The sequence below is a fragment of the Thalia democratica genome, chromosome 4 (genome assembly GCF_965202585.1).
Source record: "Thalia democratica chromosome 4, ktThaDemo2.hap1.1, whole genome shotgun sequence".
NCBI classification, from domain to species: domain Eukaryota; kingdom Metazoa; phylum Chordata; class Thaliacea; order Salpida; family Salpidae; genus Thalia; species Thalia democratica.
This window is the reverse complement of record NC_139168.1, coordinates 57,895,968-57,968,056: the sequence shown is the minus strand read 5'-3', so window position 1 is coordinate 57,968,056 and position 72,089 is coordinate 57,895,968. Positions and strand designations below refer to the sequence as shown.

The window sequence follows — 72,089 nt, the reverse complement described above, 5'->3', positions numbered from 1 at the left end:
TTTTTAATCTTAAAGACAAGTTTAAAGTAGCTTTACGGTATTTTATCAATGTTGTTATACTTAAAATAGTTATTTTTACCTTAAGTTTAACTTTATACTATAAATGCACCAAAAAACTTGTTCTACAAAAAACCTGAAAAATAAATTTCAATAAACAATCTGCGACCCTGTTACAATGTACTAAATTGTTACTTTTAGACTACAATCTAAGATGACCATTTATTTTTGGCTACTAATACCATCTGATATTTGTAGTCTTTTCATCCCAGCCAACTTAAGTTGCAATCAATTTAAATATCTTATTTAAAAAAGATTTTTTTTTGAAAGAAATCTTTGCATATTGGCTAACTCTCTTTCAGTCTTTACTAGTTTTTTAGTAGCCGGTACCTGTTGTTAAAAAGCTTCTGCCTTTATTCTCTTTCTTTATGATATTTTTCTTTAAATCTGTATGTTAAAATTTTGTCAAATAGCTAAAAAAATTCTGGAAAAACCTGGAATTTTAAACAATTTTTACAATTCATATTAAATAAAAAAAGTTTGATTTCAACCAAAAAATCTATCATAAAAATACTTTTTGTCATCAATAACTTTTTTATTAAAACATACATTTACAGTATCTTTGCAATGTTTTTATACCCAGGGTTCGTGCGCGTCAGGCTAAATCAGGCTATGTCAGGCTAAATCAGTTTTTTTGAAAAAATTAAAAAACGTCAGGCTAAATCTATTCTAGTTTTCTATTTAAAAGTTTGAGAATCTCAGCTTTTCTCAGTTCAAATGCTTGAAAAGTTATGGTTTAAAAAAAATGAGAAATATTTTCACGATAAAATTTAGATGTGAATTTATTTTTTAATGAAGAGTTATTATTAAAGACAAAATCAGTCCGTATTTGTAATGCTTGAAACCTTTTGTTGAATCTCAAAATTTTTTAAGAATCTTTATTATTTTGTATTTAGTAGATTATATAGGTCATAATTATGAAAATTCATTAAAAAATACAGTTTAAACATTACAGCTTAGGTCAAAACTTAGCTATATGTTTGAATTTTTTAACTCGTGTAAACATTTCAATTTAAATTTTAATAAAACACAACAATGTACGTCGCTTTAATATAAATCTTCTGGTTATAATGTTTTTACTTAATGCTTAATTAAATTAAACAATTGTGTTTAGTAATAGATATTAAATTTTTACACCATTAATAGATTAGATATAAGACTTATATTAAAAATTATCACTGAATTTGTTATGTTAAGGGCATAAGAGGGTCAATCACCTTTTTCACAATTTAGTCTTATTTTATTGAGTTATAATTAAGCTATGAGTTGCTTTTTGCAGATTTTAAAGCTCAAAATATTTTTGAGATAAAGCTGATTGAAGTCGGAGACTATAATAGTACTAATCAAGACCCCCAATACCTAAAATTACTTCTAAAGGAGATTTTCCTTACTTAAAAAAAATGTCAGGCTAAATTGGTCTCAGTCAGGCTAAATGAAAAAAATTTCGCGCACGAACCCTGTATACCATTTAATACAGTTTTCTATCTTAAACTTAGTTTTAAACAAAAGTAGACCCAAAAAGGTGTACTTCCAAAAACCTGGAAGAAATTTCTTAAAAATAAGTGGCTACCCTGTAGTTAAATAAAATTTTATTAACATAATACTTGTAAAAAATAAAATGTGTTTTTTATATGTTTTAAACAAAAAAAAACAACAATTTACATATATTTTGCTTCTAAAGCTTTCAGTGTTTGTCAGACTGTGTTTATTATTAAATTAGAATCAAAATTTACTACTTATACAAAAAAAAATTATGATATGAAGTAAGAGTTTATTAATCTTTTAGCTAAGTTTGAAAGTCGCTTGATAATAACAAGCTTAAATATACAACAAAATAACTAAATGAACTTTTAGCTTTCTCAAGTAAAAGCCTAAAATGTTCTATCATATTGCACTTGAGCATGAAATTTTGTTGCACCCAAGATACTTTGGACCTAATTTAATGGACGTGGTAAAGCAGAAACTTTTTACCGAGGTTGAAGGAACATGTACTGGAAAATTTGGTTTTGTCATTGCCGTAACTTCTATTGATAACATTGGTAGGTATTGTTACATTGAATTTTAGTTTTTTATTGATATTAAGATGAAGTTTTAAATGATATTTTTGAATTTTTGTAAGTTATTTTTTATTTAATTATGATTTTGTAACTAGCTTCTAATTACAAATGAAATTTTGATAATCAGCTTACATATTTTGGACTTCTAATAACATGGAGTATTGTAATAGTAAACATTAACTCATAGTACCAAAGTTAGTGTTTATTGTTAATTTTGCGTCTTTGTTTATAAATTGATTTATATATATATATATATCACATATACATATATACATATATAATTCATATGTTTTTTAAAATTATAAGGTATTATTTTAAAGTATAAAATAAAAAGTTGATTGAATAAAAGTTTTGTTTGAAAATGTATTTTATAAATGTGTTTAAATAAAACAACTTACTTAACGTTGTTTTAAATAACACTAATGAGTATGTCATTATTACTTTATGTCCTTAGCTTAAAAAACTCAGAAGAAAGTAGATTGAGTAAAGGGCCTATGGAACATTTTCCAACATTTTTTTTACAAAAATTAACATTTGCACTTATTTAAAAGCTTGGAGTATTTCCTATAACATATATTTATAGATCAAAAAAAAATCTTATAACTTTAAAGATATAACCAGTTTTGTAAAAAAAATCCAATAAAACTGTAAGGAATCAAACATTTTAAAGGTCGATGTTCTCAGAATTTAAAATAACTCACTAAAAATATATCTTCTCCTTATTTTTTTTAGCTATTGACCTCATATTTTCAGAAAATGTTCCTTGTATTAAAAAAAAATCCTATTGTAACGATTAAAAAAAGAATTAAAGTATAATGTTTTTATGACGAAAATAAGAAACAAAAATTTTAACCTTACAATAGGATTGTTTATCGTTAAATTAAGATTAAACTAATAAATTTTAGGAACGATTGTTTTAAAGCTGTGGAAGAAGGTATGTTTTTAATGAATTGGTCTTTTTTTTTTGCCTTTTTAACTTTCCCCTTCCATAAGGATTCTATTGGACTCTCTGACTTTATCTCCTCATATCTCAAAAACTAGTTTTCAATATAAGAAACAGTAAAAAGGATCTGTTAGCTAAAGTGAAGATCTAAAAAATAAGATCAACATGTAAAAAAGTTCCTAACTCTCCTCCCTATGCCCTTAAGTTTAAAACTTAATTAATTTTGACATAGAAAAATATGCCCTCTTAAGCTTGTATCTAAAAAAATTTACAGGATTACCATTCACTCAAATTCTCAAGTTAATTATTAGAGAAATATCAAGTCAACTCTAGCTAGATAAATCTTTTTCATATGTTTTTAATTCAAACTAGCTTTGATTTTTTGCAAAGATTTAAATTATCTATACTATCTATACTATCACTAAATGTTTGCACAAATAGAAATATTCAATGTATTAACATATTATTTTACTTTGTATCATAAAAAATTATATAAATGAAATTTGTAGGCAACGGAATGATTCAACCTGGTAGAGGATTTGTTTTATATCCTATAAAGTATAAGGCGATAGTTTTCCGTCCCTTTAAAAACGAAGTTGTTGATGGAATTGTAACTCAAGTAAGTAAATAATGTTGTAGAACTTTCCTGATTCATTGAAAAAAAGTATTTCATTAATTAGTTTAGTTTTTTTTTTTTTATATTCTATTTTATCTTAGTTATTACAGAAAAAGTATTAAGTTTTTTATTTAATTCACGTTTGCTACAAAAACAATTGTGACTTAAAAAAGTTATATAACAAATATAAAAATAGTGTACTAATGATTTAAAAAGCATTTAGCAAGTTTGTGTAATTCTTAGATATAGCTTTCAAATTAGTATATAAATGCTTTTTTATTTATAAAATGTTATGAATGGTTTGTTTATTTAAGCAATTTGTTGGTTAAAAAAAATATTGGCTGTAAATTGCAACACTAGCTTAAACATGTACACTACGTGCGGGCTTGTCTCACAGTAACACTAATTTAAAATCAAAATTAGGTTTTTTTATTAAAATTACAGCTTGTGACTTTTTTTCTTTTAATTCTTTTTTCAACTTTTAAAGCTTTATGAGTTTTTGGCTCTAATATAGTCATTTTTACAACTTGCTAATTAACTCAGATTAGTTTGATGTACTCAGACTAGCCATCTTGTTATAAATAGGTGGCTTAAAGTAGAGTTAGCGAAGTTTAAGGGACAATAAGTACCTTTTGAGGTAGCTTTTCAAAATATATTTTTGCACACCTGCATTGGTTCTTGTTATTAGTGTTATTACAAAATAATTTTTTAAATGATTTTTCAATTCTAAGTTATTATTTACAAGTCCCTTGGCTACTTAGTGTTTAAGCCTTGTCTTCATCATAACATATATAATCAAACAATATTATATCTTCATAAGGCTTATTTATAAGCTATGAAATACTAGTTATTATTTTTTTTTTGAAAGGTGTAAATATACTCCTTTATAATACTTGTTAAAAGTTTGTGTTAATGTAGTGCACTACTTATATATTTGGTATTGTAAAACTTTCTCAAAGTACTAACAAAACCTTAAACTTGCTGCAAAAAATTAGATATGGAAATACCTGGCGGTTGTTTAGAAGAAGACCAAAATTCTTTTATTTTAATTAAAATTCTCTTTAATAAAAATAGGTTCAGGGTCGGATTATATTGTTCTATTATACTTAAATAGTTTTTATGATTTAAGAAAGATGTTTTTATTAACAATTACTATGTATGTAAAATTTCTTCTCATATTCTCATTTAAATTATAAGTTTAATCATAGCAACCACTTTAGAAATGTTTTTCTCTCTTTTCTATATATAATCTAAGTTAAGTCTTTGTGGAAAGGAGTTTCATATACATTTATACATACAGGGGAAAAATAGCAATGATTTTAAGTAAACTAAATTGTAATATTTAAAAACTTAACTGTTATTTTTCTCAACCTTTTTAAAACTATTGCAATATCGATTATTAAAATTCTATAGTATTACATTAAAGAGAATTCTTATTTATATTTTTTTGTTGTCTGTTTTATTCTTTGTAATATAACTATGTCATGTTTGTGTACTTACCAGTTTATTTGTTAGTGTGTACTGTTATTTATGATGCTTTTTTCATAACTGAAAACCTTTTTTCTTCTACAATTTATTGTCTGTTGATTTGTTTGAGCAGTGAATTAACTTTTATACTTAAAATATTGTAGCTTTATATTTTTTACGAGCAATGAAATGAAACTAAGTACAGTGCTTCCTCACTTACCCCTTTCTCGCTTATCCAGTCGGTTTTGGTTGTGAAGTAGATTTATTTAATTCATTTGAAATCAATGTTTTTGTTTACTTTCAAGTTTTAAGATTACAATAAAAGTTCGCAACTTAAAAGTAAGGAGAATAATATCTACAACATTATATTCAATAATTTCTATTTGATAAGATACTATTAAAACTGAAGATTTTGCTTCAATTGTTTAAGCAAGTGAAACATTGTTTTGGTAGAAAAATTAAAAAAATTTGCAGTTAAAATAAATGTTTTACGATAGATAGATACACAATTAATTTATATTTTCTCAAACTTAAAGTTATAATTCATAGTTTTCGCGCTCAGGAAGTAAAAATATATTTTGTTGTTCATTTGCAAACTTTTCTGACTTTTTCAAGTATTTTACATACTTTTGATCCAGTCAACATACCTGGTATAAAAAAATTAATAAGACAGCAAAAAAAAAGAGTTACACTAACAATTCAAAACAAGTTAAAAATTTGCAAAATGGCAAAAAATAATGTGACTAAATCTGTTATTATAAGCCAGTATAGCATAGGCAAGTCGACTTTGAACTATATTTTGAGAAGCGAGCGAATATTTAAAAACTACAAAGCCGAAAAGGAGGAGCTGGGACTAGCTGGAGCCGCTAAAACGTCAAAAAAGTAGAGGGAGGCTACTTTGACAAACTAGACGCGCCCTTTACATTCTGTTTCGTCAGGAACGTGAGAAGGACCGTCCAGTAAATGGTCCAATACTGTTAGAAAACGCTTTTGAGTTCCACCGTTTAATTTTCGGTGAAAACTATAGGCCCTTTTCAGCAAGTAGGGGTTTCAATGGAGGTTTTGCAGAAGGTTTGGCTTGCGGAATCTCATCAAGTTTAGAAGCTTACTTGCTGATCAATTTGTTAATGAATTTTCAGGCATAACCGAAGGCTAATCCGAACATCAAATTTTTAGTTTTGATGAAACCGGATTGTTGCCTGGATAACCCTTAGCATCAGTGCACAACTTACTGTCGTTGTCAACCCAAAAGCTAAACCAGAAAATGTGTCACAACTCATTCCGATTCCATGAGTTTTCTGCTAAAAAATAAGGAAGCTCTTTCAAACAAACCTCAATTCTTTATTTTTTCAGAAAGAGATCCGATATTAGTTAAACTGTTTACTGCGTAGTTTCTTTTCGTTGAATTAAATTTAAACTTCATTAAAGTATTGTTTCTTTTATTGTTTGTTCGTTTTAATATTTACTTTTTTTTATTTAAAATAATAAAGATAAGGTAAACTAACTTGAAATTTAGTTATTGTATGCATTGCATAATATAAAAGAAGTAGTTTATTAGCAAAATATACAATGTTTGTAGTTATCTGGCCAAAATTACAAAACAAAGTTTGCCCAACATGGCCGGATAAGTGAGGAAGCACTGTATTCCACAATCATTGAAATATTGTAAAGCAGTGTTTTCTAAACTTTTTGCTTTTTTACACTGTACAGTAATATGCATAGATAGCATTTTTTCACACGGGATGCTTGTTGCATAGTAATATTTATGAAATACTTTTCTTTACTTTACAATATTTTTACTTATATTTTCTAATAAGTATACGAAAGTCTTGTACTAATATTAATTTTTAACCCTTGTTTAGTTAGTATTTTTGAAAACAATTACACGTTCAAAATGTAGTGTGCACAGAATATTTTTGCAATAATTTACTATGCACGATTTTTCTTGAGTTGAAAAAAAATTGTGATAAATATAACACTAACATCTTATTTTTACAGTATGCATTTTACAGTTATGGAATAACTTTTATTCTTAATTCTATAGCCACATTTTCCTCTCTTTTTAGTAATTTGATAAATTTAGAAAGGTAAACACCTTAAACTTGTAAAATAAGTGTCTGTTTTTATAATAGAGAACCCAAGTTTTGTAATTAGTTATGAGTAAACGTTTTTTTTATTTTATAATTTTAATAAACTAACCTATACAATACTTAAAACAGTTTTAATGCTTATTCAGTCTTATACTTAAACAGTTTAATAACTTTTCCAGATTTGAAGTAGTTTATGTCGCAATGGTTAGGTAACTAATGAGAAAATTTAATTCTAAAATTATATTTTTGAAGAATGTAACAGTATTTAATATTTAGATTGTAATGTAAAAACATTTTACGAAGAAATAAAAACTTCAAAAGTAAATAAAATTACAAAAAAACTGTTGATATTTTTTTGTTAGAAAAGCTGTTTCATGTTCTATGAAATTAAAACACTTGGTTTCGAATGTTAGAATTCGTAACCATGTAAAATTTAATGTAATAGTGATGGATATAACAATATTAATCCGACAAAAACGGTTTAATTTTGTTAAAAATATACTTTGATTTATTTGTGAAATAGATTTCATATTTCTGCTATAGCATGAAAACAACAATATTTTAATAGGTAACAAAGTTGGGACTGTTTGCGGAGATAGGTCCAATGACGTGTTTTATTTCACGCCATTCAATTCCAGCTGACATGAGTTTCGATGGCGAGTCGAAGCCTCCGTGCTACCGAACGAAAGATGACGACACAATCATTCAACAAGATGATGAAATTCGCATGAAAATAGTTGGTCTGAGAGTCGACGCTAAAGACATTTTTGCAATTGGTAGCCTTATGGACGATTACCTTGGTCTCATGAGCTAGATTAATTATATTTACAGGGTTGCCAAAAATCTTAGAATTTTGAACAAAAATCACGAAAAAGTTTGGAATTTTAAACTATTTTTACATGTATAGTAACGAAATTATGATAAGATACAAAAAGTCTATCATAAGGATTAAGAAAATTAAGACCCATTTATATTTGCTTTACAATATCTTTTCAGTATTGTTATACTATTTAAGACAGCTTTTTTTTTACCTTAAGTTTAATTTTATACTAGGTAGTGGACCAAAACCTGAATTTTTTTAAAACCTTTGGCAACCTCGTATTTAATACTTCTGCTTTATCTTTAAATGTTTCTTGAATTTAGATTAGCAGATAAAAAGAGAATAGAGTTTTGCTTTCATTGTTATCATTTCAAGTAAATTTGTGTTTAGGAAAATTATCGTTTATTGCTCAAAAAATAAACAAAATGTGTATTGTTTTTAATTTACGAATGTTATTGTGATTGTAACGTAAAAAAAGTATATGTAAAAATAATTGTTTTTTTGTAAAATTGTTTCTACATAAGGTAAGTTTGTTAATATCAGTTTTTTTTAAGTAAAATAAACTAAACTATTAGAATTGTATTAATTTTAAATTTATAGTACATAAGTTTTTTTATTCAAGTATAAATATATGGTGACTGTGCTGTTCAAAATAGGCTTAAACTAAAGACATCTTTTTTGACTATAAATTGTTGTAGTGATAGATTTTCATGATAAAAATCAAAATATGTATTAAATTGTTTAGTGGGTATGTTGCCTTTATACTAAAACATTTGAGAGTTTTTGGTTACAGTTTTGAATAATAACTTTAAATTAATTTGTGGGTACACATAGCTTAAAAAATTAAAAAAACTGCTCAATAGTTATTAGGTAGCTAAATTAAGTTAATATAGTTTAATTTTAAACACTGTAATGAATAAAATGGCACTAAGTTTTTGATAAGTTATAATCAAATCATGTACAGAGTTTAAAAGATTTATACAACTTATATATCTAGATATTATACTTATAAAAATTATTACTACATTTAGCTCAAAGAATGTTTAAATTTTTATATTAACTAAGTAAATTTTAGAAATTACAACTAATTGCAAAAATTTTTATCACTAATCTCACACAATATATTTTCAGCTAAAAAAGTTACTCTTTTTTTTTTGGGGATCGGGTATAAATTGCACGAGAACAAAATTGCACGAAGACGATTTTGCACGAGAGTAAAAACTTACAGAAAAAAAAACGCTAAAAGATTATTTCATAATAAAAAAAGGAAAAAATAAATACTGACCGAGAGTTGGGTTAACAGTAATAGTAAAAATTATAATTAATAAAAAATACAATAAAAAGACTAGTTAAAAAAAAGCTACCGACCAAGGGTAACAGTGACAGTAAAAAAAACTTACCGACTGAGGGTTAGACGTAACAGTGATATTAAAGAAAAACTAAGTTAAAAAATGTTTTAAATAATTTAAAAAAAATAGCCCGTGCTAAATTGTCCCTTCGTGCAAAAGTATCTTCTTTAACTTTATACCCTCGTGCAATTTAGACAGCTACCCATGCTTATATACTATAAGATACTTTTCACATGACACACTTTTAGTATAAAAACATTTATTAATTTTTGAGATATTATCAGTTGTGTAAAACGTTTCCCAAATACTTTTTTTGACTAAAATTTGCTTTTTAGTTTTTTTTAAGTTATTGACAACATTTAGATACTTCTTCAAAACTTAAAATTTTTTATATTAAGTATGAATTTATAAGTCATAACCTTTTATTTTGTTATTTTAATAAAAAATTAGATGTTTTAGATAAGTATTTTTTAAACTAGTTTTCTATAACATTGTTATTGCTTACTTGCACAAAGTTTTATTTCATTAAAAATTGTTTTTTATTACTAATCAGTTAGTGTTAATTTGAAGTTAGCAAATTTTTTTTTTAAGTAGAAACTATCATGGTTTAAATTTAAAAAAGTAGCTATAGTTGCTAAGAAAAAGTGATGATATATTTAAAATGTATTTTAAAATACATTTATTGTTCTTTATTGATTTATAGTTATGTAAACAAAAATGTTAGAGTTTTTTTTTCAAATTAGCTTGTTTCTTTATAATATCTTTTTGATTTTTATCTAAAGTTCCAAACAAGGGGATGTTTTGACTTGAGAATGTTAATCTACGGCACCCCTATCAAAACGACCACGCGACGCCACTCAATAAAGTTATTTTTGATGTATTTTGTAACTTTTAATATATTATTGTTGTAACTAATTATTTTTTTACACTGTACTCAGAAATTATTTTTAACTTGAAATTAAAAAAGAAGTGCGATAGTTTACTTAGTTTGAATCAACCTCAACGATAAACGTTAAGAATTTTTTATGGATATTTTTTAAGGTATCTGTATGCTTAGAATAAATAACTTAAAATAACATATTAACTTAAACTATTTGTATTTTACAACTTTATCTAAATACATTCTATTTTTGTCTTTAAGTTATTGTTGTTGTATGTCATAGCATAACAATTAGTAATTTTTACTAATGCTTTCATTTTTCCTAGAAGAATTAAATTGGTTAAAAAATATAAATAAAATAAAGCTTGATTTTTTTACTGTAGAAAATACTTATTTTTACACTGATTTTGTAAATTTACCATGTCGTTTTTATAAATTAATTGTTCAGCATTACTTAGTAATTTTTTTGTAGTTGATATACTAAATGTACTTTTTTTAATTGGAAAAACTCTTAAAAATAAAAGCTATTTTAGTCACAATTAAGAACAAAAAACTATGTTTAATGACCTCATAGTTTTATATTATTTTTCGTCGTAGTAAAAAAGTTTAGAAGCTATATAAAAGTTAAATTAAAAAAAAAGTTATTGCAGATTTTTACTTTAAAGCTCTTGGTTTTGTAATAATTACAATCAAATTTTAGTTGTTTTTAATGCCTAAACCTGTACTGTTTTTTAAATAAACTTTATAAAAAATAACAAAATTAAAAACTTGTAAGTAAAGTAAAGATTAAGTTTAAATATTCTTGTTGAAGGTTTCCAAAAGTTCTAATATATTAAGATTTTTTTTTTATTATAAAATTAATTATGTCACAATAAACTTTGAAAAGTGAGTAGGTTGAGTTGAGACTTAGACAAATCATGGCGTAAGTTTTTTCTTCTAATACTTGTTTACCAAATAATGGTTAAGTTTTAATTACTAAACTTCAGTGATTTTTTTTATTAGTTTACACTAACTAAATTAGAATTTAAAAACTAATTTGCTGAATAGTAATGTTTCTGACTATCATCTGCCACGCCGAGATATATTCTCATTATTACAGTTAGCCCTAAACTGATTCGCATGACCGTTGTCAACAATTTTTGCGATATGGAACGTCCTCTTTATGACTTACCAGGCAACATAGCTAAGATTAACTGACGTATGCAAATTGCAAAGTACTTAATAACCTTTGGTGTTACTGTTACAACGATGTGTTGTAATAATGTCTGCCTGATGATTCCTGATGAAGTCAAAACCATGTCGCTGACTTTTTTGTTTATGATCAGGTTGTGTGATTCAGTTTAGCAAAAAAAGAAGATAAATATATTTTAGTTTAATATGTTGCGTGATAGTGATTTCTGTTTAGGCTTAAAGCAGGGGTCGGCAGGCAGTTAATGCTCGCGGGCCAAATTTCAAGTTTTCAAAATCTTTGCGGGCCACAGTTATAGTTTTAGTGATGATTTAATAATCTTTTGGCTTTAGTTTTGGTCACACCAGAGATAGTTTTACTTTTATTCACTTAATTACTTTAAATGACTTTTAGCTACACATAAAATGTCTATTCAATATATAAATATCTATTGTAATAAAATTTACATTGTTTAATATACTTAAGTCTTAATAAAATATGTACTTTCTTAGATACTTGATAAGTTAAACTTAATAAAATACTTTTATTATTTTACTTACAATCTAACACTCTATAAAAACCGAGCTTGAAAAACATTTATGGGTCACTTTTATACAACTTTTATGTTATGAACCACCTTTTCATATTCAAAAAAATGTTAACTTTAGAAATTGTTTATGCGTCTTAAATAATTTACACTATTAAATCAGTAATTGGTTAATTAAATAAAATTAATACCTATTTATACTGTAGATAAGCTAAGTCAAAATTTCTAGCATAATTAATGGTGGAATACTTTAATTAAATACCTTATTAGTAATTAATAAGTTTTTTACACGGTTGCCACTTTAAAAGCAAAAATGTCTAAATTATATTAAAAGTTTACTAAAAGTTAAAAATCTAAAAACTTTCTGTTAATCAAGCTTAAATACATAACTAAAATATCATTATTATAAAAAGCACAACATGTAAATAGACAAAAAATTAGTAAACTACACAACAGTAATAAAAACTATTCTGAGAATTCGAAGACTTATTCAAAGTGTTTGAAATAAAAGTTATAGATACACCTGAGTTTTATAAAAAAAAATTTAAACAGCTTTAACCTAGTCTGAATTTAAAAAGATTTTTAAACTAGCCTGTTTGTTTGGCAACCCTGTTTAAAATAAAGTTCACAAAATAAAGAAATACCGAAGTTTATTAACAATGATTTAATTATATAACTAAAAAAATCATTGTAATTTAGCTTTATTTGAGAATTAAGTTTTCAAACATTTAAAACAAATTTATAAGAATTTATTAAGCTATTAATGAATTAGAAAAACCTATTTTTTATTGAGCATTATAGCAATTCTTTATCTGCAATAAAAACATTGCATTTAAAAAGAGCAAATGTGAATTATAAGACGAGCTATAAGAACTATACTACTTTAGTTTGGAGTTATTGCGAGAAACAAAAAAAAAACAAATCGCTTAAGTCAGTTTCAACAACGCCCATAGTTATTTTCAGTTACTACAGACTGATCAGAAAAAACTGTTTAGGCAAGTTATAAAGTAGCAAAAGTAATTACTAAAAAAAGATACCGTTAATAGTTGAAAACTTATTTAAATAATTTGTGTTTGCATTAGTTATTAGTAGAATATTTTTGTTTATTTTTTCAATATCAACAAGAAGTCGTGTTTAGGAAATGTCTGAAGATTATAAAGCCGCAAAAACCAAATTAGGACTTAAATCAATCTGTTAAGATGCGAGAACTGAAACAATAGATATTGCTAATTTTAGAGCTTTTATTACAGGTGGTTTTACTAATTTTGACATTTTATAATAATTTTTAGGTTTAGTTGCAATACAAAGCACAACAATAGGTAAAGACATTTTAAAAGCAAAGGTGCAATGCACCAATACAAAGTTTTCAAAAGTACAACTTTTTGCTTCTATTTTTAGTATATAATGAAGTTAAAGGTAAAAAAAACTTTCTTAAATAATAAAGAAAAATATAAATGATACTTTTAAGTTACTTTAAGTGTGTTTTTTAATAAAATGTAATATATATGATAGAATTTTTGTGTCAAATCGAAATTTCATTACTTTACATGTAAAAATTGTTTAAAATTTCAGGTGTTTTCGATAATTCTCAAATTCAATGCTTTTTCAGATTTTTTAAGTATAAATTGTCAAATTCCAAGCTTTTCCGGGATTGTTTGACAACACTAATTGTTCACATTTATATGTATACATTTAGCTTAAATAGATATCCAAATTATATCAGCTGAAAGACGTAAAATTTAAAATATAGTTTCATTCAAACCAACACTTGCATCGAACAAAACATACATCATAAATTTAATTTACCACTTTTTAAAGAAAAAAGTCAGTCCGAGTGACCAAAACTAGCCTGATATTTTAGCATACAAAAAACAATACAAGCCAAAAACTGAAAAGTGACTAAATTGGCCTGAGATTTGAAGTCTTCAAATAGTCATAGTCTTTGTGTGTGGAAATTTTTACTTATTTATTTGATCGAATTTGAACTATTTTGATTAAAAATGTACAAACTTAATAAATTACCATTACTCAATCTAGTTTGTATTAAATAGGTAGTTCCAAAAAACAGCAACTGTTTATATTAGTATGCAACGCATAAAAATTAACTCATTTTGCTAAAAAACATGGTTTGAAAAATCAAAAAGCATATTAACAAAAACTTTTTTTAATTTATGTCATATATATTGTTTTAAATGTGCGTGTACACACTTAGATATTACATGTAGACACAATAATGTTAAAAAATTATGCATAAACAAAATTTTATCTCGTTAAGTATTAAACAAAAAGTGGTTTAAAATATGAGCATCTTTGTTCATTGGTGTGAATAGGAATTAATTTAGAATGCAAAGAAAACTTTTAAAAAATCAAAGGTGTCAAAACCAAAACAAAATTATATATTATTATATATATATAAGTATTATATAACTATTTTACTAATTCAAAGCACTTTATACACTCATTTTTCAGAAAAGAATTTGCTGTTGTAAGAAGGAAATTATTATGAAATTGAAAAAAAAACCTAGTAGAATGCTAATCTGTCTTTTTCACATTTTAAGCTAAATCAGTAAAGTCCTTTTAGTTGTTTTAAATATTATACAGGAACTTAAAACTAAACTTATCAAAAAATCTAACTTAAAATATATTTTTGCTCAGCGGGCCTCATTTACATGCTCGCAGGCCGCAAAATATTCGTTCGCAGGCCACATTCCATTCAAAAAAAATAACTTGCTCGCGGGCCGCAGTTTGCCGACCCCTGGCTTAAAGCAATACTATGCAAAAGTTTTAAATAAAACTAAACTATGTTGTAACAGTTTATAAATTTTACAAAGTATCCAAATACAAGTGTATTACAATACTTTTCGATAGTTTAATCATACCTTGTTCGAATACAGTAAGAAGATCTAATGACCAGAACTAGAGTTTTTGTGAATAATTAGAAGAGCCGTTGCGAACAACATCAATTTAAAATCACTTTTGATATTGATTTTAACATAGTTGTTATAACTTAAAAATTTCTAAATCAAAGGCCTCCATCATTTATATATTTTTTATTTTATCTTTTAAACTAGACCTAATGTCATTCTGAATGAAAACAACAGCTACCTAGCTAGACTAAAGAAGCTTTACATATGGCGAATATGCTTTTTACCTAGCATAGAGGTCTTTGACAAATGACAACAAATTTATGACGAGCTTTGTTTTTGTTTGTTAAGAAAAAATGCCAAATAAAAAAAAAACTACCTAAATCTAGTCATTTTGTCATTAAAAAAGTTTATGTTTATAGTAACTTTGTTTTTATTTGATATTTTTTTTATAGAATATAACAGACTTCTGTTTCAAATTTCTAGTCTTTTTGTTCTTAGGGTACATTTTTATTAGAAAATACTTTTAAGTTGAAAACGACTCATTAGCTTTTAAATTTTACTAAACAGTAAAAAAAAGACAGCTTTAAAATTTAAGAGTATTAGTCAAAAGTCTTGATATTAATTAATTAAATTTTGAAAAATCCTCAGAAGTCAATTACATTTTATTAACTGTATTTTCCAAATGAACAAGGTCATTACTCATTAGTAATGAAGTGGTTGCTTAGTTATTATTATTATAGTCCATATGATGGACCTAGGCATCAAAACCTAGGCCACTTAAACAGAAAGACAACAACGAAATAAGTAGAAATAGAAATAACACAAAAAGGTCATTTTGTTTAAAACAAAGATAAAATATATTTTAATTTAATGTATAAAAAATTACATATTAACATAAACAGCAAACATTTTAACCACAAACTTAAAGTTATCTACGCTTTGATGTAGAACGATCAACATGAAAATTTAAATGCATAAATAGTATAAATTGTTTTTTATATAATTTTAAGTATCCCTTTATGTAAACAAAATTGAAAATTAACCTGTGTCGTTTAAATTAAATAAACATAACTTAAAACTTTTTAAAAATCACAAAAAAAATGCAAAAAAATAAATTGGCTGAGGCAATAGAACTACAAAAAATTGTTAAAATGACTATAAACAGTAAAATCTATTAGTTTACGATATAATCAAACATTAAAGAAAAAGTAGATAAGAAGCGTCGAAATACAAAGTAAATAAATGAAGTAAAAATACGTTTATGTAATACTAAATAAAAGTTCAACACACACGTATTACAAGCTTTATTTACGTTTTCCTTTCCCTAACTTCTTATATTTTACTATTGAAGCAGTTTATTAGTCTGAAACTGGGGAAATTTATACTTATCTGTAGATTGATTTAGTTAGTCAAACTACAGTGGTCTAAACATTGCAATCTGTTTGGGCTAAGATTTCTAGGCTAAGATTATGAAAAATCAAGCATTTAACGTTCCGCATGAGTAATTTCACTGCTAAAATAGGCTAATATTTTGCAAATTATGTATTGGTATACGCATGTGTCATTTTCATACTTTTCCATATTAAACTTTATCTAAAACTAATAAAACACATATCAATACGTTTCCTATGCTTTGTAGTTATTGAATAACTTGTTTATTTTTAACAAAAAAACTTTTAATATATATTTTTAAGACCTCAAAGTTTGACTTAATTTCTTCATAAATCTTTCTTTTTTCAAGTACACGCATGTGTCATTTTCATACTTTTCCATATTAAACTTTATTTAAAATTAATAAAACACATATCAATACGTTCTCTTGGCTTCGTAGTTATTGAATAACTTGTTTATTTTGAACAAAAACACTTTATATATATTTTTAAGACCTCAAAGTTCGACTTGTTTGGTTCAAAAATTTTTCTTTTTTCAAGTACACGCATGTGTCATTTTCATACTTTTCCATATTAAACTTTGTCTAAAACTAATAAAACACATATCAATACGCTCCCTAGGCTTTGTAGTTATTGAATAACTTGTTTATCTTTAATAAAAACACTTTTAATTTATATTTTTAAGACCTCAAAGTCCGACTTGTTTTGTTCAAAAAAATTTTCTTTTTTAAAGTACACGCATGTGTCATTTTCATACTTTTCCATATTAAACTTTATTTAAAATTAATAAAACACATATCAATACGTTCCCTAGGCTTTTTAGTTATTGAATAACTTGTTTATCTTTAATAAAAACACTTTTTATATATATTTAAAAGACCTCGAAGTTTGACTTAATTTTTTCATAAATCTTTCTTTTTTCAAGTACACGCATGTGTCATTTTCATACTTTTCCATATTAAACTTTATTTAAAATTAATAAAACACATATCAATACGTTTCCTAGGCTTCGTAGTTATTGAATAACTTGTTTATCTTTAATAAAAACACTTTTAATATATATTTTTTAGACCTCAAAGTTCGACTTGGTTTTGTCATAAATCTTTCTTTTTTCAAGTACACACATGTGTCATTTTCATACTTTTCCATATTTAACTTTGTTTAAAACTAATTAAAACACATATGAATACGTTCCTTAGGCTTTTTAGTTAATGAACATTTCGTTTTTTTTTAGAAAAGAATTTAAATATACATTTTTAAGACCTCAAAGTTTGATGATAACTTTTTAAACATATTTTCTTATCCTAACGATATACAATTATGACGTACATTGTTAAGAGCAATTTTTATTTAATAAGTCAAAACATAATTCACATACATTCAAAGTAAACACAAAAATAGAACATAAATGTATTATTAATCTCGGCACATTGGGCAGAACCATTTAACACTTTTTTTCGGCTTTTTATTCATTTCTAAGCAGTCCAAATGATACCATCTTCGACAGTCCCTATTTTCGCAATACGTCTGTTTTAAAAACCATGTTATAATTAACTTTTACAGAGTGTATGTAGAACTAAAATCAATTAAACAATTACCCAAGTATCTCTTTTGGAGTTAGTTAGTTTTACACTCAATTCGACAACTTCACATCCACACTTAAAACAGACTACACAATCTGTCAAATCGTTTGGTGGTCCGTTTTGGTTTCTTTAAGACTTAATGTCTGATCATGATTAATGTCAGAAAGATTTATGATAAAACCAAGTCGAACTTTGAGGTCTTAAAAATATATATTAAAAGTGTTTTCATTAAAAATATACAAGTTATTCAATAACTACGAAGCCTAGGAAACGTATTGATATGTGTTTTATTAATTTTAAATAAAGTTTAATTTGGAAAAGTATGAAAATGACACATGCGTGTACTTGAAAAAAGAAAGATTTATGAAAAAATTAAGTCAAACTTCGAGGTCTTTTAAATATATATAAAAAGTGTTTTTGTTAAAGATAAACAAGTTATTCAATAACTACAAAGCCTAGGGAACGTATTGATATGTGTTTTATTAATTTTAAATAAAGTTTAATATGGAAAAGTATGAAAATGACACATGCGTGTACTTTAAAAAAGAAAATTTTTTTGAACAAAACAAGTCGGACTTTGAGGTCTTAAAAATATATATTAAAAGTGTCTTTGTTCAAAATAAACAAGTTATTCAATAACTACGAAGCCTAGGGAACGTATTGATATGTGTTTTATTAGTTTTAAATAAAGTTTAATATGGAAAAGTATGAAAATGACACAACATGCGTATACCATGATATAATTTGCAAAATATTAGCCTATTTTAGTAGTGAAATTACTCATGCGGAACGTTAGATGCTCGATTTTTCATAATCTTAGCCTAGAAATCTTAGCCTAAACAGATTGCAATTACATTGCGATCTGTTTGGGCTAAGATTTCTAGGCTAAGATTATGAAAAATCGAGCATTTAACGTTCCGCATGAGTAATTTCACTACTAAAATAGGCTAATATTTTGCAAATTATATCATGGTATACGCCTGTGTCATTTTCATACTTTTCCATATTAAACTTTCTTTAAAACTAGTAAAACACATATCAATACGTTCCCTAGGCTTCGTAGTTATTGAATAACTTGTTTATTTTTAATAAAAATACTTTTAGTATACATTTTTAAGACCTCAAAGTTCGACTTGTTTTGTTCAAAAAATTTTTCTTTTTTCAAGTACACGCACGTGTCATTTTCATACTTTTCCATATTAAAATTTCTTTAAAACTAATAAAACACATATCAATACGTTCCCTAGGCTTCGTAGTTATTGAATAACTTGTTTATTTTTAATAAAAACACTTTTAATATATATTTTTAAGACCTCAAAGTTCGACTTGTTTTGTTCAAAAAATTTTTCTTTTTTCAAGTACACGCACGTGTCATTTTCATACTTTTCCATATTAAACTTTCTTTAAAACTAATAAAACACATATCAATACGTTCCCTAGGCTTCGTAGTTATTGAATAACTTGTTTATTTTTAATAAAAACACTTTTAGTATACATTTTTAAGACCTCAAAGTTCGACTTGTTTTGTTCAAAAAATTTTTCTTTTTTCAAGTACACGCACGTGTCATTTTCATACTTTTCCATATTAAACTTTCTTTAAAACTAATAAAACACATATCAATACGTTCCCTAGGCTTCGTAGTTATTGAATAACTTGTTTATTTTTAATAAAAACACTTTTAGTATATATTTTTAAGACCTCAAAGTTCGACTTGTTTTGTTCAAAAAATTTTTCTTTTTTCAAGTACACGCACGTGTCATTTTCATACTTTTCCATATTAAACTTTATTTAAAATTAATAAAACACATATCAATACGTTCCCTAGGCTTCGTAGTTATTGAATAACTTGTTTATTTTTAATAAAAACACTTTTAGTATACATTTTTAAGACCTCAAAGTTCGACTTGTTTTGTTCAAAAAATTTTTCTTTTTTCAAGTACACGCACGTGTCATTTTCATACTTTTCCATATTAAACTTTCTTTAAAACTAATAAAACACATATCAATACGTTCCCTAGGCTTCGTAGTTATTGAATAACTTGTTTATTTTTAATAAAAACACTTTTAGTATACATTTTTAAGACCTCAAAGTTCGACTTGTTTTGTTCAAAAAATTTTTCTTTTTTCAAGTACACGCACGTGTCATTTTCATACTTTTCCATATTAAACTTTCTTTAAAACTAATAAAACACATATCAATACGTTCCCTAGGCTTCGTAGTTATTGCATAACTTGTTTATTTTTAGCAATAACCTTTTAATATAGATTTTTAAGACCTCAAAGTTTGGTTATTTAAAGTTCACCTTGTATAATACATTTCTGTTCTTGAAACTTCTGTTTAAAATAAAAATTTAGTAAGACTACAACTTTTCGCGCGGTTTTATCTAGACTTAAGATAAAGTTTAGTATCTACTGAAACTTCTAGTGAACTATTGAAAATTTCATGATGGTAAAACGAAAAAGTAATGCATGTCTTTTTGAAGACACAAAAAAGCTTGTAAATATTATGCATAGTAAAAATTTCAAATTTTTCTTTGCAACTAAACAGAGGGAAGCCTGTAAGGAGGTAGTCATGAGTTACAAAAACTGTATGGCAGCAAGTGTAAAGTTTAAAGATATACAGTTGATTAGATCAGCCTGGTTAAATAACAAACATGGCATTCAAGATATGTATGAGACGGTTTTAAAAGGTTTTTTAATTGTTTACTTATTTTTTAAATGGTTTACCTTAAGTTGTATTGTACAGTTTATGTTCTAAATAGTATTAGTTAAGTAAAAATATTTTTAACTACATTTTTATGTCGTTTTATTATACATTTATTTAAGTTTGTTGTAATGTTTAAAGATAAGTTTATTATGCTCTTTTTATAGTTGTAGTTGTTAGAGGTTTTAAATGTTTACAGGAGCTAAAATACCATCTAGCTCAGCCTCTCATATTGTAAATAGTAAAGATGAAAGTAATGTTAGTAGTAAAAGAAAATTGGTTGATGATAAAGCTATGTGTTCAAAAGTTAAAAGGCCTTATTTAGATAGCTCTGATGATGAGTTTGTTGATAATGCAAGTTTTTATTCTAAAGGTAATAGTAAGTTAGTTGTACATAAAAGCTCTAATATTGTGAGCAGTAAAAGTTCTAAAGTTGTAGATAAGCCATTTGCATTTGATAAAGTTTTTGAAAAAAAAACTTCAGAAACTAAGTCTTATTCATTTGGTTTAGAAATAAATGGCGAAAAAAAATATGTAGAAACTGGTAATAGCTCTTTTAATTTTGTTTTAAATAAAGCTAATGAAGAAAAAACTAAATGTGCTAATAATAACTCATTTGACTTTGTTTTAAATAGGAACTTTATTTTAAAAGATAAAATTAAAATAAACAAAAGTTTGGATGTAAATACTCGTGTAAATGCTAGTGGTAGTTCTACTGAATTTCTTGTGAATAGGCGTTTTAAAGATGTTTTAAAGGGAAGTTCAAGCAAAAGAAATGGTTTTGAGGAGAGTAAAGCAATAGACAGCTTCGAGAACGGGAGTACAGCTGCGGAAAACGTTGAGAACGGGAGTACAGAAGCGGAAAACGTCGAGAACGGGAGTACAGAAGCGGAAAACGTCGAGAACGGGAGTACAGCAGCGGAAAACGTCGAGAACGGGAGTACATCAGCGGAAAACGTCGAGAACGGGAGTACATCAGCGGAAAACGTCGAGAACGGGTGTACAATGGACAACGAGATGGAGGAATCGGACTGGATAAATGATATCGGAAAAGCAATTGCCGAAGATGATGAAGACTTCTACAGTGGAGACGATTTTGTTCAACCGCAGTTCGAGGATTCTAGACTAAGCAACATAGAAGTTAGTATCTGATGCTGTTTTAAATATATTTTATAAATATAAAATAATTATAAAATAACTAAATAATCTATGTTAACTTTTGTAATAAAAACTTGAACCACATTATAGTTTTAAACTATTATACTCATAAACTTTTTTATTTAGTCTTTTGATTTTACAGGACCATCAACACATGAGTGAAACACGACAGCATCTTTGTGACAAGTCGATGCTTGCTGAAATCTTGGACGAGGCTACAAGTGTTAGTAAAGATATTGATGAAGAAACTTGGAAAAAAATTATAAACGAAGACAACATGCTTTTAAAAAACAATCACAAAATGACAAAACCTGGATATGAAGATGTTAGTTTACTTTCCCTGTATATTTCGTATATAAACTTTTGTAGTCTTTTTAATTACTGCTTGTTTATTTCACTGTTCTATATTTAATACTAGCTATTAATAGCTTATAAATCTGGCTTTAGATAATCGAATGTATAACAACACATAGGTCATAAGAAGTTTGTTCAAGCAGTTTATAAAAAACTGTTTTTACTACAAAATACGCAACTCATATTTCAATTTTTCCAAAAAGTGCTTAAAATTAACTTTGAAATGCACTACAACAAAAACATGTAAATGTTTTTGGCTAGTTTCTATTTTTAAAACAAAGTTCTACCTCAAACGAGTAAATTCGCCGATGCATATAAAAGACCAAATGAAAGATAAACCCAGACTATCTGCTAAAGAGACAGGTTAAACCACTTTTAGATCTTAATTTTATTAAAGGCTTTAGAATTTAGTATTAAATTACAGATTAAATTTATACCAAAGTTTTTGAAACTAATAAGTTTATGACGTAGTACCTAATCTATTTTTAAAAAAAGGGTTGATCATGCCAATTCGATCATCAGACCCTTTTGTTAAATTTGAGCTTGTCTCACGGCAAACGAAAGTCCGGACTTGTTCTGCAGACTTTCGCCGATTTTGTTGATTAATCTATTTTTAGATATTAATAGTTTATTTACATTCAGTGTAAATCTATGTTTTCAGACCAAATTGTGAAGCTTTTAGATAAAAATGAGAACGTTGACTTTGTTACTTTAGAAATGTCACAAAACTATGACCGAAGTAACACAAAACGAGGTAGGTTTTTATACAAATAATATATATGTCAATTGAAAACTAGCTTTGAACATTTAATAAAAATATAGGAAACTTTAACGGATTTGTTAACAAAAAAAGTGTTATAAACGTCAAACACAAAACAAAGAAAGAAAGACAAGAAAGAGAACCGAACTTTGAAGACAAAGCTAAACAAGTTATAAGAAAATTAGAACAACACCCGATAATCAAAAACAGCAGGGTAAAATAAAAAAACATTATTTTTAATCTTTAAAATAAAATGAGTTGTTGTAAAGCTAGCCAAAATTTAAATACTAATTTTAGTATTATTGAAATGCTTTAGGTTGTCAAAGGATTAGCCCAAGAGTTTTGTTCAAAACCATTTCGAATTATAACTTATGATGAAACCCAAATGAAGATTGCAAAAGAAAAACTTAAGAAAAACCCGTATACAGTGCTGCATATAGACAGCACTGTAGGTTTTTTTGACAAGATTGATGAAAAAAACATTTCGTTTTCAGTAGCTAGCTTTTGTGGTTAGTGGTATTTTAATTTATTTTAGTTTTATCCAAGCATTAAAAACTTTTTAAACGAAAACTTTACTAAAGGAAGTGATGAATCAACTGCGAAAATACCAAAGTCGAAAAACTTTCCTGGACTTGTAGTAAGCGACATGATCTCCCAGAAAGTTGACCAATACAATTATGGGCCATGGCTTAACTTAATTAAAAGGGACCTAGGAAAAGTTTCTTCAGGTTTTTTTAAGTTTTAGTACTGGTTTTTATAGTTTAGTAATATATTTTTTAAGAAATAGCCTTTCTATTATTTCACTTAATTTTATAGCTGTCTCAATTAAACGTGTGGAGTGCGATTGTTCAATTCCTATTTTAAACGCAGCAGCACCTGCGTTTAATGAAACAAGCACAAAAGTCTATCTAAAAATGGCTTATAAAATTTTGAATGCAAAAGGTAATTTTAAATCAGTTTCAAATAAGTAAGTATTGAAATAGCTTTTAATAAAAGTTTATATCATTTCTTCAGCCAAAAAACAAAAAGATCTTTTCAACGCAATGATAATTTGCGTAATCCACATATGTGGAGCGCATGTTATGCACTCCATCAAAAGGTGGTGCTCGCAAAACAATATCGAGAAAAGATACGACAAGGAACACGTCAAATTTTTTTTGATGTCAGTCTTCTGTAGAATGCAGACATGCACGAGCTATGAAAAAATTAAATGCATTTTCAAAGATCTTTGTACAGTTCTATTAAGTAAAAGTAAGATGTTATAACGATAAATAACTAAGTTAATAATTTCAAGTTGTTAATACCTATTTCAATTCTTAGAAAAAACCAGTGCATACAAGGGAAGTATGACGGCGCTTGGAGAATTACTCAAAGATAGGTTTAACATGTTGTTTTGAAAAAAACTCTCCCTTAATGAGCGTTGTTATCTTGCTTTCTAATTGTTAAGTAAAATATTTTTTTAGAAATTTTGGTATTGAAGAAGTTGTAGAGAAGACAGACAAAGATTATGGTACAAAGTTTAAAGACGACGAAGAAATGATAAGAGATATTCGAGACTGGTCTCCATTTACCTCTGAATTTAAAGTAAGCTTTGTTTTTATATTTACGACGATATCTTATTAGTTCTAATTTATGCCAATGGTCGTGTTCTAGAAAATGTATGAATCTGTACTTTCAAACCTTCCTGAAGCTGAAGAAGATGATGAAGACAACGACCATCATTTGCCCTCATTCATCAAATATTTCCTAAAGCAGTGGGCTCCAATCATTCCTTTGTGGACTGCTCTTTTGTTAAAATTTCTACCAAAGGAAGAAACGTTCCAAAACAATCAAGCAGTAGAAGCCCTTTTTTCCTATCTTAAAAATCACCAATTATGCCATCCGTATCGAGAAGAAGAGGCTAGAAATGATTTCACAAAAAGAAGAAAAGTCTGTGAAATTGGAAGCTTTATAGAAGCAGCACGAAGAAGATATAGGTTATTAGTTATAATTTTTAGTCATTATTTACTTTTCTTAACACGATCAAACCTTTTAGGCACAATGAAATTCTCTATATGAGAAATCATCAAGTGTTTGATGATAGCATTGATCCAGAACAAGAAACTCTTAACGAAGACAATCCAGCAGATGAAGAAGATGGGATTGCCTTTTGTATAAACAAAACAAGCAAAGAAGCCAAGTCCGTAAAGTCGTACTGGAATGAAGATCATGTAGTACGTATTTTTTTTATTATAACAGAACATTTCAAAATTAAGTTTTTTTTAAATACATAGTTTGCTCTCAAAAATAAACATTAACAGCTTTTTGAAGCTGAACAAATTGAAGGCAGCTCAACAGAACAAGGAATGATGTGTCAAACTTTGAGAGATGTAAGTTATAGGTATATTTCAATTAAAAAACATTTTAAACAACTGCTATTTTTAGAGAGCTCATTTGTGGAGATGTCAACCTTCTTCACTTTTAGCAAGTGTTAGTCAAGTCAACAATTCTTTTTTGCGGCACTACGACTATCATTCAATTCAACCATCAAGAAGATTATTACCAAGTGTAGCAGAGTATTACTTGAAAAACTTTAAAAAACCTGGTAATATATTTAATCACAAGTATATTAAAACAATACCAAAAATCTTAATGATTTTTTTTTAACGTTTACAGATACATGTGTTATATCTGTGCATGAAAGGAGAATCAAAAACCATGCTTTATGTGGATATTTAGAAGACGACACCTTTGAAGAAATGATGGAAGCTGATAAAGTAATATTTTTGATACAAGGATCCACTCCACGTTTAGTGGTGAGCCATTGATGTATTTAAATTAATAGCAAAACATTTAAACTTTGTTTATTTTTATTACAAAATTGAAGTAAAATGTAAAAATGATTTTCAGTATATCAACAAGTCTAAACAATTTCTGACGGCTTTGAATCCTTATCAAGTGGAAGAAGATGATAGAGAAGTTCGGAGGTATCTTGGAAACCTAGTTTGCATCGCAAACATAGGCTTAAGAGTCTATAAGCAAGAACTTTTACCTGAAGATAACAATAACGATGCCGAGCTAGCTATATTAAATGTATGTTTTTTGTAATTATATACTTTTTTAGAAGTTGTAAGTTGTTTATACCGAATACGCTTTTGACAGTATGCCGAATTATTGCTAAAAAACGACAATCAAGATCAGACATTAAGTCTTAAAGAAACCAATGAGTATCGCAAGCAAATCGCTATCGACATACTTTTGATTGGTGGACCACCAAACGATTTGATAGATTGTGTAGTCTGTTTTAAGTGTGGATGTGAAGTTGTCGAATCGAGTGTAAAACTAACTAACTCCAAAAGAGATACTTGGGTAATTGTTTAATTGATTTTAGTTCTACATACACTCTGTAAAAGTTTATTATAACATGGTTTTTAAAACAGACGTATTGCGAAAATAAGGACTGTCGAAGATGGTATCATTTGGACTGCTTAGAAATGAATAAAAAGCCGAAAAAAAGTGTTAAATGGTTCTGCCCAATGTGCCGAGTTTAATAATACATTTATGTTCTATTTTTGTGTTTACATTGAATGTATGTGAATTATGTTTTGACTTATTCAATAAAAATTGCTCTTAACAATGTACGTCATAATTGTATATCTTTAGGATAAGAAAAAATGTTTAAAAAGTTATCATCAAACTTTGAGGTCTTAAAAATTTATATTTAAACTGTTTCTAAAAAAAAAAAACGAAATGTTCATTAACTAAAAGGCCTAAGGAACGTATTCATATGTGTTTTAATTAGTTTAAATAAAGTTTTGTATAGATTATAGTCCAATCGTCACACTAGTGTACTTTTCTTTAGAAAACTTTTGAACAAAACAAGTCAAACTTTGAGGTCTTAAAAATATATATTAAAAGTGTTTTTATTAAAAATAAACAATTTATTCAATAACTACGAAGCCTAGGGAACGTATTGATATGTGTTTTATTAGTTTTAAAGAAAGTTTAATATGGAAAAGTATGAAAATGACACATGTGTGTACTTGAAAAAAGAAAAATTTTTTGAACAAAACAAGTCGAACTTTGAGGTCTTAAAAATGTATACTAAAAGTGTTTTTATTAAAAATAAACAAGTTATTCAATAACTACACAGCCTAGGGAACGTATTGATATGTGTTTTATTAGTTTTAAAGAAAGTTTAATATGGAAAAGTATGAAAATGACACATGCGTGTACTTGAAAAAAGAAAAATTTTTTGAACAAAACAAGTCAAACTTTGAGGTCTTAAAAATATATACTAAAAGTGTTTTTATTAAAAATAAACAAGTTATTCAATAACTACGAAGCCTAGGGAACGTATTGATATGTGTTTTATTAATTTTAAATAAATTTTAATATGGAAAAGTATGAAAATGACACATGCGTGTACTTGAAAAAAGAAAAATTTTTTGAACAAAACAAGTCGAACTTTGAGGTCTTAAAAATGTATACTAAAGTGTTTTTATTAAAAATAAACAAGTTATTCAATAACTACAAAGCCTAGGGAACGTATTGGTATGTGTTTTATTAGTTTTAAATAAAGTTTAATATGGAAAAGTATGAAAATGACACATGCGTGTATTTAAAAAAGAAAAATTTATGAAAAAATTAAGTCAAACTTCGAGGTCTTTTAAATATATATTAAAAGTGTTTTTATTAAAAATAAACAAGTTATTCAATAACTACGAAGCCTAGGGAACGTATTGATATGTGTTTTATTAGTTTTAAACAAAGTTTAATATGGAAAAGTATGAAAATGACACGTGCGTGTACTTGAAAAAAGAAAATTTTTTTGAACAAAACAAGTCGAACTTTGAGGTCTTAAAAATATATATTAAAAGTGTTTTTATTAAAAATAAACAAGTTATTCAATAACTACACAGCCTAGGGAACGTATTGATATGTGTTTTATTAGTTTTAAAGAAAGTTTAATATGGAAAAGCATGAAAATGACACGTGCGTGTACTTGAAAAAAGAAAAATTTTTTGAACAAAACAAGTCGAACTTTGAGGTCTTTTAAATATATATTAAAAGTGTTTTTATTAAAAATAAACAAGTTATTCAATAACTACGAAGCCTAGGGAACGTATTGATATGTGTTTTATTAGTTTTAAACAAAGTTTAATATGGAAAAGTATGAAAATGATACGTGCGTGTACTTGAAAAAAGAAAAATTTTTTGAACAAAACAAGTCGAACTTTGAGGTCTTAAAAATATATATTCAAAGTGTTTTTGTTCAAAATAAACAAGTTATTCAATAACTACGAAGCCTAGGGAACGTATTGATATGTGTTTTATAAGTTTTAAATAAAGTTTAATATGGAAAAGTATGAAAATGACACATGCGTATACCATGATATAATTTGCAAAATATTAGCCTATTTTAGTAGTGAAATTGCTCATGCGGAACGTTAAATGCTCGATTTTTCATAATCTTAGCCTAGAAATCTTAGCCCAAACAGATCGCAATTGGTCTAAACACTTGTATTGAACTGTATTCAATGCCTAATTTTGAAGAAAAGGATAAATGGCTTATAAATTTTTTCTTTGAATTTTTATCAAAAAGGGATGGAAAGTTTGCATCATTTAATTCTCTAAAGAAAATAGCATCAGCTAAAATTGAAACAGAGAATCTCAACTATTTAAAAAAGGTATTTTAAAACTTACTTATATAAACGTTTTAAACATAAGGTTTGTAATTTAAATTACAAAAAAAATACACTTAATTGTAATTAAGCATATTTCTACACTCTTTCCAGCTTCAAAGTTTTATTAAATTTTTCTATACTTTAATTAAAGTTTAATGTTTAATAATGGATCAGTTTACAGTTACAAAAAATTCTTGTTGAATTAGTACACTGAGTAGGTTTGTATTGCTCTGGTTGAGTAGTTTGTATTTGCAAGCAGGTATTGCTTGTTTGCTTTTGGTTGGTACTTGTTATCTGTTTATCTTAATACATGTATGGTCATTTTATGTGTTTATTTATTTTTTTTTCAATGGTAGAAAATCATCAAAACTCATTTCTCCTCTGCTACAATAAACGTTTTCTAAAGGTCAAGCAAGTGAGTTTGAGCTCATCACATGTTATTCCACCTGCCCTATCTTTAAATTTATCAAACAAAATTACCTATTAATTTAAAATAAAACTAAATCTGTCAATAAACTAAAAATATTTTAACTAACCAAAATAAAAACTAATCTTAACCATTTATTAAAAAACCCCTGGTGATACGTTATTCAGCAAACACTCATAAAGTTAAAATCTCAACACCAAAAACCACAAAGTGTGGGAAAATCATGAAGCTCAAATCCCCAAGTAAGTATCCGCCGACGCTACAACATAAAACACATCAACAATCCAATCATGTGATCGCTGCCACCCGTGTGAACTCACAATCAGCTGTTGCAAACTCAAATAAATCAATATATAGTTTGAAGTATTAAGTTCTATAAAAATAAACTAGAATAAAACAATACTGTAAGTAGGAAAAAATTGATACTGTTTGTGTTTGAAAAAAACAAAATTAAGACTAAAATCAATAAAATAATAAGTATTTTATAAGTTTTGATAGTATTAACTTGACATAAAACTCAAAAAATAATAAAAATAATAAATTTGTATCATCTTTATACTTTTACCTCTAATTTCTACTAAGAATAAAACAATTAAATAAATAAAATGAACTATCTTAAATCTAAGTACAAAATAATAAATAATAATTTTGTTACATTAACAAAATGATAAGAAATAAAATAAATTATCAACTAACAAAATTTATTTCAACAATTTATAACAATCACTCTTTCATTACCAGGACATTCATAAAATAAAAGACCAACACATCACAATTTATGCCCATATAACATAAATTAAATTTCAACACAAACAAAGAATACAGAAGCACTCTAGATCTACTCCGTGTAGTTATTCAACAAAAATTTTTTATATCTAAATATAGTACAATCTTTTTTTTAAGTTTTTAAAAGTTTCAGGGACACTAAACCAAAACTTGAGACCCAAATACCTAAAGTAGATAAGGCCAATTATTGTTCTAGGTCTTTCAGTTATAAAATTCATTATCTTTGAAAATCTTGTGTTGTATGAGTGAACAGAGCTAGCAAGTGTAAATCTATTGTGCTCTACATCAAACCCTGTTATAGTATTACAAATTAATTTACAAATTTGAAATTTATACACATTTAATTTTAGCACACCAGTTTTTTAAAACAAAGGGTTTCTTATGGTCAAGATAGGCAAACCACATACATACCTGATTACTCTTTTCTGCATACAAAAAACTGGTTTTAAGTAACAGTCAGCAGCACCACCCCAAGCAGATATACATATTGGATGTGCGGATAAAACAAACTAAAATATACCATTTAAATGTTATTGTGTCCAAATAATATCTCAATTTTGACAAAACTTAACAATTCCTAGATAATTTCGACTTCAAAGAACTCAAATGTTTCTTCTAATTCAGCTTATCAACCAAAACCACACCCAAGTATTTTATACTTTCACTCTGCTCAATAAGAAAACCATCAACCTTTACACTAAATTCACAATTTTTTAAAGTTTTATTTAAAAGCAAAATTTTAGTTTTAGAATAATTAATAAAAAGTTTAAATAAATTGCTGTTTTAGTTTGAAACTCCCATAAGGATCCTATTGTTGCCATCGACTTTAACCAGCTATATCTCAAAAATTACTTTGAATTTTTTAAATCTGTAAAAAGCATCTTGTAACTTAGTAAAAACTAAATAAAATAAAATCAAATTTAAAAAAAGGTTTTAACCCCCGATGCCCTTAATTACAAGTTATTTTTCTAGATCATTTACACAGCAAACTAAGATAGCCTTGCTTATTTCCTTCTCCTTCATCAAAACGACCCCAACAGACGACCAAGAGAACTTCCAGCCAAACAAGAAGGTCTTTTGGAACCTTCTTGTATTGTAAAGAAAGTCCAAGCTAAATGGTGACCGATTCTCATTGATGTACACCTTCTCAATATTTTACATATAGAGTTAAGATTAGAATTTACATGTCTTTTTCTCTTTCATGATCTTAACCTTCTGCTCAAATGATCTAAATTTAACCAAGATAGGATTAAATACCTTTTTTTTCTTGTCTTCAGCCGTTCCAGTTGGTTTAATCCTTCTAAATGAAACAATATCCTTTCTTTGGATGCGTGGGTCAACTACTTTCAAAGTGCTCATAACTGAACTTTCCAACTTGTTGTGGTTTACTACTGGTACGTATCCCTTGTATTTAAACATTTGACCTTCTTAGAAAATTATACATCTTGTCAACTTTCTGACACAGGTCACCACCTTGTCAACTTTTGCAGCAGTTTCTGGTAGTCTAATGTTATCAGCTTTCAGTATTTCCATTTGATTTTTCATTATTTCATTTTCATTCTTAATTTTTTCAAAGCCACCACTAATAAAGCTATGAGACTCTTCTAAAACAACGACTTTCTTTTTCCAAGTTGTGAGCTCCTCCTTCAGCTCATTTATTTCATCAAAAAGAACCTTCAGCCCTCAACTGCTTTATTTCTCCATTCATATCCGTAATAATTTTTTTTCCAAGCTCTTCAGTGTTGTTAAACACTCAAAAAACATCAAATTCTAAAGCAAAATCATAAACACTTTACTAAATAACATATCTTATCTAAAGTTTTAATTTTTACATGTTGAAATTTAGTGTTTGTATTTATTGGTCATAGTACTTAAAAACTTTTTTTTAACTGTTTACTTAGTAAATAGTTTTTAACTCATTTTATCACTTGATAAAAAATATAATATTATTTAAAAATTGACTGTGAGAATAAAAGTTGAAAATATAAAAGAAAGTGAGTAAATTAAATTTATATATTTATTTTGCCAATAGTTTTTAAAATGAATATGGTTAAATAAAAATTACAGAATGGACTTTCAAACTTTTTTGAAGCACATCCAAATAAGTTTGCAATCAAAGAGAAAAAAGTTTTTTTGGTTGATCAATCAAAAGGTATAAATAAAAAATTCAATGTTTACTTGTTTTAAGACTAAATTTGTTTTATTTTTTTTACAATTGAAATATGTTTAGTTCTTTACCTCCAATTAAACAAGAGTTTTTGTATTAAGTACAAAATTTTAAAATATAAAAAAATAATTTAGTACTAAGTTTTTATTATTGTTTTCTATTTATTTGAAAAGTCAATAAATATTAAAAATATACAGAAGAAAGTTCCAATGAATCAATAACTTGTGTAATTTGTACTGAACCAATTATAATATATGCCATAGGGCTATGTTTTCATCCTATTTGTATGCGGTAAGTTTTAAAACTATAGTATTTTTGTTTGTAATAGTTAAGAACCACTGGAAATATAAGTTTTATTTTTATTTTTTAATATTTAATACATATTCATACATAAGGTCAAATATAACTATTGAGCTTGGTAATTGAATTTATTTTATTTAATATTTATAAGTTGATTTGAAAATAGTAGAATATTTTTTTTTTGTATTTATATATAAAGTACTTTTTATTTGTACATGTAATTGGCAAAAAGCCTGGAATCCTGTAAAAATCTGGAATTTGACAACTTATGCTGAAAAAACATTAAATTGTTAACAAAAATCACTAAAAACCTGGATTTTTAAACAACTTTTCTGTTAAGTAATAAAATTTCGATTTGACACAAAATATCTGTTAAATCAAAAAATAAAGTTATTATTAAAATGTTTTTTATTAAAAAAAGCATTTAAAGTAGCTTACAATATCTTTCAATGTTGGTACAATAATTAAGACAGTTTTTTACCTTAAACTTAATTTAGTCTTTTTGGGTATTTATAATTTAAAGTATAATAGCTTCAGTATTGCATTAAAAGTAGATGAGTAGTGCATAGCTTGCTGACCGTAAATTTTTTTTATACATCAGGTCCATTGACCATGTTTGTTACTATCAATATTGTCATTTTCAACATACTAAATGATATTTTATTCTTTGGAGTATTTATATACCATTTGCAACTTAATATCAATAGATTAAAACAAATTTTACAGTAATCTTCCTTTATTCTACCAACATATGTTTCTGTGTGTCAACGAATCAACACACTTCAACTGGGTTCTGTAAAAAAATAATTACTGTTATGAGAGAATAGAAGCATAGAATAAAGTAGGTGTATACATGTTTTCATTAAAATAAAATATTTTCTACAGATATTAGGTGAAATACTTAATATTAAATCCGACTGTTAAGTTACTTAATATTAAGTATTTCACCTATTAATAACTATTATCTGTAGAAAATATCTTATTTTAATGAAAACATGTATACACCTACTTTATTCTATGCTTCTATTCTCTCATTACAGTAATTATTTTTTTACAGAACCCAGTTGAAGTGTGTTGATTCGTTGACACACAGAAACATATGTTGGTAGAATAAAGGAAGATTACTGTATAATTTGTTTTTATTTATATTCCAGTGAAGTTACTTCACTAGGATCTTTTGTTAGCAAACAATTAAAACTATATTTTGAACAGTTATCAATAGATTATTCATATATTTTATTACACAAAGCTTTTCAAAACCATACAATGTTTATTTGTCAAGTGATAAATTTTAAATGAAATTTGAAATTTTTTTTTTGTTAAGTGAATAGCTTAGAAAAATTACTTTAAATTATGACATATGAATAAATTAAAATAAATACAAAACTTAGAGATTCAGTAATTAAAACTAAAGGTATGTTCATTAATAGATTGTTAATAATTTTGTTTTACCATTTAATGCTACTTGCGTATTTAAGTTAGGTCGCTCTTCCTCAATCAATATTAATTCAAGGCTGTAGAGTTTTCTTTTCTTACATCGTTTTAAAACTTAAATATTTTGAACAATGTCAGAGTTTTGACAGGATGTGCAATTAAAAAGATGTTCAAATATTGCGCTGTTTTTATCTGTTCCGCAGTGGTCTGTAATTCGTCGGAATATTTGCAGTGATGTTTCTCCAAAGAAATTTTGTATGGTTTTGAAAAGCTTTGTGTAATAAAGTATAAAAAACAAAATAGATAATCTATTGATATTAAGTTGGAAATGGTATATAAATACGTTCAAAAACCTTCCTATAATAATATTCTTTGGAGTATTATTAGTCATTGTTATATTATTACAATTCCTAGCACTACTGCTCGTAATTATTAAAAAAATGTTTAACACAATTTAAGAGATATAGACCTTAAGTAAACGCAACTGGCATATTTTTTACTCAAGTCTAAACTCTTACTGCTTAACCTAATTTTTGTTTGCGTTTAAAGATGATAGTCCTAATTGTAAATTAGTAAAAAATTTCTTTTTGAAAAGTATATAGCAAAACAATTACAATAACATTTAATATATTCCGTTATTCAAATATAATACTAATGCTCTGTATCAGATGTTCAAGCCGTCAACGTATATTAGATGACAATAGTCAGTGCCCGACTTGCCGGCAAGAACTCGCAAAAGTAAGTAGAAAAATTAATTTAAGTGTTAGGTTTCTATTGGCAATCGATTTTGGTGAGTTTCAAAAATAAAAATCAAATACTTTGAAAGTATATTGTGTTCTACAGATTAATTTACAAAACATAATTAGAAAACTAGCTATGATCACTATGTAGCTGAAAAGAGTGAACTAAATTTCAATTTAATGCCAGCTGAGCAACATGTTCTGCAATCTTTGTGCACTGAATTATTAAAACACAGTTTATTTGAGCGAATTTTCACAGTTTAAATAGTTGTTGCACCCGTTTAATATGCTCAAATAAATTCTTTCAAAGTTTTTCTTAAAAACATAGGTTGCAAGACTTATAATGTTTTATGTGTATATTTAAGTAAAGTTATCAGATAAACTTATTACAGTTAATTTGTTCTTATTTATAGTAAGTTAAATTATCATTTAGTTTAACTTTGCAGGTTTTATACACTACACTTCATGAATCTGTAACTAGTAAAGCGCGAGATCGAAAAAGTTTTATTCAATACGAAAATGGTATAGTTTTTGAAAATAAGTTCATTCAGGAAGAACATGAGTTAGTCAAAATAGTTTAGAGTGTAATATAAACCTTAAACAATTTATGTATAATATCTAATATTTTATACAGTACTCGATGTTTCTAATAAAAGTATTACTATTTAGTTTTTTATTGTTTGATGTTTAAAAATTTGTTAAATTTTTCATTTGTAAAATTTCACAAATCAAGTAAAAAATTTTAAAATTAAGTTTGTAATAACAAATAAAATAAGTTTAATAATATATATATTTATTAGTACACTAATTTTTTAGTTTTTCATATCATTATAAACTGTTTTGCAAGGTACAAGGCAACACAATATGTTAAAGACTTAAAACTTACTCGAGTCAATAAAAATTACTAAATACCCCAAAGTAGCCATTTCTTAGCCTTTTTACAGATTTTACCCCTTTTTGGAAAGTAATTACACAACTACCCCCTATATACAAACCAGTGTTAAATTTCGAGGATAAAAAGTATATTTTTTGTACTTTAAGCTTATAAATATAAAAATTCGTTAAATTTAAAGATTTATTTAACTAAAAAAAAGTTTTAGTTAAATACTAACTTATAATTTAAAAACCATTGACTTACATAACTTGTAATAAGGTAAATTTACCCCAGGTTAAGAATTGATGCCCGAAAATATTTTTTGTACTATTTCTTAGTTTCCTACATAGTTGAAAAAAAGTCTTTTTTACAACAAACAAACACAGAAAGCTTTTCAAAATAAGTTGTCCAGAAGGTTGTAACACAAAGTTTGGAAATCACCACTCATTAATTCAGCATATGGAAATGAAGCATGGCAAAACCTTGTGCATGATTTGTTTAGAAAACTATAAGGTATATTTGAGAATATTTTTATTTTTATTTAATAGTTAAGTTAAGCTAGTACTTTTGCAGAACTCGTTTTATAGTGAAAAACGATTTTACACATCGCTAGAATTGGAAGCTCATAATCAGCATGGAGACAAGGATAGTGTGTATCGAGGTCATCCGCTATGCGAGTTAATAGTTTTTGCTTATTTCAAACAATTTTTTTATGCATTTTTCTAAAGTCTTATTGTTTTTAAGTGTCTTGTCTACGTACAATGATGTATGTTCTTCAGGTTTTGTGATAAAAGATTTTTGGATACTGATGTTCTGATGAGGCATATGATTCGAGAACACTACTCATGTGATCTTTGCTCTTCTGCAGGCCAGGACAGCATGTTTTATAGGTTTGCTATAGTAGTAACTTTAAAAGTAGTTTAAATTGTTTCTTAAATTTTAAGCTTAAACATTTATCATTTAATTTTTAAGTTATCATCAATACTGTATGCAAAAAAGTTTTGTTGATATACTCGAAGTGTCTTGTTTGATATTGAGTTTATGGGTAGCTGTGTAAATTGCACAAGCGTACAAAATTGCCAAGGGGACAAAATTGCACGGGTTCAAAACTTCAAGAGGATAATTTTTCACAAAGATACTTTTGCACAAGGGGATAAAATTGCACGAAGATACTTTTGCACGAAGGGTCACTTTTGCGCGAAGACACTTTTGCACAAGCAGACGATTTTGCACGGAGACAATTTTGCGCGGTTTTTTTTTAAATAATTTTTTTTTTTTACTATCTCTGTTACCCCTAACCCATACCCTCGGTTGGTAAGTTTTATTTATTTATTTTTATTTTTTTACTATCATTGTTACCCCTTACCCTCGGTCGGTAGCTTTTTTTTTTGTTTTTTTTTTTATTATAATTTTTATTAATTATATTTTTATTTTTACTATCTTTATTACCTCTAAACATTACCCTCGGTCAATAACTTGTTTTTTCTTTATTTTTTTATATTAAATTATTATTATTTTTTCTTTATTTTTTTACTCACGTGCAAAAATGTAACTCGTGCAAAATTGACCCTTTATGCGAAATCCTCTTCGTGCAATTTTGTTCCCTCCTGCATTTAAAAAAAAGTCGGGAAAAGTCAAGAAATATGATTTTTAAAAAAGAAGTCAGATTTGTCAGTTTAAATTTACAAAGTTCCTTATTTTCCTAAGCCTTCAAATGATAAAAATTAATTAAAAATCCTTTAAAGTCAGAATTCCAAAATTTTTCTAGAAATTTACAAAATTATTCAATTTCCAATGCCTTCATCTGGTATAAATTAGTAAAATATCCTTTAAAAAACTACAAAAATTTTTTATTAACATATTGAACAAGTACCCTACTTGAACAAACAGATTTTGTAAACTTTTTAGTATTGTTGATCTGTAGCAAGGACACTTCCATAGTGAAACTGTGATATATACACAAAAGTTTAAATACAAGTGGTGTTCATGTACTCTGTCACTGTCAAATATAGGAAGAAAAGCACTCACTATACATATGAATAGAGCTGGACATAGAAATAAAAGAGAGGAGCTAACCAAATCCAATAATTTTTCTATAATGCTGGATCAAGCTCCAGTGGGGTAAGTGGTTAGAGCAGCAGCAGAGTAGCAAGTTGTGAGAGCAGTGGTGTAAGCCCATCAATAGGTTTGGTAAGTAAGTCACAAACCACAAGCGCTGAAATTTTATGGGCATTGCACACTGTCAAGCACAATTACTTGGCTAGTTCGTGTTACAAACTGGCGGAGCTGAATAAAAAATGTTTCCTGACAGTGCAATAGCACAGTCATGTCAGATGGCCCAAACAAAATTATCATACATGATAAATTTTGGCCTTGGACCACAATTCGAATCCATCCTGCTGGAATAATAATAGTCAAGCTGTGTTTATAAGGTAATAAGACAAGTATTTTGCTGATAGAGCTGTTTATTGCAAATACATCAATTATACACAAATGGTTCAAGTGATGTAATGGAAGTTTGATGATTGAATTCAGAAAAAAACGGTTGTTTTAACCTGTAATAAAATTAGACTGAAAGCTTCATATGATTTCAAGTGTTAGATTATGTTTTTAGAATAAGTTTAAATTAAGAGTTTGCTTAAGAAAAGTCAGGAAAATTTTGGTAAAAAGTCAGGAAATTTTTCTCAGCTTGATCTGTGGCAACCATGAATAGGTTATGTTGTTTCATCTGGTTATAAGCCAAACTAGGTGCCAACCAACAAAGGTTAGGAAAAATGTCAATCTAAAATAGTAATAAATTGTTTATAAACTTGTGTTAAACTTGTTCTTACATCATTAGTTTTTAATAATAAAAAAGCCTTTTTTCCTGAATTTTATTTTATAATTAAAAGATGTAAAGAAGAATTGTGGGCACATTTGGAAAAAGTGCATTTCGTCTGCTCAGCACCCAGATGTAAATACAAAGCAAAATTTATTTCAGAAAAAGAGCTAGATGTGAGTACTTTATTGCAATCAAAAATAAAACTAAGTAATAGTTATATATTTATTATTAAACAACTTATTTTGTACGCGATACTTAACTATCTTACTTGTTAACAATGTTTTTTAGTTTCATAACTTAGTTCTTAACACTTATACTTGAATAATTTGTAACTTAAGCAAGCTCTTATCTGAAATTAAACTATTGTTCTTGATGAAGCCTTAATTTTAATTTTTTTAACCCAAATTTTACTGATTTAAATACAAAAACATGTTCATCAAAAGCCCATATTTACATAGTTTTGCATACTTTTTAATTGTACATTAATGATTTAAAGACTTTGTAAAGTTGTTCATATTTTATCAGCAGCAAAACACCGTAAATCAATAAAGTATTGCGTAAAAAAAGAGTTATTTTTATTTTCCAATAAATTCTGCTTGTTTGGATTTCTAGAGTTTAACTCCTTACTACGTTATCTTTTACATTTTTTCAAAACAAAATAATATTTTATCTAAGCTTTTAAGGGCGTAGGGGGGGGGGATAAACACCATTTTTTGGTTTTTGATCTTATTTTATATAGTTTTTACTAAGCTACAAGTTGCTTTTTACAGATTTAAAAGATTCAAAATAATTTTTGAGATATAGCCAATCAAAGTCGGAGGCAACAATAGGATCCTTATGGGAGGCGCAAACTAAAACGGCTAAAATAGACTATTTCACTAAAAATTTATCTTCTCCTACGTTTTTTGAGATAACTACCTCAAATTTTCAGGAAATGTTCCTTAATATGTTTAGAAAATTCTGTTGGAACAGAATTAAAAAAAATAAAATAATAAAAATTTGTATTAAAAAAAAAAGTTTTTTTTTAGTTTTTTTGTAAAATTTTTTTAACTTTTTAAATTTTTGTTCCGACAGAAGTTTTTAAATGTTGCAAGGAACATTTCCTGAAAATTTGAGGTAGTTATCTCAAAAAACGTAGAAGGAGATAGATTTCTAGTTATTTGCCGTTTTAGTTTGCGCCTCCCATAAGGATCCTATTGTTGCCTCCGACTTTGACCGACTATATCTCAAAAATTATTTTGAATTTTTCTGCAAAAAGCAACTTGTAGCTTAGTAAAAACTTTACAAAACAAAATCAAAAACCAAAAAAGGGTGTTTACCCCCCTATGCCCTTAAGTAGGGTTTGAAATTTGCAAAACAGTAGTTAATGTCAGTGGCTCTTTACTTTGCACACTAAATTGCTAAATAAAATATTTAATTGTGAACGCTAAATAATTTGGTGAATACTTATTGTTATTTAAAATAACTTGTTAAGTTATTATTTTTAAATTTTGTCAAAAAATATAAATAAGCATTAAAAAACACGATAAATTGAATGATAGTTTTTTAAAATATTTACTACTCATTTAAGTTTAATTGCCTGGTAAAATAAATTCTGCACACACTTTTAAATAACAGATTTAAACAATAACCTTAAGAATATGTTCCTTAAAATACATGTATTGTTTGAAGCATCACATGTCAACAATTCATCCTGGACGTTACTACGATTACATGAAAGATAAAACTCTTCAAGAACAAGAAGAAAACACTCTACAAGTTTCAGAATCAGAAAATGTAGATCTTATAGAAATCACAGGTATTATTGATACTGTGATTGCGTCGAAAGCAATGGTTTTAGCTGAAGACGATGTTGGAAGCTGGGTATTGTTAACAACGACTGATGTAGACTTGGAGAATGAAAATCTCACTGAATATCTTAAAAGTGGTGACAAGTAAGTATATGTTTTAAGTTTATTTTACTAAAGCCTTAGTTTAAAAATACTAGATAATATAATATTATATAAAATCATTAAAATATGGTTGAATTTTTTAGAAAAGCTTAATCTACTTGGATGCTTTTTAAATTATTAAAACCCTAATCAAGGAAAAAAATAAATTCTAAAAGTTTTTCTTTCATTTTTTTTATAAAAATTAATATTTTAAGAGCTGCAATTATCTTTTAATATTTCTGCACCTCTAACAAAAGTACCACGCATCACCACTGGTACACCGTAATACTTTATCAATGACTATACCATTACAAGTTCGCTCAATTTTTTTTTTTACTTATATAGTGTTGTATTTTCGAAATATGTGACCTGCAAATACGTATTTAACAAGTCCTGCTGGCAAAAGACTTTCTTGTATGTTTTACCGCTGACTAAAAAACGCCCACCCCAACTCTATGACTTTGGTATTTGTAAATAGTTTAAAACTTCAGATCGTTAAAAAATAATTGTATTCAACTAATATTTTAAAGATATGAAATACTTTTAATTTTAGAGTTAGCATGCGAGTTGTTCCTGAAACAGATGAAAGTACAGGGTTCCAGTATAGAGCTTTGTACTTTGAAATAATCACAGAACAACGTACCAACACTTTATTATCAGAAAATGAGGAACAACAACTTATTACAGATCAATTTGAACAGAAGATAGAAAAATTGTGAGTTCGTTTTCGCTTTGGTGGTTTAAAGTCTTTGCTTTTTGTTTGAATTTTATTTAACTTTTTAAAAACAGCCGAAGAAGTGCGAGTTTATCGTTAAGTCCTAAAGAAAAAAACATATAAGACTCAAAAAAAAATTCAAAATTTTATGTAAATATTTATTATTTTGTACCAAAATTTTAGAAATTATACTTTTTTTATAAAAAAAATAGTATCTAAATTATTGAATACCCTCAACATTTTATTTATGATAAAGTATACTTTTATTTAAATAAATTTCTATAAATTATTAAACTTTACTTATTGTTTTCAACAATGGGATATTGATATCAAACTTTAAGCTAAGAGTTATTAAATAAGAAATAAGTCAAAAAACGTATTGTTTACGCCTATGGGCCTTTTATAAAATTCGAAAAAAGTTAATTAAAAAAAGTTTAAATTTTTAGATAAAATGAATTAGTATAGTATCTAGATTTAACTAACTGCCTTTTAAAAATTCTTTTAATAATTTTTTTTTAGCTTTTAAGAAACTTTGAAAAGTTGAAATCTTTCTTTTAAACACGACATGAGAATGATTTTTGAAATTGATTTAGAGATTTATAAGCTTGTTGTATCTAATGTAATGTAAAGCTTGAAAATGAAGAACAAACATAAGTCTATTTTATTTCGTATATTTTTTTAAGTAAAAATTTATATTATTAAATTTGTTTTTAATAATTAGTTTTTTAGATGTTAACCAAAAGCTAGTTCAACTAATACTTGCTGTTTCTTATTAATATTTTTTTACATTTTAATATAAGTTCTCTTCAAAATTGTATAAATATCATTAAACAAATTTTGATAAACGTTTTGCATCTTTCTATACATGGAATATTTGTTTCAGACGTTAAGTACCATAAGAAAAAAGTTATTATTTGGATGGTTGCATTTATTGACAGTAAATTCAAATTTACTTCGAAGCAAAACCATCCAGAAAAACAAAACTTTAAAAAATTAAATGTGATAACCTCCATTTCTCCACTAATTTATGGTTTTTAGCTACTAATTTTTAGTAATCATCTTAGAATCAACTATATTTGTTTTATTGGTCTACACGTTATATATTTTAATTTATTATACTGTTAAAACTCAATGTTAACAACGGAAATAGCAGCAAAGTTTTTATTTATTATAATTTTAAAAACCTTGAAAAAAATCCAAAGTTTTGTGATTATGTTCAGGAATTTTTGGTGATTGTGGTTTAGTTTTATTAAAAAACTATAATTATATTAACAAATATTATATTTTTTACCTTTCAGGAATTTACAAGTTGAAAATTCTACTGATAAAATCACAATTCCTCTAGAAGGTATGTCAAAAAAAAACTTAATAAAAATATAAAGTGTTTCTTGTACAAAAATTAATTTCATGCAATTTATTATGAAGCAAGAGATTACTCTGTTCTAACAAAAATTAAAATAGAGCATAAATCAACATTTAAGTTTAAATTACAGTAGTAAAGTTGCGTTTAAAAAAATCAATTAATTGATGAGTATAATTAGTTTTATGAATAAGCTTCTTGTACAAACATGTTAAAAACTGTTTTTTGATATTTTTATATATTGTTTAATAAATATTTTTATCAATAAAACAAAATAACTTTGACAATTAAAGATTTGTTATATAAAAATACTTAAGAATAATTTTAAATAAAGTAAGTATATTGTAAATAAATTTTTTTTTAAAGTTATACTTTGCATTACGTTTTATCATCCTTTAGATTTCAATAAAAACTTTAAGTTTCAGTTGGTTATGTTTAATAAATAATTTTTTAAGTATTTGGTAGCTGAGATAAATATAAGTTTATTGTAGAAAAAGGCTGACCCACTTTCTTAGATTTATAATACTATAATTCCAACTAATTAACCCATTATTTATTGTAGGAGTTGCTACTGTCTTGCCATGTGCAACATTTAAGTCTGCCTTCTGCCGTCCTGAAACGTCGACAAGTGGAGATGACGATATTTTGTTTGATGCTCTTTCCCTAGCGAAAGGCAGTGACTTGGACATTGCTTTGTGTGAAAGTATAAAGTTTAGCGAAGACTTTCTTCCTGGCGAAAAGGTACTGTTTACATCAATAACAACCAGCTTTGTTGATATGCATTCGTTTTTTTTCAGGTTACTTATGAAATCGAGGCTTCAAGCTGTTTTGCCCACAAATTTATAAATTGCAAATATTATGCACACAAAGTAAAGAAGTCAGTTTAATTTAAACATTTTCACTTTTTTTTTGATGCTTTAAATTTTCTTGATATCAATTCATTAGTTACTTACTTTCAATTAAGTAACCAACTTAGCTTTGTCTTTTAAAGTTAGTATATACTTTTGTTTCAGGTGCGCAAAAGAGTCTGAAGATGGTGATAGTTAGTTATCCTCTAAATAAAAATTTTAATAAATTTTAAAATTAAACTGGTTAAAACGTTTTACTGTTTAAGCTAAAGTAAACAACAACTAAATTAAAATAAAATTATAAATTAGGTTAATATAAATATATGGTAAAAAGAAAGATTTGGAACTCATTTGTTATAAAGTAATTGAAAATAAATTCAGAGCGTAGGTAGGGTGAGCAATCTTTTTACAACGTTTATTTTTGGCTCTAGTTTAAAAGCATAGCGTATAAACTATAAGCAATTTTAAAAATATCTAAAAGTTTTGTTTGACTTATGTGATATAGTAATGTATGTAAAAAGTTTCCGATACAAATTTATAGACCAAAATTTTTTATTGTCAATTTTCTCTGATATTTTAATTTTCACTAAAAGTTTATCTTCTTCTTTATTTTTAGTACAACTTTGTCATTCTGAATGTTAGCAGTCGCTTCAACTGATATTTTTTTTTGTAAACAAACGATTTTACATTGAGATCTATTACTCTGTCGTGCCAGCTTTCAGTTCTCAAAAAAAAATGCCTTTTCAGTTTTTTTTACTTCTGGTCAGGTGTTGTAACTAAATGTATTAGTACCCTACCACAAGCCCCATGATCACGTTTTTTGATATAAAAGTAGAAAAAACAATTATTGAAACGGTACAATATAAAACAGAACTTTATACTTCAAAGTTATATAAACTAATCATTTAAATAAACAAAAAAAAAGGTTAGAACCATCAAAAAAATCAGTCTCAGTCTTATACAAACACTTCGAAGAGATCTTAGATTATTAAAAAACTAACATTTTCAATTTTGTAGAAAACAAAAAAATATACTACAACTAGAGAAATTTGAATACCGTAAATTAGATATATTTTAGTAAAAATTTAAAATAAAACTAAAACAAAAAAATACCATTTTACTAAAATACTGAATTTTATACTTTTACTTCAAGATTAATTTATTTAAGATTAGTCAATTAAGTTTGATATAATTTTTTCAATTTGAGAAACTGAGAAAACTAAATTTCAGAAAATTATTTTGTTTACTGTAACTAAGAAAAACTATTTTTATAAACAACGAACAATTAAAAAAATTTCCTAGTATTGATCTTGATAAAGAAAATTTTTCGTGACATTTTGAATTTTTCATTAAAAATATTCCTTTAAAACACTGTTTAAATTAATTTTTGCCTTAGTTTTTTAATCCACCATTGTTCTGTGTAGTCTAAATTAGTTCTTATAGGGCTTTCTAAAAACTGGACTGTGTAGGCATTTTCAATCTATCTGGTATACTTTCTTTGTGAAATTTATTATAATGAATAATTAGAGCAAATTTGTCTTAAATTTCATGGTTTAGTTTTATTGTTTTTCCATATGTTTCTGTGGGCATTCTACCTCTTAGTAAAGCTGTTCATAGTTTGTCCAATGTATAAATTTTTGCGTATGTTGCATGTAGCTGCATATATTTCATAATTTTTGCAATTTAATTGTTGTTAAATTTTCATATTTTGTATTGTTTTATTATTACTTATCATACTTTTATTAAAATTTCCAAAATTTCCACATAAAACACTTTCCACATAAAACACTTTCCACATTCAGTTGTTTTGTTGTTTTCTTTTTCTGTGAAATTATTTTTGTTTATTAATATATTTCTCAGTGTTTTTGGTCTCTTATAAGTTAATCTTAATAATTCTGTATTGTTACATTGTTCATTTTTGCTAAAGTTTATAAATTGTTTAAAGCTGGTTGCCCAAGTCACTTTTTCATTTTGTCCTGATTTTTTTTTGTTATTTCTATTAGGATCATTATTACATACTTCATCTAATTCATTAAATGTATTATTTATTAATTTTTTACTAAAACTTGATTTAAATAAATGTAGTAAATCTAATCAACCATAATACAATCAAAATAATGCAAAACGGCTATAACTAAATAAAGCAATAAAATAATAAAAATCTTTCCTAGTGCATAATTTGGGTTTGTTTGAATGGTTTAATAGTAGCTTTGAGTTTGACTAAACAAAGTATATTCAAACAATGTCGCAAAACAATAAACCTTAAAACTTCTTATATATTTCGACAAGTAAAATTGTTAATTGAATGTTATCGGAGATCTTCCAATCTATTTCATAGCATTTACTAAGCTCTTTTTTTTCGGTTTATTATCAGTATAAGATTCCATGTGCTTCGGCATATGTTCCTTAATTATTATTTTTATATGTCTGGATTTTTTGCCAAATGTAACTACTTTCACAGTCGCATGCACATTTGATAGGAACAAAACTTTTTTTTTGCTTTTTTAATCGGTATTTTCCGGTTGGGTTAAATATTGCGTTATTAATAGAAAAAACTCGAATATTAACTTGGAACATTTTTTACTTGTTTTTTGCATTTTTCTCAACAAGTTGAGAATTAGTTTAACGTACAGTAATAATTTTTGTAGTATATAATTTTTTGACCAAAATGTTTGACTCTACTTAAATTAATTAGACTTTGATTTATTTACTCTATCAACTTTATCTAATAATTGCTATCTTTTACAAATGATCAATAAGATTTGATTAGGTAAAATAAATCTCTGAATTTTTAATAACAAAAACGTATATTAGTTTCTAGTAAGATTATAATTGTGCTAAAATTTACCATGGTACCATAAATTAAGTTTTAACATGTTGTATTGGCTTTTTCTAGTATTTGGGTGCTAATGAAACACAGATAAAAAATTGCATCCTAAGAGAGTTAAAAGGTATCTGTTTTTTTTTTAAATTTATACACTAGTAAACTGGTTTTTCACAAAACAGTAAAACAATATAAACAATAGCTTAAATAAAATTTTTTGATTACAAGTTAAACTAGCTTGAATTTCGATACTTTTTATCCAGCTAGTAATTCCTTTACTATTTTTCTACATACTGTTTAAAAATATAGCGAAATATAGTTAGCATAATCTAAAAAAGATTACAAAAGTAATAATAACTAGTTTTAAATCTATATGTTTTATGTAAAATACTTAAATGTAAAATAATTGTAAATTTATGTAAAATTTTACATTTATATATTACTCTATAAAAGATTAATTTTTTGTGTTTAGAGAAAATTAAGACCATTAATGTTTTCTTTTTTTAAATTTATAATTAGTTGATTTGTGAATAACTTGAAAACTTTATTTTATTACTACATAAACTAATACTAATTTTAAGCTTAAAATTTGTTGTTACTGAATTAGTTATTGTAACCTTTTTGTATATATCTAATTTTAAAATGTTTAACGTCTATCTAAAAAAATTATGGCAGTTTTAAATACATTTTAGTTATAGTTTCTTAGTAGACTTTTTTTGAAATAAAACTGAAGTTTTTAGCTAGTTTTTAAAGATACAGCACAGTTTATATATCTTAATGTTCTAATATAATAATCTAAAACAAGAATGTTATGAACTTTAAAGCTGTCTTGATTTTTAATTCTTTTTGTTTAATTTTTTATGGCGTTATAAGGTGTCAGGAGCAACAAAATTACTTTTAAAAAAGCTATTTACGAAGTTTAGATGTTGTATTTTAGGTCGTTTTGCAGTTTTATCTGAAAATATGTTAATTTTTGTAAAAAATAATTGCATGTTTCTAGGTTTATGTTTCCCTCCACCATATTACATTACACGTCGGCAAAGCTAAACAAAAAGAATTAATTTTATGTATAGACGTCTTTGCATAGAACACAAAATATAAAACAATTGCTCTATACGTTTATAGCTTTAATTAGTGCATTTGTTACCAGCTTTGACATTTTTATGTTTCATAATTTTTAGTTTTGGTAACTTGAGTTATAGATTAATTAACAAGTCAATAACAAAAATCAGTATAGTACATTTACAGATAAATATATCATAATTAAATTAAAGTAAACATTGTTGGACTGCTGCTACATCTTAAGAAATTCGAAAAGAGTATTAAGTAAGTGGTTTTTGTTGTAAATTAAACTCATAAGGTTTTATTTTTTGAAAAATAACTTGTTTTTGTTGTTTTGAAAAAAGTTTTGATCTGAAATATGTTTCAGAACTTCCACCATTGATACATTTACAAAGTTTAACAAATATGTTTATGCTTGCGTTTTTGTTGTCAGTTTGTTGAAAACACTTGTGTTTGTTTAATGTAAGTTTTTGAACACAATATCTATAACAATCATAATTTAGGTAAAACTCTGAATCAAATTTATTTTTGATAAATGTTGCTAATTTGGAAAACAATTATGTAACAAATAACATGCTTTTGTTTTTCTTAAAAAACCTTATGAGTTTAATTTACAATAATATTTCACTTTCAAAATGTATATATACTAAAAGAAAACTGTTTGATAGTTTTAGTTTTTTTGATTATTTTAATATTGATTATTCTGTGCTTAAACTACTACTAAAGTATTGTTTAAGGTCCTTATTGAATTCTTAGTATTTTGTTTAAATTTTCATACCATAACTTAATTATAGCTTGAAATTATTTAAAATGATATTATTAAATGATTTTGTATAGTTTTAATTTAGTTGCATTTTACAAAAGATTTACTTAAAATTAACTTTTCACTGTAAGTACTCGAAAATAAACTTTTGGTTTTGTTTTGCTTTTACCTGTACAACTTTTAGTTTTAAAAGGTTGCGTAATATTCTCACATATTTTTAAAGTTAAGAAAATACAGATGCTTACTTTATAGTTTATAAATATATATTGAATTTATTAAAACAACTTTTAAAATTAATCAAAGGAGCTTATAAAGTATGATAATATCTAAAGGTGCATGTTGTAAAATAAATTTTTCAATTGTTCAACACATTGTTATGCATACGATAGTTTGTTTGTATTTAAGCTTTTTTTCAATTAAGTTTTAAAAATTCTAATCATCTGAAATGAAGAAAATCAATAGTGTATTGAAATTATAACAAGCTTTATTAAGTGTTACTAAGACGTTAAAAATATTTGGTATCCAAGTTTGTTTTAACAAAAATAATTTAATTTTACTTACACTCTGAAAAGTTTCAAATAATTCACGATTTTTAAAAGTGGCTTTGAGCTCACTAGCAGCTTTTCAAAGTTACCACCATGAAAAATCTCTGTATTAAATTACAGATGACAACCTGAGCAAAGCATCAGAAATGAGTGAAAACAGTTCAATCCAAACTGCCAATACAGAGCCCGGCTCGCCGCAGATTAGTAGATGCAATGAAAATCTTCTACCTCCAACATTTCAGTATACAGCATCGCCCCAACCGCAAAGGTACCAAAGTATGATGACCAACTCGATGGCAATGCAGGCGCCGAAAATTCCCTTTTTCAACCCGAGTGTTCCGCCGCCATCCCTTAGCAATAGTTCCATCTATGGCAATCAAGTACAGCAGGATTTTCAGCTAGATCCAAACTGCAAGCCCTTTAGCATGAATGTAAATGTGAACATGTACAACAGCCATAGCAGTTTTCATAAGCCGTTTGCTCAAGTTAAACCTGCAACGCAGTAAGTTTCTAAGTATGAATTGTAAATTTTAAAATGAGGTGTATACAATTTTGTTTTACAAAAAATGCCTAGAAATATGTAGAGTTACGAAAAACTTAGATTAAAAGGTAATTCCAAAGTAGTAATTTTAAAACAAAATACTAATTAAACAGTCTAAATACTTCTAATACATAAAATTTTATCTATAAATAATTATGAAATAAAATAGTTTTGATTATTAAAACTGAAACGTTTCTGAACATGCCTGTTTTCTATGTTTTAGTCCAGGTGTATTAAAATAGATTTAAACATTGTTTTGAAAGTCATACTTTTAAGATGTTGATGTTAGCTAAAAATCATTTATTTTTGACTTTGTAACTATGCTAAAACTACAAGCTCATTAATTGCGTTCATCTAAACTTGTTTAACGTTGAAAATCGTAGTTAAACTGCTGTATTTGGTTACTTAGCTTTAAATTTGAGTTTTAACTTGATTACTTACTTATCGATAGAATTTTTTTATTTATTGTAAAATTGTAATTTACTGCAATAATTTGTACTACGATCTGCAATTATAAAAATACTTTATATAAGTTTGCAAAACTAATAGTTTTACGTTGTATATACACTCGCTCATTAAGTTTATTTTATAACAAAGTTAATTAAAGAAAAATTTCAAAGCACCGTCCAAAGTGATAGACCAGAGAGCCAGATAAAGGAAACAGGTGCTGTAATGAAAGAAGAGTTTGATAAGATCATGAAGAATGATGGCCGAATGGTTGGCGGGGAGTTGGAGACTGGCGGTAAATCTAACAAGAACAACGAAGAAAATGAGAACAAAAATTACTTTTCAAACGAATTTCAGAGGAAAAACCAAGAGTACGAAAGATTAAAGAGAGAGCATATTGAAAAAGGTAATAATTTAATGAAAATGGTGAAAGTCTGTAAAATTGTATAGTAACTTGTATTTGTTTTGTCTTAGATTACTACCTTGAATATCATTCAGAATTTGTAAATAAAAAAAGATGATGTTTTAGTTTTTAAGTTATCAAATACAAGTTAAAATTTTAAATATAAAATAATTTACAATATATAAAAGTTAAAAATACAGTTGAAAATAAAAAAATCAAGGTAAAAAAATTGAAATAATGTTTGCAAGCTTTAATCATGAAGTTGAAGTAATATTTCAAATAATATTAAAATTAATAATTCAGAATAGGTATGTTTAAGTAATTTACTTTTAATTTCGAAAACAAAAATTTATAATTTTAATTTTTAGTTATAAGATTATTCAGAAGAGTTAGTTTTCAAATATACTTTTAAGCGTAACTAAAACTTTCTATTTTATTATTTGTTAATAAACTTAGTTCTCAGATTTTTCACAGCCATAAATGTCAAATACTAAGATAATTTCAACGTTTTCATACTTTGTGGTTGTTTTACTGAGTGTATTTTATATAACTATTTAATTTGCTATGTTTTTATAGAACTACAAAAAATTCAAAACAAATATAAAGAAGAAAAAGGCTTTAAAAGTGAGTAAATACTTAAATATTGAAATTATTAGAATAATTATACATTGTTGCATTACATTATAATTTCTTAATTTCGAAATATTTTAGACTAAGTTAACTATTCTTAGGAAGAAAAAAAAAGCATCGTGTTAGTAATAAATAATAATGAATTTACGTATTTTGCATTCAAATTCACTTTGTTATTAGAGCAAAACATTTTATAACTGCAACTATATTTTATTGTTAGCGCTGTTTATATAAAAAAGTTGTAGTTTTGTACTTTATTTAAAAACAAAGTTTTTATATTTTTAAGTTCTAGTTTTTTCTAAATAAAAACATTCTACCTATATAAACAAGGCAATAGCGAAAAAAGTGCAAGTTTGTTTGAAGCTCCAAAACCAGCCAGGCCATTTCCGCATTATCAAAATTTACCTGTTCCAAGTGCTAATTCGTATGGTGGTTTCCAAAATGCAAGAACGATTTGTCAACAATCGCAAGCAAACTTTCATCAAAGAGTTGTAAAACCGTTCAGGTCTCCATTCGTTGACGAAGTTGAAAAGTTTATGTGTTAGTATCAAGTAGCTTAGTTTTACGGCTATACACGGTACTAGTTTAAAATGAAACAACAACTTAACTTTTTTAATTTAAATTGATATTTATTTTATGTATCAAACTAACCAAAATTTAAAGTGAAGTTCAGATATTGTGTGAATACCCAGAAAAACTATAATAAAACTAAATGCAGTAAAAAACGACATTTCATAGCTTTATATTTTTTGAATAATAATAAAATATTTAGTTGTTATTAATATAATAAATAATAATAAGTGATATGTCACAACATTGGTGGAGTCATATTTGAGTTAAACAATTGCTTCTTAATGTTGCTTTAATTAAAAAATTCAACTTAAGTGATCATAAAGATGGTGTGTAACGGAAGTATATGATTAAATAAAACTGTAATAAATAAAACTGTTAATAAAAAAATTAGAACCTTTAAAATGTAAATCACAATCGTTTTTTGATTTATATAAAATCTTTACAATTAAGGTTGCAGTTTTAAATTGTTGCTAGCCATGAAGCTTTCGATATACAAGTTAAATAACGTTTTAAACAAAATACATACTTGGAAAAAAAAAATTATAAAAAGTTTCTTATCAAACTGCACATTAGACTTTGGTTTTCAGCAAACATATTATTCTAATTATGGACATAAAATCCCATTTTTGTGTATTATTTGATATGTTGAAAAATAAATAAGTTTTAAAACGTTTCAGGAACATATTAAGAAATACATAAAAGCAGTAATTAAAAAAACATATAATTTTAGCACTTTTGTTTCCTACAACTTACAAGGAACTGATTGGCGCTATCAACATAGAGCTTCGGAATCATTGTGATGGCAGTCAATTGGAGTTGATAGAATTTGAAGCTCACAAATACATAACGCTTGTGTAAGTTATTTATTAAACTAAAATACATATTTTTTATAAATTGATAATTCAATTAAAATAACTTCAAAGTATTTAAATAATATTATTAAAAATTATAACGTAAACCATAAGAACCTTTGTTTTATAATGACAAAAACAATTGCAAAAACTCAATAATTGAAATTCTAAACACAGAATAAATGCAAAGAATATTCCGGGTGCGATTTTTCCGAAGAAATATGTTGAAGTAAAAAGTTACAGGCCGTTTGAACCTCACAACATTCTACAATTACTTTGTTCCAAGGAAGTTAATACTGAAACAGACCACGTTCACTTGAATGATTGTGCAGATGTTTTGCTAAGGTTGGTTCGAATTGAAATGTAATCCTTAGGTTTTTTTTTAAGTAAGTTTAAATTGAAATCCGGTGGTAAAAACTAATAGTAGTCTCCCACTTGAATTCGATTTTCCAAAGTTAGCACAGCTGGTTAAGTACTAACTGTGGAACCTAATTTTAATTTTTCGTGTATAAAATGCAATATTTTTTTCTTTCAAATAAAACACCTTTAACTGATAATAAGAATTTTTTTTTAAACTAATATGTATTAGACAAACAGCAAACTTTTAAATTGGATACAAAATGCTGTTTTTTTTTTAAATAAATGTTGTTTACCCCATTAACATGTCCACAATAAGTATTCTGTGGCGAAGATGAACACGTTTACATTATACACCCAACGATTGAATAAAATAAGAGTATAAAAAGTATTGTTAAACTTGCCTGTTGAGTCTATCATACTCTTTTTGTTAACAAACTTCTTTACTTCATATTTTTAAAATTTATTTTCAAAACAATCTATTTTTCACTCGTTTGAAATAGTTCTAACGAGATCCTCTGTTGAATAATAAAATCAAATCTAAAAAATAATATTTTTGCATGAATATACTTTCAAACCGTCTTCAGCAAACATTAAAATAATGATCAGTAGAACGAAATTTTCAATACAGAAGAATTATTAACATATTATCACACACCCATAAAAGTTAATTCAAGTAAATTTAGATAAGATAAGTTTGCTTAATATTTAAGGGACTAATATTGTTACTGCATTTTTTGAATGCTAAAAGTTGGAATCACACCTTTTCACAGTTGTTAACAAGTAGCAGCTTGTGCTTCTGCTGAAGACAACTCTTCTTTAGAAACGCAGACTTTGCGTTAACTTTAAAACTAAGCACATCAAACTTTTGGTAGTAAAACATTAGTATTTAATTATCTACGTGTACTTAACTGCGGAGCACAAGAATTAAAAATAGAGCAACACTTATTTTATTCACTTCCAAGTGAAGACGTAAAGTGGTGTTCCAGTTTTTTTTTTCGAGTATTACTTAGCCTTTAGGAGAATAGTTTTTTTAATTTTTATAAAAACTACAATGTTTGTTTAAAGTTCAAAGTAATAATTTAATAGCTAAATAAGCATAATAAAGTTTATGTTTTTAATGAAGTCAAATTGACGCAAATAATTTTGAAATTAAAAAAATGAGTCTAACTATAACATTATAGACAAAATAGATAGTGGTTTAATGTATTAAAGTCCATGACTTAAAGAAGTTCAAACTCTAAGTTAAAATTAGGAACTCAAGCGGCATACTACTATATTATAAAGTTTGTATTATTTACTGCTAATTACATTCATCTAAAATTATTATTTGTAGTGTTGATGATGATAATGGGACCGGTGAAATGCGGAAAGGAACTCTAATATTTGCCGCTTACGAGTAATATCCGCCTTTGCACAGTAGATCATGTATTTAAAAATTTTCAATTTCTTTAATGACGTCATATTTTGCCTTGGAAATTAATAGGAAAAGTAATTTAGTTATATGAGTGTAAGTTTTTTTGATGCTAATGCTTCGTGAAGTTTTAATGAATAAACGAAAGTGATGCGATATGTGTGTTGTATATTATTATCTCCTGTTTGTAGATAGAGTCCATTTAGTTTTTTTACTGTAAACTCTTTATTACTTTTTATTTTTAAACTATTCTGGTTACAATATAGTTATAAAACTTATTTGTTAAATGTCTTCAAATGTATTTTGGCGTGGACTTGCCTTGATCCAAAAATCTTATATGGTGTTGAGTTTAAGTACATTTGGGTCAAGTAAGTTTGTGATTAAGAGCAAGATGAATTAGTATTAATACATTTTTATATAAAAGAAAACAAAGTTAACGTTAACTGAAAGTTTTGAAGCTTAGAGCTTTGTAACTTCTGACGTAGCTACGTTTTTAAATAGTATATGATTTTTAAGCTTTTTCATCTGATGAACACTTATCTCTAGTACAATATATATATATTTTTGTTCCTAGAATCTTGAGGTGTGCTATAGGATTAAAACATTATAGACATTTCAACACTGCTGCATCTCATTTGAAATAACAACTTGCTTGCAGTTTGCCGACCCCTGCTTAAATTAATATACTGTTATTTTTCAAAGTTTTGACTAAAAAAATTAGTTTGTTCATTTAAAACATTGACTCATAAAATTCTTTATTAAAAACAATATTGTTTTCGCCACGCTCGTCAGTATCATGTTGCTAAATTTTGATGTGTAACTTATATTAGTTGTAAATCTTAACCGATAAAAGTTATTTTTTTAACTTCTTAACTTAGAAATAACTAAAGAAAATGCAATAAACAGCAAAAATTCGTTTTTAGATGTTTTAGGATATTTAAATAATAAATACTTTTACTGATAATTGTTTTCCATGACATTCATATAGTACTTTTAAAACGAAATAAAGTTGATCAGTTACTTATTGAGCTATGGAAATCTGATCTGATTAATATTTTTAACTGTATAGTACAATAGTAAGATTAAAACCCGTTTTATTATAAAAGAAGCGGCTTGATTTTGCTGCCGAAGAATAAACTACCCGATATTAGTAGTTGAAGGGAAATTATCAATATAAGTGTTAGAGATAAACGACCCCATCCACAATGTGATCTATATTTTGTAAACCAAACATTCGTAGGTAGAATAGTTAGTGGTTTGATAAAAAGATTCAATTAATAATTTACTCATTAAAGTCATGTCTTAAGCTATAAAGGGAAATTGGTAGAAAGCAAAAAATAGTTCGTAGTAGTAAATCCTCAAAAGTTTGAATACCGGTTAACCGAAGTTGTTACTTAAGTTACGCGGACCTGGCAATTAACCGACTTAACGCGTTATAACAATATCGATGACGGTTACTTAAGCTAATGTTTAGAATTGACTTAGCTAAGTCATTTGATAAGAATTTATCAAACACAACTTATACTATTACAGGGTTGCCACTTTACCTGGAATTTGACAATTTAGGCAATAATAACCTGGAATTTGAGAAATTTTGAAAAAAAACTGGAATTTTTAATAATTTTAACATTTTCAGTAGTTAAATTTCGGTTTGACACAAAAATCTATCATATAAATAAGATTTTTTTGTCATCATCAATTTTTTTTTTTTTTTTAAACACTTAAAGTAACTTTACAGTATGTTTTCAATGTTTTTGTACTATTTAACACAGTTTCTTATATAGAAACTAACTTAAAACTAAAAATAGACCCAAAAATATGTACTTTTAAAAACCTGGAAGAAATTTGGAAAAAACAAGTGGCAACCCTGCTATCATTTAAACTTAGCCTATTTAAGTAGTAAGATTGTTAGAATGCTTAAACTAATAGTATAAAGAAATCGAGTCTCAGAAACAAAATTTGTATTACAAATTAATAAAAGTACGATTAAACAAAATACAACAAACTGCTAAAAACACAACACAAAATTTGACTAAAAAGTCAAGCTGAAAAGCAGTTGGAAGTACGTAACTCTAAAAAAAGACATTAAGCGAACGACTAACCAGCCCCAAAACCCGCGCGCTGATTAAATTTAAGGTGTTTGAGAGAAAAGAAAGAAAGCCACTTTCAACTGACGTCTAGTGGCCCTACGGAATCCTCTGTTGGCGCTACGGCATCCTCTGATCGGTCTGTTGGCCCTACGGAATCCTCTGATCCTTCTCCTGGCCTCTCAGTCTCTGATCGGTCTGTTCACGCTACGGTATCCTCTGATTAGTCTGTTGGCCCTACGGAACCCTCTGATCCGTCTCCTGGCCTCACCTCAGTCTCTGATACGTCTCCCGCCTCAGTCTCTGATCGGTCAGTTGGCCCTACGGAATTCTCTGATCCTACTCCTTAGTCTGTGATCTCGTGCTTCTGTTTGTAGTCGAGGGGAATTCCCGTATACTTGTCGATCTAGCTGAATAAGAACTGTTGTCAATTTACACAATAGACGTATGTGTATTTCGTTTGACTACAGTAGTTTTGTCCTGCGGTAGCGGCATTCCGCTCGCTGTTTTGTTTACGACCAAAACCGACCGACTTTGATTTTTATGCGCCGTACTTGTGACGGTGACGCCATAACTCGGTATTGCGTTTTGCTTTCCTAGCAGCTATTCTGACAGCGTGCTTGCGTTCTAGTGCGGCTAATTCGGTTTCTAATTCGTGTATTTTTTTCTCACGAATTCTTCTATCGGTGTCACGTAAAAATAACTTGAAGTTACTTAAGATTTTTGTACTCAATTGTAGTTGTACTAAAAAATATACACATCTCTTTGAAGGTAATATACTAGAAAAAAAGACGAATTTGATTTTCCGACTATGGTTTAGCTCATCGATGCCGTTGTACCTACATAAACTTTCCAATGCGTTAATTGCGAGAATTCTTCGATAAGACCTATTAAGAGAAAGAATTTCAAGACACTCTCTATTATTTCAAGCTCCCTGAAGGTTTCCCTTAATACGTCAATGTACTGTGTATTGCTAACTTCATGATACTCGAACCATACCTTAAACTCGTACTGCGTTTTTTCAAGCATATCACGCCTACTTTGTCTTTTGCTAATCTCAGCTCTAAACAAATCAATTTTAAGAATAAAATCTATAACTTCGTTACAGGCTTCTATAATATCTTTGAGATGTCTGTGAACTGATTGGATTACTTCGATGCGCCTATATATACCCCATCGGAAATCTCTCGAGCCTGCTAGGAAGTCTGGGTCATGTCCATTTCGGAAGCCATTAAACGCTCTTCCCATAATATAACTTGGTAAAGGTCGTTATCTAGACTTCACATTAACCAATCTAATGAGTTTCTTTCTAAAAAGTTAATCTGGTTGGTACTTACAATTAAGTATTCTGTAGGCTACTGGTTCGGAAGGACGACACACGGGAAAATCAGAAGTTAGAAACTTATATTTATCTTTTTTTAATTCATTCCAGTCCTAACAAGTTAGTTGCTACTAGGCCTAAAATAATTTATGTCCATTATAACTTACCAGACTTTATTTGTATCTTATCTTTAAAGTCTTCATTAAATTTTAAACTAATTTCGGGTTACCATCTACAAACGTAGAAATTAAAAAAGAAAAGGTTACGGAATAAATAAAGGTTGCGGCACAAGGTCACGGGTCGCTATGAAAATCGGTCAACCGAATTTGTTAATTAAGTTACGCGGACCTGGCAATTTACTGACTTAATGCGTTATAACAATATCGATGACGGTTACTTAAGCTAATGTTTAGAATTGACTTAGCTAAGTCGATTTATCAAATGCAAGATAAACTTATACTATCATTTAAACTTAGCCTATTTAAGTAGTAAAATTGTTAGAATGCTTAAACTAATAGTATAAAGAAATCGAGTCTCAAAAACAAAATGTGTGTTTACAAATTAATAAAAGTACGATTAGAAAAATACAACAAACTGCCAAAACCACAACACAAAATAAAGGTCTTTGACTAAAAAGTTAAGCTGAAAAACAGTCGGAAATACATAACTTTAAAAAAATACATATCATAAATACATTGTGGCGGCTGTTAACACAACACAATTTAAAGCCGCTCAAACTTACGCGACTAAAGCGAACGACTATCCAGCCCCAAAACCCGCGCGCTGATTGAATTTAAGGTGTTTAAATAGTTTGAGAGAAAAGGAAGAAAGCCACTTTCGGCTGCAAAACACTATTAAGTGTTACAAGTTCAACGCTTGATTGATAATTCAGCTTGTTAATAACTGTAGTCTGAAACAACTAGAATCTCCTCCAGTCGAGACCTTTGATTATTACTCTCGAAATAAAGTTATACAGTAAGTTTGTGGTGAAAATTAAAAATAAAGTTTTGGTTTGTACATTTGTATGATTGTATTTTTAATTTATACTTCCTTTCGTTTTTTAACATTGATTTGTAGAAACCACACAAGTTTGTGTCCATGTTTTGTGGTTTTATTTTATAACAATAAATGTTGTAGGAATTGAAAGATACTGTGAAGTAATGAAGATAACATATACTTTCAAATTCTACTACTTTAAATATTCTCTCTATAACGAGATTTTTTAAAAGGAGCTCAGTACAGTCATCTAAAGTCGTCACAGCTTTATTAAACACGATAAAGAAATTGAAGCTCTAAAATTTGAAGGTTTAAAAGTATATTTAGACAGTATTTAAAAAAAAAACTGTGTCTTTTTTTCTCAAGTTTGAAAACGAACCTATAAAAATATGTCTAAAAATCCATAAAAAATAAACGCCTTCAATAAAAAAATAATAATTTACTCGAGTTTTTCGACTATCATACTGAATTTGGTACTTCAAACATAAAATTGTGAACTATAAAATTCAATAATTTAAACGCTATTTTTAATTATAACTCTATAACAGGGGCGTGTCTAGACTTTTTCAGTGGGTTTACACAATTTTTCTGTTCAACAATCGAGTATGTTTTGTATAAGCTTTTAATAAAAAACTCTAGAAAATTACACAACTGTCAAAAATTTTTCCTTTACATAAAATTGCCTAAACTTTATACAATTTGTTAAAATACCAGTAATACAGAATGCAAAAAATTAATAATTAATGTAATCAAGTCCTTTAATTTTTAGTAGAATAATTTAAAAAGAAAAAATATTAACATGTTTAACGAAACTTTTTATACATAAGAAACTAAAAGCAAAGTACTAATCAAAAATATTAATTAACTTGTCATAGTAAAAAAAACATATTCAATGATATGTAAACTAATTAATTAAACAGTTCCAGTTTAAAAAATTAGTCAAAAATCTAACTTAATTTAAATAAAATTAATTCTTTTTCAAAGAAGCTAATAGCATATGTAAACAATTATTTCACAACTTGATGATAAAAAAAACAAGTAAAACGACTCCTAATGTTCTAAATATAAAAACAATATATGATTTGGTCAAAAATTTTGTAGTTAAAAATGAAACCCCTTTTGCTTGAAAAATCATTCCAAGTTAGTTTTTTAAAACTTTTTCAATTGACTAATTTTAAATAAAAAGTTTCCTTTTTCAAATGTGCTCCGTATTTAATTATAAAAATATTATATAATTATAGTATATACTTTTTTCTTTAAAAAAACTTTTAAAACTACGTCATTTTTACGTTTTTTTTTTGTTTAAATGCGAAACTTTGAAAGGATACCCATAAAAAGACTAAACACAGCTTTAAAACTATTTATGGGTATCCTTCTGAATTTGATCTAAACATTATCTTATAAAGTAATTAACACATATAGATCAATTTTTAGTTAACTATTTTAAAAGAAAACCATATTCAATCGCTTTTTTTATTACGTTTGTTCGAGTTTTTTTAGGGTTTGCACAGAAAATCATTCAAAACACGCTCCTTCTTGGTAATAAAAAATAAATTTAGTTGTTACAACTTTGTTTATTTTAAAGTTAAAAATTTAAATAAAAATACTTAAGATTTAAATATATCATATAGTATTTAGCGCATAAAAAAATACAAGCTATACCAATATGTGCTCTTTTTTTAAATTAAAATACGTTCGGCGTATATATAAATCTATTGAAAAGACAAAATTTATGAAACAAATAAATATTTACTTACTTGAAAATATCTATAAAACTAATATACAGTTAGCAAAATAACTATTTTTTAATTGACTATACCAAATGTGTAACATTAGTAAGTTTAAACTTTGTTCATCCATCAGACTGTTTGTATTTTTATGACAACATAACTTCAGCTATCAATAAAAAAGTAAAACTAAGAACTTTTTTGTTATTAAAAAAGATCCGGATTTATAAAGCAAACAAAATACTTTTAGTCGTTTTAAAATGTGTTTCAATCTTTGAAGTAAAAAAAAATGTGACAAAATTTATTAACAAAATAAACAAACAAAAGTATTGTTTACGAATTGAATAAGTTCTAAAAACGTAGGTAAATTTTGCATTTAAACAAACGAAAGTGTAGTATTCAAAAGAGCATAAGATTTGAAAATAGATAAATATTTATAATAAATACGAGTAAAAATAAAAAAAATCTTAAAACAAACAATATCTACATTGGTATACTATCAAAATCCACCCGATCAAAATCAACCCGCGTTCGAAATCCACCCGATTTTTTTTTACATTTTCTTTATTTACTAGTTTATTTATTTTTTTTTTTGAATTTTTTTTGATTTATTTTATTTTTTCACTATCACTGTTACCCCTAACCTAGGGGTGGGCAACGTTTCTCAATCAACGGGCCGGATCCGGAAATATTTAGTCTTTTGTGGGCCGGAGCGTTTTGAATTAGTTATTTACCGGATCCAGTGTCCGGATCCAGTCGAATGATGACTTTTTAAATCGGAATCCTACTGCATACTATATTTAAATCGAGATCCAATTCCGGTCGGATTCTAATTAAAATAAAAGTTTCGGATCCGGCCGGAATCTAGTTATATTGATACAGTAGATTCATATTTTTAAATCCTTAAAATCCACAAATTTTTCTCAAGTCTGACAACTTAAGATATATATTGAGACATGTCAGGTGTTAAAATGGTGTCTATAAATATAATTGACATCTGATTGACACAGATACGTATGTAAAATATCGTACTTAAAAAAACACTTTACTTGGGGTAATTTGACAAAGCGATATTCCAACTAAGTTAGAACAACACAAAACATTAGGACAAAATGGTATATTTATCAATACACATTAATTTACAAAGTCATTTTTTAGCATATTTTAAAGTCAAATTTAGTTTTGATTTGTAATAATATGATGCAAAGTTTTATTAAAACTTTGTATATTGACCCTTAGTGGGCCTGTCACTTTGCTTGCGGACCGGTCATTTTCATTTGCGGGCCGGATCCCATTTATGTTTAAAAAACGGTCGGGGGCCGGTCATTTTCACTCTGCGAGTTGCCCACCCCTACCCTAACCCTTACCCTCGTTTGACAAGCGGTTCTCGAATTTGACTGAGTGGATTTTGATCGCGGTTGGATTTTTGACGTGTTCCATTTACATTAACTCGCAAAAGTATATCTATAATAAAAAAATTAAGAAGTTTAACAAACTTCTAGTGTAGAACCAATAAACTATACAAAATTAATAAAGTTACTAATAACTTATTTTTGAAGGCGTTGTATAAAGAGTAAAGAAAAAATTAGAGTTGTTAATTGGAATGAACATATACATTTTTAAATAATATTTGTCAAAATATTACCTTTTGGCTACTTTTTAGAACATATTTGTACTAAATTTTAACACTTTTGCTCTTAATGTATAGTTTTAGAAAATAAAAGGTTTAAAATCGATAATTTGTACAGTAATTATAAGTTTAAAAGGAGTTATTAGGACAAACTTCTACTTTCTTTGCTTCATAAGATTTAGGCCAAGTTTTTCAATCTTTCTTGACATGACTATATCAGGTTACATTGCAACGATTACATACTAAACGTGTAATTTTCTTTTGTGTTCATTCACTACTGTTATCTTATTTTTTACTTAAGTAACCAAATTGAGTTGTTGAACTACAGCTTAGGAAGCACAAATAATATAAATACTTTTTTAGAGTAGTAACTCTTTTAATTTCAAAACATATTAGTACTTCTTAAAGAAAAAGATATTTAATTTTTTATATGCAACTAATGTGATCGTTCGATTTAAAATTTTCAGCTATATAGAACTTTTAGTACTTGAATACTGTAACTGAATGTAACTTAGTGTCAATACTTAAAAAAACAGTTAGGTTAGATTTGGTTTTATGGATATTTAGGATTTGACATTGATTAGTATCTAAATTTAGTTTTCTTGTTACTAGGCATTAATCTAAACTATCTTAAACTGTAAGGCAATATATGACTCATAAAATATTTTCACAGTGTCTGCAAATAAGTTTATGTCATTGTAATTATCAACCTGTGTTGTGATATCAGTTACATAGATCAAAATAGAATTTTACTAGTTTCTCCACATTGTAGCACTTCTCTTAAAGTCAAATAGGGTTGATCATAAACGAGTAATCTTTGTTATCGTTTGTTGAGAAATTAATTAAACCAATTTAACAAACAGTTATGCAATCTATACTGTGTAAAAGTTTTTATTAATCCTTGATGTGAGATTTAGTTATAAGTTTTTTAAATGTTTTAGTATACTTTTTTTCAGAAATTTTTAAGAATAATTTTTTGATAAGGTAAGATACTAGCAAAGGTTGTAAACTGATTAGCGGTTAAAGAAAAACACAAATTTTATAAGTGTTAGCAGGTTGTTATTAAAAAGGAGATTGAATGTTTTCATAGATATATTGTAATCAAAAGTTTTGGAACGACAAAAATACGCTCAAAATATTTGTTCCTAGAACCTGGTGCACAAAAAAAACCTTTCGGTTATCGAGTTGCACACTACGGATACCTTTTAACGTCTTGTCTAAGACAAATTGTTAATGGACAATAGAATAATCAGGGATGTTAATTAAAAGTTAATTAACTGTTTTCGGTACCTTTTTTGTGTTCTGGAATGACAAATTAAACTATCACTTATATAGTAGACTCTCACGATACACCAGTAGTTAAAATAGTAGTTATGCAATTACAGTATATTTAGTAAAAATGTTTAATTTTTTAGTCATTTCAAGTTATTTATTGATTTGGTAATGGCAATACATATTATAGAATTTTTGTCTAGTTAAGCGCAGACTTTAAGAAACATTTTGAAATCTTGATGACCTTTGTCTTTTCTCTAAACTTTAAAATATTTTATTTAAATATGAGCTTTCCAGAAATATCAAATAAAAAGCTTATTTTTATTATCTAGTAGGTTTGTATGAATGATTTAGCTTAGTTTGAACCTGACGTGTTCTCAAGCATCAAAACATATTTTCATAAATAGTGTTCTCGCAAATTTTTCATTAATACTTAAAAATAAATAATCTTACAGCTAAATTGTACTCTTTAATCTAATTTTTTATTTTAAAAAATGTTGTATTTTTTATATAGTTTAGTCTTTCTTTTAATAACGGTTTAATATGGGATGGGTAATTTTTATTTTTAGTTTGTTTAGGAACAAAAAGTTGAATAGATAATTAAATAAAGCTTATAATTTTTTTATATAAATTTTGAATTTTTTTTTTTTAATAACAATGCCTGACTTATGTCTGGTAAGTATTTATTGATGTTTAAAAAGTCTGGTTTATTAAAAGTATACAAAGTTGTTTTATGATTAGGTATTGCATTTTTATTGAAACTAGGTTATGGTCACAAGTGTAACATAAGTCTACATGAACTTTTAATTTGAAACCATTTTGGTTAATGTATGTTTCGACTTTATGAATAGGTTTTTGAATTATCAAAATTTTAAAATATCTACACAAATTTAGGAAAATCATCAGCGAAAATCTGCAGAGCAGAAGGCTGGACTTTCGTATGCCGTGAGACAAGCGCAAGTTTAACAAAAGAGTTTATCATACCAATTCGATCATCAGACTACAAGCTTTTGGTAGACTGAGAATTTAAGAAAAGTTTAGTTCGGGAGAATTAGGTAGAATTTAAGAAAAACTTTTAAAAGTTCTTTGTAAGTTATTCTAGAGTTATTCCAATCTAAACGCGGTAAATTAAAGTTTTCAAGATCAAAAGAACAACATTTATTTATAAAGTATAAGTAAGTTAAACACACCTTTTACAGATTTTTTTTGCCAAAAATTGGGGTATATAAAGAATAATATTAATTTTGTTCCTTTAAAATTATATCCATGCATAAATATTTATTTTAGTAGTAATAATAGTAGAAAACTACTTTTATTTGGTTGAATTTTAAAGATTTTTATAAAGGAGAGCAACAGTTCAACTGCTACTTAATTTCAACAAGAGATCCAATGGTAGTTAACTCAGTTTTTAAACTATTTTTTTATGTTTTATTTTGCTAAAATCTTTTTACTAGCTTAAATTCTAGCAGTTAATTTTAATCGGAAGTTACATTGTTAAAGTTAAAAACCGGATTAACTATTTTACTAGAACTTTTATTAAGAAAAAAATAAACTTAAAAAATACTTTTGGATAATAAGTTAGACTAAATTTGTTAGGAATCTCAGAGCTCCTGGGTATTGAAACAAAAAAGCTTACTATGACTTTATTAATTGATTTATATAACAGTTTATATAAATAAGTATTTCTTCTGCTATGGCAATTTTTTATTTTATTTTTTCAATTAGTATTTTAAGTCTTCTAGTTTTAAATTAATTTTATCTGGATTGATATAGATGTTCGTTTCTTAGCTATAATACAGTACTCTTTAATTTTAATTTTAGTAATACTTTGTTACTTTTTAACTTCTTTGGTATTTTTTTGGCTAGTCATATCGTTTTTTTAATTAAAACGAGTCTTATTTTGTCTTTTGTAATCCGAATAACAAAATTTAGAGGTTTAAGTTCATTTTTCGTTTTTCATTTTGATGTTTCCTATTACTTCTTGTATAGCAGGAAGCCTTTTCGAAATCTTAATGTGAATTGTATGTATAACTACTCGTGCACAAAGGTTATTGAAGACTATGACATTAGACTTTTTCTAGTTTTAAGTTTTTGATCTTAATCTGCTGTAACAACATTAAGTGTGCTATTTGTATCTGTAATGACCTTTTTTATTTAACTGTTAGTATTTTAGATGATATGACATGAGTATAGTTTATAAACTTTAATTCAAATTTTGTAGCAAATTTATTTTTTAAATAAAGATAGCTTTTATACTATCTACTAAACTGTTGTTCTAATGCACTTATTTTATTCTGATATGTTAGCTTTCTATCACATTTATATCTACATCTTTGTATAGTTTGAGAATATTTTTTAACCTGCTAACTTGTTGCTTTGTGATTCTTTTTAAGCATATCTTTTCAAAGTAACCTCTTTTACTTTTTCACTTTTTGTCCAAAATTATCAGCTTTTCTTATAAAGCTTCTCCTATTTTTCCGTATTATTCAAACTTCAGACTCCAGCTTTAAGCATTTCAAATATTTTACATAATTTAGTGGATGCATGACAGTTCAATTTATGGAAATTTAAGTTCCGAACTTCTAAACTCTGACCAGTGTTAGTTTTCTCTTTTATACATTTGTTTTTTTTTTATGAACTATCTCTTTTATTAAACGACATTAGCTAGATCAGGATTTACAAAAATGGACTAAGTGGCCCCTTTGAAGCCATTACAGAAGTTTACAGTGCCATTAGCAGGAAAGGGGGCAATGAGGTCATAATTTGAAACTTACACTCATTATTCTGGAGTTGGTGATGAAGAGCAAAAAAAAGTCTAAGGCATACTTAATGGTGTTTTTTTGAGAAATGTTGTTGGAGGTGGCCATAGCTTTTTTAATTTATTTAAAGGAGCCTTAAAAAAAAGTTTAGGAAACCCTGAGCTAGATAGACCCTCAGGTATATTTCGAAAAACGAATAACATAAGTTTTAAAACTTTATAAAATATGATAGTTTTTAGCATTTATCAATTATATCATTTTTTATTCATCGAAATATGTATTAATTGGACTGTCTCTTTTTTTGAGGTAAAGTTAAACATCAACTTTATAGAATATTATTTTTAGCGTTATTATTAATTTTCGCATTCAATTTAGTTCTTTTTTTTCATATCCTTACTATTAGCTTCTTTTTTCTTTAAATTATCAACTTTGAATCAAAGTTTTTATATAGCTTATTATAATTTTGAATTAAAAGTGGTGTACGACTAGATGACCGAGAGGTATTTTTCTACACTAAGGTACTTAGACCAAAACTGTTTTAAGCATTTTTGTTTAATAAACTTATAACTATTCATCACAATTGTACTTATAAATCTTAGCTTACCGAGAGTGTTTTAAAAATTTATTAGTTTAGTTTTTATGACAACAGAACGATGAATATTATGTAGTATTGCTAGAAAGTTAGAGAAGAAACTATCAAAAAAAAAAATTTAGTTGCCAAAAGATTAAGTTTTATATTTCTATTAATTAAACTGCATTATTGTAATAGATAAAATAAAGTTAATTAAAAATTATAACTACATTATAAATAAAATTGCATTAATCACTATATATTAATACAAATTATTTTGAGGTTTTATGCAGTTGTTCTTTTAAAAATACTATTTGTGCCACCATAGCTTCAGATATTTATAACAACGACTTCTTATTTGCATACTACTTTTACTTCGCACATGTCAAATATCAACAATAATATTAAAGTTTTATCAAGTTTCAAAAACTCAAGTCTGCTTATGTAGATAACTTTTATTTTACTGGACTGAGTTCATAACAATATAATTAAATACTTTTATTCGAAAATTATTAAGTGTAATTAAGTTTTTTTTTATTCTATTTGCAAAGTTGAAACTATAAGCAATGTAAGTTATCTTATCAAACTTTAACCGCTTTATAATTATTCCTTTACTTTTAGACACGTAATAGTCATATCAAGTACACCTTTACTACTATTATTTCACACATTTAAAGCCGTGAGAACTATAACCTTTTCAGACACATTTTGAAATGCTGCTAAAAAACCTTACAAATATTAAATTTCGGTATTAAAAATTAAAATTTAGTGAAATTCTCCATAAAATTTTACAATAATAAAAAGTTCTATTCGGTCAGATGGATAACAAAAAATAAAATATTTACATATTATATATAATAATTATTATACAGGTATACCGAAAATTTACACACTTTTTTGTAGTTAACTCTGCTTGCTATCAGTTAGTTTAAAATAACAAAAATAATGAGTTTTATATGTAAATAAAAACAAAAAATCGAGTTATTAGCTGCTACAAAGTTAATATCTATTCAAGTTAGATGAGTTTCAAAATTATAACTATTTAAAATGTGCATAAATTTAATATTTTCATTGCTGTTTTATCTTTATGGTATTTAGTTAATATTGTTGCAATACTTTACAATAAAAAAATAAAAAAATTATATTAATAGTTTACGTACGTTTTAAGTCTAATGTTTTTTAACTAAACATTATTCAAACAAATGTAAAACAGGGTTTGTTTTTTGTCAAATGTAAAATAGTTTTATATTTCTATACATAGCTACATTTTATTAGAAACAACTTTTTCATTGGCCTTTAAAAGTAAGTTTATTAAGAAATTAAAACGTACATAAAAACATTTAAATTGTTATAAAAAAAATAAAAAACAAATAAAAACAGAACTACTACTCCTAATTTTAAGTAAAATTACTAAGCGATATTCACTAAAATTATATCATAACTAGATTTTTTAAATTTTATTAACAAAACAATGTTTCACTCCTCCGAAATTAATCAAACGAGATCATCAGTTCTTAATTTCATTATGACAAACCTTATATAATACAAAAAGTTTAACATATAAACAAGTATTCGACCTAATCAAGTTTAACGCATTTAATGTCATATTATTATTATTTCTTATAAAAACAACGAACTATCTTATAATAACAATTAAAAAACTATCAAATATATGTTAGTTAAAACTCTTAAAAAACATTCCATGAAGTTAATTTATTCAAAACATTCCATCAATATAATTACAATTTAAGTTTTGAACTTCTGATAAGAAATCAAATAGAAATGTAAATAAGTATATCATATTAAGGTATTATTTTTATAAAGGATTAAAATGCACAAGGAATGCAGCCTTTCAGCATAGAACTAAAGCAAAACCTTATATAAAACAGTCAGAATTAGTGATTGGTAATTTGGCATAGATCACTACATACTTTATTTTGAAAATTTTAGTAGCAAGTAAGAGGTAATAGCACAATTTTTATTTTTAACTTAACAATTATCAAAATTCAATAGTTATTGCTACAAAGTAAAACTAGTAGCAGACATGGCCTTTAACAATAGCAACTAAAGTTCAAAAAATAAATTTAAATGCAGTTTTTATGTAGAAAGTGGTACAATATGGTTTTAAAACAACTAGCAATACAAGTTTTGTTTTACATTCTGACTTATTAAATTCAAGAAAAATATATTTTTAAAATAAATTATGAGAAAACGACAAGAATTCGAATTAAAAAAGGTTTCCTACCAACTGTTAATTTATCTAATTTCAAAAAGTCTTTGACATTTGTTTCATAGCACTACCCTTATATATAAAAATTATCGTAGAGGGAGTAGCCAAAGTTTTAATGAATTTTCCTCTCTACGCCGCCTTCTTTTAGCTGGTATAACTTCATCATCCTCACTACAACTACTCACATCGCTCATGATAGAGTCGCTGTAAAAACTGCGCTTTCCGGAAGTTGTTAGTAAAATTGGTGCTACTGGATTAAATTCGCACCCATTGGTGCAGTCAGAGTGAGCAGTAAAATCAGTAAGCTTAGAGCTAGTCAGGTAAAGGTCTACATTACCCTGGTTAGTGAGCTGGTAAAATGTAACTCTACCGTCAGTACCTCCAGTTGCTACTATAGACTCAAGCTCATAGTACTGATGCGGCATTATGTCAAAATTAATTCGCTGACTTGTGTTGACTTGTCTCTCCATGATCATCAGTGGTTCTTGTAGGTACCTGTTAAAACAATTAAACCCTTTTAAGTTTTTGTATTAGTTTATAGTTAATAGCTCTAACAAACACAGTATAAAACATTATCCACAAAGAAGTTATACATTTTTTATTATAAAACAGTTGACAAAAATCACTAAAAGTTGAAACATTGTATATTTTTTTTTTCAACTAGCTAAAAGATCTATAAACACTCTGATTTATGTTTGCAACATGTAAATAACATTTCAAGTAAAAAAAAGCTACTTTTTTATATTTACCAGTCATTTTATATTTTAAAATACAAATTAAAAGTTAACAAAAATTATGAATAAATATTACTTTATAAACAAATCATAGCATATTGTAAATCCTTTTGTAGGTCGAATTATACATTTACATATTCAATTGTTTTGATATTTTGACATTAACAATTAACTTTTTAACATTTTACTTCATAAGTTACAAAAAGCTTAACTTGGTGTAAATTAAAAAATAAATGCTAACCTAATATCCCAGCATCCAAGAAAAGAATCTTGTCTTAGACCAGCATAAATTCTGTTACTGTCATATGACCATTTAACAGAAGTTAAACCTTTGTTTGAAAACTTACAAAAGCCTAGAGTTTTTCCATTTCTAGTGTCGTATAAACCTAAAGAGCCTTCATATGAGCCACAAGCAAACATTGTATTCTTTTCATTTGGTGCAAAAGCAATACTAGAAATTATTCCAGGTTGACTATATGAACACTTCTTCTTTTTTGTTTTAAACTTAACAGATTCAGTACCAGGATGATCTACATAGAAATTGTTGACTTCTCTGTTTAAATTAATCAAAAATTAATTTTTATACTTGTTTTACTTGTCTAAGTAAAAGTTCTATTTTAAAAATATTTACAGATAACCACAACTTTTAATTCTTATAGATAAATACTTTTACTCACTTTTTCTTTTAAACATGAAGATAGTTCCACTTTTTAAGTAACTATATATAAACTAAAAAAGTTACTTTTCTAGCAGGTGAAAAATTATAGCATTTTTTAGCATTTGATTACATCTAAAAAAAATGTTAAGAGTTGACTGACTTTTTTAATACTTAATGATATTCTTGTTTATACATTCTAATACAAATATTTTACTTTATTAATTAATTTCTTTAAAATATAAAATAAGATGCTTTTACTCAATATTTTGTTACAAATAATTAAAATTGACTGTTCAAGTGAAGCTTGTAAATTTTTAGTAAGAAAATAAATAGTTATTTCACAAACGACTAAATTTCTAAAAGAACTTAAAATAAAAAACTTACCCTTTGTAACCACACAGCATTTGAGTACCATCTAAACTTATAGATATGCTTTGTGCTGACTGCAAAACTTCTTTATCAGAAAAACTTAAATAAGAAGCTTTTAATTTTCCAGTTAAGGCGTCCCATAAATGAACAGGCTCATCTTTTGAAGATGATGCAAAACAACATGTCAATGGATCTTCTTTGTTCATCTTAGGAAACCAGCAATAATCATAAACTATTTCAGATTCCTTAACACATTGGCTAGGTTTCAAATTAAAAACCTGATCACTTTTGGCTACTTTTTCCAAGTCAAAAAGACTTCTTGAAGGTGAAAACACTCTTAAAGTACTATCTTCAGAATTAGAAAGTAAACACGATCCATCAGGTGACCATTTTGCTCCTTTGAAACAGTTTCTATCATTTAAACTAAATTCTGCAATAAGTTTTGGTGGTTTATTCTTGTCTATTGTTAGAGATGTTTTTGGTTCATTTTGTGTTGCAATTTCTTCTTTGTTTAAAACTTCTGTAACTACTTTTTCATTTCTTTCAGTGTTTCTTATATTTAAAGTTGGATTTATAGATACATCATCTCTATCTATATTTGTTATTTGAAGCCGAGGAACATTATTATTTTTTTCTAACTTAAACTCTTTTTCAGTTTCCTCAACTTTATTTACAAGTTCTAACAAAAGAAGTTTAGCTGTTATATCATCATCTTCAAATAAGGAGTTAAATGTAGATGACATTTAGTTAATATATCAAATCTATAAAAACTATATATAAAACAAATATACTTAAGTATTTTTTTAAAGTATATTGAAAGCTAGAGAAACATTTAATTTAATAAGTATAACTACTTTTATTAAAATAATTATAAGTTTCTATGATCTGAAATTTTTTTAAATAAATATATTTAGTATTATTTTTGCCATACCAAATAAATTTTATAATGAGAAAATGGAGTACCTTTTGTAATAAAAGAGTGTCAGGATAGTGTTAAGGATGCTAAAAATAAAATTTATACGCTAGTTATCTGCTAATGTTAGGTATGCATGTTGCTTAATTTGGTCCTGGAGAAGACGGTAAAAGGTATCCGTGAAGTGCAACTTGATAACCAAAAGGTTTTTTCGTGCACCAGGTTCTAAGACCAAATATTTTGAACCTTTGTTTTTGTCGTTTAATAAACAATAATAATATTTACAAAAACATCATGTACAATATTTGCTACATTAAAACAACATGATGCAACAAAATGATAGACTAAGAAAACATTAACAAAAAATAAACATAATTAATTTTGAGTATGATTTCTTTTTCTCCTTAGGTTTTGCACAAATAGAAGACAACCATTAATCATAGCCTTCAGCAAGTTCCTCTTATTCATCAGTGTCAAAATTTAAGATCTGTAGGTGGCATTAAGTCAAAATGCCAAATGAAATAAACTAAAGACTTTTTATTTATTTAATTTATAATTAAATGTCTTTTAAGCTATAACAATATATAAAATAATAAACTGGGCTTGTACACTCAGTCATTAGTGAACAAAATTAGATAAAACTCTAAAGATGTGATTTGTTCTTTTAAGCCTTGACAATGTTTCCACTTTTTTGAGGTAAAAAACTACCTTGAGTTACACTAATCTTGACTAGGGTTTCACAAAGTAGGTAAGATAGCCCCCTTAGGGGCTATAAGGCTATGCAAATTTAGAAGACTGTGACTATTTAAAAAGTTCACAAGGCTATATTTCAAAACTATTTACACTAGATATTTTGAAGTTCATGATGAAGAAAAAAAAAATATTAGGCTAATTTAAGGTCTTAGGTGTTTGTTTTGGAACTTATACCAGATTTTACAAAAAAAAATTGAAAGTTACACCGGATCAAAGCTTTCCAAGAGGTAATTTAGTAAGTTAGGGGGGCATAAGTTGCAAAGGGGGGACATAAGATTATAATTTGAAACTTGCACTAGATATTTTGGAGTTCGTTATGAAAAGCCAAAAAAAAGGTTTTAGGGTAGTTTTTTGAGAAATAATATGAGAGGGGACTATTGCTCTTTTAATTTCTACAAAGGGGACCTTATAAAAAAAAGTTTGGGAAACCTTGATCTAGATTGAGTTAATTAAAAAATAGTAGCATAGGTCAAAAACTTATTACTGATAATAAAGTTTAAGGGCATAGGGGGATGAACACTTTTTTTTGAAATTTGATCTTATTTTATAAAGTTTTTACCAAGCTACAAGATGCTTTTTACAGGTTTTAAAAATTCATAATAATTTTTGAGATATAGCCGGTCAAAGTCGGAGGCAGCAATAGGACCCTTATGGAAGGCGCAAACTAAAACAGCAAATAACTAGAAATCACTAAAAATCTATCTCCTTCCAAGTTTTTTGAGATAACTACCTCAAATTTTTTGGAAAGTTCTGTAAGAACAAAATTTAAAAAACTAAA

The 72,089-nt window shown here is 26.6% G+C and overlaps 4 protein-coding genes across 4 annotated transcripts; 3 read left to right on the top strand and 1 right to left on the bottom strand.

Annotated features, from left to right (window-relative positions):
• Positions 1 to 1,916: 1,916 nt before the first annotated feature.
• On the top strand, positions 1,917 to 8,474 carry LOC145833984 (DNA-directed RNA polymerase II subunit RPB7-like). The gene is made up of 3 exons (XM_082941282.1): positions 1,917 to 2,096; positions 3,567 to 3,676; positions 7,799 to 8,474. Exons 1-3 carry the CDS (start codon positions 1,934 to 1,936, stop codon positions 8,042 to 8,044), a joined length of 519 nt encoding a protein of 172 aa, XP_082797408.1. The 5' UTR covers positions 1,917 to 1,933; the 3' UTR covers positions 8,045 to 8,474.
• Positions 8,475 to 24,198: 15,724 nt separating this feature from the next.
• LOC145834772 (uncharacterized) lies at positions 24,199 to 26,420 on the top strand. Its single transcript, XM_082942283.1, has 9 exons — positions 24,199 to 24,396; positions 24,466 to 24,788; positions 24,848 to 25,025; positions 25,113 to 25,181; positions 25,237 to 25,396; positions 25,468 to 25,607; positions 25,702 to 25,884; positions 25,954 to 26,160; positions 26,232 to 26,420. The coding sequence occupies exons 1-9, from the start codon at positions 24,349 to 24,351 to the stop codon at positions 26,340 to 26,342; spliced, it is 1,419 nt and encodes a 472-aa protein (XP_082798409.1). The 5' UTR covers positions 24,199 to 24,348; the 3' UTR covers positions 26,343 to 26,420.
• Positions 26,421 to 28,317: 1,897 nt separating this feature from the next.
• On the top strand, positions 28,318 to 53,445 carry LOC145834234 (uncharacterized). The gene is made up of 22 exons (XM_082941610.1): positions 28,318 to 28,481; positions 31,759 to 31,843; positions 32,056 to 32,149; positions 34,261 to 34,330; positions 34,779 to 34,894; positions 35,593 to 35,719; positions 35,780 to 35,883; positions 35,986 to 36,096; positions 38,098 to 38,200; positions 39,699 to 39,961; positions 40,512 to 40,673; positions 41,972 to 42,021; positions 42,596 to 42,774; positions 42,831 to 42,910; positions 43,047 to 43,075; positions 48,196 to 48,577; positions 49,237 to 49,469; positions 50,043 to 50,090; positions 50,427 to 50,636; positions 51,400 to 51,523; positions 51,698 to 51,865; positions 53,214 to 53,445. Exons 1-22 carry the CDS (start codon positions 28,332 to 28,334, stop codon positions 53,278 to 53,280), a joined length of 2,955 nt encoding a protein of 984 aa, XP_082797736.1. The 5' UTR covers positions 28,318 to 28,331; the 3' UTR covers positions 53,281 to 53,445.
• Positions 53,446 to 67,472: 14,027 nt separating this feature from the next.
• On the bottom strand, positions 67,473 to 70,401 carry LOC145834201 (telomerase Cajal body protein 1-like). The gene is made up of 3 exons (XM_082941577.1): positions 69,661 to 70,401; positions 68,860 to 69,171; positions 67,473 to 68,379 (listed from the first exon to the last, which is right to left on the bottom strand). Exons 1-3 carry the CDS (start codon positions 70,386 to 70,388, stop codon positions 67,971 to 67,973), a joined length of 1,449 nt encoding a protein of 482 aa, XP_082797703.1. The 5' UTR covers positions 70,389 to 70,401; the 3' UTR covers positions 67,473 to 67,970.
• Between the last annotated feature and the right edge of the window lie 1,688 nt (positions 70,402 to 72,089).

Excerpts from the sequence above, each read along its gene's own strand:
- LOC145833984 (XM_082941282.1), top strand. The coding sequence starts at position 1,934 with ATGTTCTATCATATTGCACTTGAGCATGAAATTTTGTTGCACCCAAGA. Across the intron at positions 2,097-3,566 it reads AACTTCTATTGATAACATTG|GCAACGGAATGATTCAACCT; the intron begins GTAGGTATTGTT and ends TGAAATTTGTAG. Across the intron at positions 3,677-7,798 it reads TTGATGGAATTGTAACTCAA|GTAACAAAGTTGGGACTGTT; the intron begins GTAAGTAAATAA and ends ATATTTTAATAG.
- LOC145834772 (XM_082942283.1), top strand. The coding sequence starts at position 24,349 with ATGATAAGAGATATTCGAGACTGGTCTCCATTTACCTCTGAATTTAAA. Across the intron at positions 25,608-25,701 it reads GATCCACTCCACGTTTAGTG|TATATCAACAAGTCTAAACA; the intron begins GTGAGCCATTGA and ends AATGATTTTCAG. Across the intron at positions 26,161-26,231 it reads ACTCCAAAAGAGATACTTGG|ACGTATTGCGAAAATAAGGA; the intron begins GTAATTGTTTAA and ends TTTTTAAAACAG.
- LOC145834234 (XM_082941610.1), top strand. The coding sequence starts at position 28,332 with ATGCCTAATTTTGAAGAAAAGGATAAATGGCTTATAAATTTTTTCTTT. Across the intron at positions 35,884-35,985 it reads CGAGGTCATCCGCTATGCGA|GTTTTGTGATAAAAGATTTT; the intron begins GTTAATAGTTTT and ends TATGTTCTTCAG. Across the intron at positions 40,674-41,971 it reads GAACAGAAGATAGAAAAATT|GAATTTACAAGTTGAAAATT; the intron begins GTGAGTTCGTTT and ends TTTACCTTTCAG.
- LOC145834201 (XM_082941577.1), bottom strand. The coding sequence starts at position 70,388 with ATGTCATCTACATTTAACTCCTTATTTGAAGATGATGATATAACAGCT. Across the intron at positions 69,172-69,660 it reads ATGCTGTGTGGTTACAAAGG|AGAAGTCAACAATTTCTATG; the intron begins GTAAGTTTTTTA and ends TAATTTAAACAG. Across the intron at positions 68,380-68,859 it reads CTTGGATGCTGGGATATTAG|GTACCTACAAGAACCACTGA; the intron begins GTTAGCATTTAT and ends TTGTTTTAACAG.